Source organism: Mixophyes fleayi, chromosome 7 (genome assembly GCF_038048845.1).
Source record: "Mixophyes fleayi isolate aMixFle1 chromosome 7, aMixFle1.hap1, whole genome shotgun sequence".
In the NCBI taxonomy this organism is placed as follows: domain Eukaryota; kingdom Metazoa; phylum Chordata; class Amphibia; order Anura; family Limnodynastidae; genus Mixophyes; species Mixophyes fleayi.
In genome coordinates this window covers 53810003-53882091 of record NC_134408.1, presented here as the reverse complement: position 1 = coordinate 53882091, position 72089 = coordinate 53810003, and the positions used below count along the sequence as shown (strand labels likewise).

Below are 72089 nucleotides of genomic sequence, written 5' to 3'. Positions count from 1 at the left end.
TCAGACACTTATTAATAGGTGACAAAAAATGAAAATATTGGACTTTAGAAAACTGATGCAAATAAGTGCAGTGGACAAGTCAGGGTACTCACATGTGTCTCTGACCATCGGGGCTAGATGGAAATGTCCCGGTCTTTAGCTTTGACTGACAGGCTCCTTTTCATTTAACTTTATTGTTCCATGTGCAATGAACACACAAAAACGGGCTACAATAAAATGGTGGCTGACAGTGATCCACAGAGGCTGCAGATGCCTGCAGATGAGCGGGGGAGACTGGAGAACGGAGACCAGGTAAGTGGGACTCGAGTATAAGCCGAGGAGGGCTTTTTTCAGCACAAAAAATGTGCTGAAAAACTCGGCTTATACATGAGTATATACGGTAATTACCTTCCAGCTTCAAAATTGGATTTGAATACAGACACAGCCATGTTGGAGTCCTTAAAAATGTTTGTAGGCACACTCCATTCTCATTTTATGGAATTTGAGAACCAAAACAAAGTTATTTCCCTCTATGATGAACACAAACAAATAACAGGAATTAAAAGAAATAAGAAGTGGGACTTTGGTGATGCTGAAGATGCAGCTCTTTGATTTTCACCATCGGATGAATTCAGAGTTAATACTTTTCTACCTATAATTGTCCAATTATTGGCATCTATAAATCACAGGAAAATGGCATACAGAGTGATTCATGTCATTTAGAGAATAAATTATACATTTGAAATACAGTATGTTAGGATCAATATAGATACATACAATAGACAGTGTATTTACACTGTGGTTCAATAAGAAGTAAGTCAAAATGTTTATTCCATATATCTCTAATGCCGGATCATATCATATTAAAACTTTCCCGATAGTTAGAGAATTGAACCAACAATATGATTCCAACATAGCATAAAAATTAATTTAACAAATAAAAAGATATGCGTTTTAAACCTTATCTGCTGAATTTAAATTTTACGGAAGATTTTTTTTTTTAGATTTTGTGATAAAGTACTTTTTACATAGAAATAGTCTTTAATATTTTGTGAAGAAACTCTCAGAAGTATGGTTTGATTATTTCATTAAAGAAGATGTTCAAAATGTCCTCTTTCTGCTTGCATGCAAGCCTGGAGGCATTGGCGCCATTGGGCAACAGCATTGTCGATAATCCTCTGATCCAGACTCATCCACACTTCCAACAAATATTGCTTCAGATCTTTTACATCCTGGATTGCTGTCTAATAGACTTGTATAATGCTCCACACTTTATAATTGACAGGATTCAAATCTGAACTGTTTGGGGGCCATAATGTGGGAGGAAAGAAGTTTGGTGTCTCTCTTGTTAGCATTTCAATGGTTCCCCTGGCTCTGTGTGCTGGCACACTGTCCTGTTGAAAATCAAAATAGCCTTCTGGGTCCAGATTTCTGATTACAGGTAGAAGATGTTGTGACAGCAGAACGTCACGATAATAGGCAACTTTGATTTTTACTCCAGGATCAATAGAGACCAAATAGGAATAAGCTTCGAAGCCACAACAGACACCATGACAGACTTGCTGAAATGGGTATGCAGACACAACAGTCTATTTGCAGCAACCTGCTTTTTCTTAGTGCCATGTGTGACATACAAGTGATCATTCTGTGTGTTACTTGGTCATGCAATGGTGAACAACTTCTCATCAGTAAAGAAGATGAAATTACCATATGATGAGGACATTTTCTCAACAGTTCTCTTGATCTGTTCAAATGTGTCAGTCAATTAGCTTCTGTCAGTTCCTCTACTGGCTTCTTCTTAAGGCATTTGAGTTGAAGATCTTTATAAATTATTCGAACAACACTGGACCAATGTATTCCAGTTTCTCTGGATATTTGACATGCTGTTCTATGAGTATTCGGAGCGTCCCCTTGACTCAAAATAAGATTTCTGACAAGGGTGACATTTTCTTCAGTGCGCAATGACCTTTGTCTGCCACTACCCATGACGCGGTCGACTGTCCCTGTTACCCTAATTTTTCTAAGCAATTTGTCAAATTCACTTGCGGTCCAATATTTTTCTGGAAACTCTCGTAGAAAGTAATGACTGCTATAATTCTTGGATTCCCTCAAACCTTTTATCATGTGTAAATCTTCTTTACTAAAATCATTTTTATGGTTAAATACAACTTTTTTATTTTTGTTTTCTATCACAACATTGTCTGCTTTTTTTAGCGAGAAATAAAACCGGAAGTCATTAAAATAAATAAATAAGTATGTGGATATTTTTATTTTAAAAATATTATTAATAGAATCTAAGTTGTATTAAATGTTTAGAAAATTAAACACCAGTAATTAAAGTTTGGCTTACTTTTTGTTGAACCACAGTGTATATATGTTTATACATAGATTCAAGTTTTATTTATTGATTTACTTAAAGTTTTCGTGTTATACCCTTTGTTCAATGTTAAATTCCTGAAAATGAGCATTTTCAGTTATGTTTCTGTTTAAGTGCTACATAAATTAAAATAATGTTATTATTGCGATCAACCATTGTTTGCATTTTTGTCTTCAATGGTCAATAATATACCATTAACTCTCAGCTGCTCCAATTCCATCATTTAAGTACTAATTTAGGGCACTGTCCTGATCAGTCAGCAGCTTTGCCCTGAATGAGGGACAGCTGGGACATATTTACATCCATGTTGTGTGAGCCAGTTAGTGGTACACTCTTTGTATAAAATAAGATGGAAGGGGGTTGTAGGTGGTTGGAGGGAAGTGCAACATGCCCTCCATGCTGCTGGCTATGCCCACACATAACTGACCACACACCACACGTCAGTTGCCATGCCTCTGGTGGTACGGCACTTTTCACAATAGGCCCTAGATAATTTTCAGCCACAGGCCCATGTGGTCCTTAATCTGGCCCTGCCTCCAGAAGAGGATTATTGGGAAACCATCAGGGTCCAGGTAGCCTCTAGTTTGATTTCTACCTTGATTAAGGAAAATGCTTACAAGGTCTATTTTACAGAGTATTTTACTCCTGACAAGCTTGCTAAAATATACCTTATTACCTCTGCTTTCTGGTGCGGCTGTGGCCACAAAGGAACGTTTATAGATAACTGGTGGTCCTGCCCAAAAAGTATCTTGTTTTTAGGAATAAGATCAAGACCCTCCTCTCCTTGCTTCTCCCATGAACAGCCTGGAAATACCCCTGTTCATTTCAGCTTTGCAAAGTGGACTTCTGATATTTTTGAGTTCCAATGAATACAAAATTATACAGAGGTCTTCTCAATCATAGATCATGGAAAGTATTGATATAATGCAATATATTTCCCTACAAGAATAATACACAGAAATTGTAGTGACTCCAAAGGACTTTCAAGGTTTTAGAATCTGTGGCAATTAACAAATGGTTGACTGTTTGTCTGTGATACTAGGTATCTCAGAATAAATAATAAAAGTCAGGAGACATAAAGCAGGCCCCTGAAAGCAGGCCATTATACATTAACCCCCTGTTTGCTGGCACCAGTGATTTGCTGCAAACCATGTTATCTAAACTTCATTTTTTAGGAAAGATCATGACCATTAATATTATTTTCCTAATTATCCTGCTTAGGCTATAATCAAATCAATTAGATAATAAGAGTCTATATATTAAATAAAAAAATGAGTTGCGTTGTTTAACATAAATCAATGTGGCAGGCAATAAGAAGGATTTGGGTAAATACCATTTTCACGTGGTTTTCCTTAGTCGGGCTGCTATTAGGGATTTTGATTATTCTGTAGACTTTCCAGTTTCATGTGACTTCAATAATGAGTGAGTAGAGAGGCTTTGAAACACTCCACCAGAGGTATTGTGAAAAAGTGATTTTAGGAGGACAGCTTAAACATTCTTATTCAGATGCATTCTTAAAATATATTTAACTTGCTATTTTATTTGCCACATTAACCTGTGTAGAATTGGTGTGACCATCTTTGCTACATTTTAACCTGGAAATCATGAAAATACCTTCATAATGGGGGACTCAGTCTAGTAATCCATCTTGGCCAACATAAGTTAGAGAAACTCCTGCTATTCAAGGGAAATCTTGAATAGTGGGAGATACAGAGATAGGTTTGAATATACGCCCTTAACAGTGGTCTTTCTAATTCACTAGCACATGGATTATGTTTTATGTACTGTTGTACCACTTTCAAACTATGCTTAAGAGCCACCCCAGGGGCCACAATCTGCGTGGTGCACATAGAAAAGCCCAAACCTCCATGTGGGGGTCCCTGGTCAACACTGTTGTTAAATTATACTTCAGGCCCTGGGTGTTAGTAAAAACTTAAGCTTGTTCAGGATTTCTGTGTGTTTCTGATACATAATATTTTTTTTAACTTCTACTATAACTGTTGTTATGTGGAATTTTCATTTTTTTCCCAGAAAAAAATACTTATTAGTCTTGTTCAGTTGGTCCTGGCCATATAGGTTTTTGCAATACTCTCACAATATACTTAGGATTCCTTTTCCATAGTGTATCAGGAGTTTTTTTGCGAGTGCTGCTTTTTTACTAGGGGCTCTCTCTTCTCATAATAGGTACCTGTAATAGATAGATGTCAGGCGCCGTCTCCGCACCTCCTATGGTTGCTGGAGACAGACACCCTCTGCCCGCAGTTCCCGTCCCATTGCTAGGCAATGGAACGCGGTCACATGATCGCGGCGCTCGCGCATGCGCGATGCGCCACTTTGTTGCTAGGCAACATAGACGCTACCCGACAATCAGCTGAGACTGATTGCCGGAAATCCTCCCACCACTGCCTTCCTGTTTGCCACCATATAAACCTCACTCTGGCACCATTAGGGTGCCAGAGTATTGGGTAATTCCCTGCTCCAGTGTTTACCCTGTGTCACGGCGCTTACCTGTTCCAGCGCCGATTCCCCGCTCTGTACCGCCGCACTTCAGAGTCCGGTGGTGTCTCATGAGGAACCAATGCAGTTGGGAAAAGCTCGTCTCTCTCAGGAAGAGAGGGAGAGGCGATTCAAAAACCGTTTATGTCTTTATTGCGGAGAACCTGGTCATTTGTTGAACAATTGTGTTAAACGTCCGGGAAACGATCGAGCCTAACTGACGCTGGAGAGGCCAAGTTAGGTGTACGTATTTCCTCTCCTGTTGATTCTAGCTTTTCTATCCAAGTCCTGTTACAATCATTTGACAAGCAGCTTTCTCTTCCAGCACTCATTGATTCCGGAGCAGCAGGGAACTTCATAAGAGCCGATATAGTGGAGAAGTTGTCCTTACCTACTCTTCCCTTGGATCCCCCGATTGCTATCACAGCCATCAATGGAAATCGCATTACTGGAGGATCACTCAAGAAACGCACCATCAAGCTCTCTCTCCGCATAGGAGCCCTGCATACTGAATCAATTTCCTTGTTAGTTATCCCAGAGGCTATTAATCCTCTGATTATTGGTCTTCCTTGGCTCCAACTTCACTCTCCCACTTTAGACTGGCACAGGCCAGAAGTTCTTGCCTGGGGCCCGGCTTGTCATTCTCACTGCCTTCCCAGGATCAATAGGCTCACCAATAATGAACCTTCAGCACTAGTAACGTCCACTGGTATTCCTCCTCAATACCGTTCGTTTTCAGTTGTGTTCTGCGAAAAGGAGGCCTCCAAGTTACCTCCTCATAGACCTTGGGATTGTTCTATTGAGCTGTTACCAGACAAAATACCACCTAAAGGACGTGTTTTTTCATTGTCACTGCCAGAATCCAACTCCATGTCTCAGTACATAGAAGAAAATCTAAGAAAGGGCTTTATTCGGAAGTCCTCCTCCCCTGCAGGGGCCGGCTTTTTCTTTGTTAAAAAAAAAGACGGGGGTCTACGCCCGTGTATAGATTATCGTGGGCTGAATGCCATTACTGTGAAAAACAAATACCCTTTACCATTGATCTCGGAACTATTTAATAGGATTAAGGGGGCTGCTAGATCTTAAGGGTGCCTACAATTTGATCCGTCTCAAACAAGGGGATGAATGGAAAACTGCGTTCAATACCCATGATGGACACTTTAAATATTTAGTTATGCCCTTTGGGTTATGTAATGCCCCCGCAGTGTTTCAAAACTTCATCAATAAAATTTTTCAAGATTTTCTCTACCACTTCGTGGTGATTTACCTGGATGATATCCTGATATTCTCTCCTGACATCGTTCTGCATCGCCATCATGTTTCCCTGGTGCTTGAACATCTTCGTTTACATCAGCTGTTCTGTAATCTGGATAAATGTATCTTCGAGAAGGACCATCTTCCCTTTCTTGGACACGTGATCTCTGGTTCTGGGCTACGCATGGATCCTGAGAAAGTAAAGGCGGTTTCTGAATGGCCTCAGCCGACAGGTCTGAAAGCGATCCATCGTTTCATAGGCTTCGCCAATTATTATCGGCATTTCATCAAAGGCTTTTCTTCAGTGATCGCACCTATTACTGCACTAACTAAGAAGGCTATCAATACTAAACTCTGGCCTCTTGAGGCAAAAAAGACCTTTTCTTCTCTAAAGAAAGCCTTCACGTCAGCTCCTATTCTTCATCAACCGGATCCTACCTTTTTTCCTTGAGGTCGATGCATCCTCTGTTGGAGTGGGGGCTATTTTGTCACAGAAGAACTCCTCTGGAAGATTGTCTCCTTGTGGTTTCTTTTCCCGTAAACTTTCTGTTGCAGAGAAGAATTATGGCATTGGAGATAGGGAACTCCTGGCCATCAAATTAGCCTTAGAAGCGTGGAGACATCATTTGGAAGGAGCCAGGTTTCCTATAACGATTTTTACAGTTCACAAGCACCTTTTATATTTGCAAACTGCTTCTTGCTTAAACCCTCGACAAGCCAGATGGTCCTTGTTTTTCTCCCGCTTTGATATGATCATTACTTTTAGACCAGGTTCTAAGAATAAGAAAGCGGATGCCCTTTCGCGATCCTTTGATGCCATGGATGCTGTAGAGGATATTCCGAGACCCATCCTGGGTCCGAAATGTATACTGGCTACCACCCCCGCTCATCTGGTGATTCCTCATGGGAAGACCTTTGTTTCTCCTCGTCTTCGGTCCAGACTCCTCAGGTGGGCTCACGCCTCTCGGTTCTCTGGCCATGCCGGGATCAAAAAGACTTTGGATTTCGTCTCCCGTAATTATTGGTGGCCATCTATCCACTCTGATGTTCGGGAGTTTGTTACGGCATGTTCCACCTGTGCCCAGAACAAGGTTCCTTGACAAGCTCCCTATGGGTTGTTACAGTCTTTGCCCATTCCGGATCGTCCATGGAGTCATCTCTCTATGGACTTTATCACTGATTTACCCCCTTCAAGAGGTTTCTCCGTGGTTTGGGTAGTCACAGACCGCTTTTCTCGGGCTGCTCATTTCGTACCTTTAAAAGGCCTACCATCTGCTCCAGTTCTGGCACAACTTTTTATAAAGGAAATATTCCACCTCCATTGGTACCCAGAAGTCATCGTTTCAGACCGTGGAACTCAGTTTGTTGCAAAATTTTGGAGAGCCTTTTCTCGTGTTTGTGGAATCAAGTTGAATTTTTCCTCTGCATACCACCCCCAAAGTAATGGTCTCACGGAGAGGACTAATCAAGAGCTTGAAAAATTCCTCAGATGCTTCATTTCAGCCAAACATGACGACTGGGCCAATTTGTTATCTTGGGCAGAATTTGCTCATAATAATAATTCTCATGACTCGGTACCTCAGTTTCTCCCTTTTTTGCTCTCCAAGGATTTCATCAAAGAGTTCCTCCTTTTAATGATCTGCCTACATCCGGAATTCCTGCTGTAAATTCCCTGTGGTCAGACTTCTCGTCCAGATGGGATATGATCAAACGTAGTCTGCTTCACACCACTGCCATCAGTAAACAATCGTTTGATAAGAGAAGAAGACCTTCCCCATTACTCTCTCCTGGCGATAAGGTATGGTTGCCTACGCGGAACCTTCGGCTGTTGGTTCCTTCTAGGAAGTTCGCTCCCCGTTTCATTGGACCTTTCAAGATCTTGGAAGTTATCAATCCAGTAGCTTTCAGATTAAAATTACCTCCTGCCTTAAGGATTCCCAACGTGCTTCACATTTCCCTCCTCAAGCCACTTGTCATTAATAGATTTTCCTCTTCCAAAAGACCTCCTGCCGCAATCTCTACGCAAGATCATGAATTTGAGGTAGAAGAAATTGTAAACTCTCGCATTTCCAGAGGTTCCCTACAATTTCTGGTTGATTGGAAAGGTTACGGACCAGAGGAGCGTTCATGGATCCCGGCACGTGATCTACATGCTCCAGTATTATTAAAGAGTTTCCACGCCAAATTCCCTCAGAAACCTTACAGGATGTCCGGTGGCCATCCTTAATGGGGGGGGTAGTACTGTCACGGCGCTTACCTGTTCCAGCACTGATTCCCCGCTCTGTACCGCCGCACTTCCGGGTAGGTCCCGGCGGAGGTCAGCTGATCTCTGGGCGGGGAATTCAAATCCTACTTCAGCGCTGCTCTGACACACTGTCAGAGCAACGAGTTACCTGCATCTGGCTGTGTTCTCTGTGCTCCTGTCTCCCGTGTGCTTCCCTTTTGCTACTCCTGACTCCTGTGTACCGAACTGGCTGTTCTCTTGACCATTCTCCTGCTTCATTCCTGGAATTGCATATTGGACAGACTTCTGTGTACCGAACCGGCTATATCCCAGACTACTCTCCTGCCTCACCCTTGGTACTGCATATCGGACTGACTCCTGTGTACCGAACCGGCTATCTCCCAGACTACTCTCCTGCCTCACCCTTGGTACTGCATATCGGACTGACTCCTGTGTACCAAACTGGCTGCGTTCCTGACTACCCTTCAGCCCCTGGGGCTACACCGCGGATTGTTTCCTGCATACCAACCAGCTTCTACTCCAGGCTGCTACCTTTTAGATATACAGTTAGTGAACCTGGTCATCAGCTCCCTGTAGGCCTGTTCGTACCTCTGCTTGTCCATCTCATAGAACTCTCTCCTTACGTCAGTAGGCTAACCCGGGGGCCTCGACCTGCGGTTCTCCGGCAGCAAAACCCACCCTGCTTTGCGGCGGTTCTTGGAGAAGACCGGGAGGGACGTTAGACTCTGCACCCTAGGAAGGCCAGCGTAAATACTGACTAAGGTAACTTTGAAACCTAACACCCTGCTTCTAGATTGTCTTCTGTGTTTTGATTCCTTGGCCTGCCTGACTACTCTTCCAGATCTCCCTTGTACTTCGCTGCCCGAACTGGTATTGACCCTTGAACCGTTCCTGACTAATCTTTGTCTTCTCTCCTTAGTACTGCGCTTCTCTGGTTTTGACTTGACCTGTCTGACTACTCTCCATTCATTGCACTGGTAACTTTCTGGGAGAATCGCGACCTGCGCATCACACGCTGCTAAGCCCATACCTCATTGCGGGGGTCCCTGGTGAACACCGGTGGTGCGTTAGAATCCGCGCCTCCCAGTTTAGTAGCGCCAATACCAGCCAGTGATACTTCTAGTGAAAGACCTGACAATAGGTTTCAGCATCCTCATATTAATCTTAGATAACACTGACTGGCCATAGGTGCAGAGCCTAATGAGCTCCACTGTGTTCACCAAGAACTGCCGAAATGGGAAGGGCTCTGCTGCTGGGAGAACACAGGTTGCTGTCCACTGGTCTGCCTCTAGCTGTAGCACTACATATGGTGATAGATAATGATATGCCAGGATGGCAAATACGAATGAGCGTAGTCAAGCAAACTAATTCCTGGATACAGGGGCTGTAGGCAAGGTACAGAATCAGAAGGCAGAGAAAAATAGATTCCATCTGTCATGACGTCACCACCGTGTGGCTCACCCTTCCCTTACCCCAATCCATTTGAAATTCCTTAAAACGCTGTCCACCTTTCCTCTTGTCACAGGCTCAAAGGTTCTCTCACTCTTCCCCCTCAACCTGTTCTCCTGATCCTGATCCCTCCCCCCTCCTCCACTCTCTTCTCTAACATATGCAGTCACCTAGCTCATCTTTTCAACCTGTCCCTCTCTACCGGCATCTTCCCTTCAGCCTTCAAATGTGCTGATAAATCCCATTGCTAAGAAGCCATCTCTCAACCATGCCTCTCTCTCCAACTACCACCCAAAATCCCTAGTTCTTTTCTGTTTCAAACTGTTCGAATGGCTAGTATACAACCGTTTCACATACTTTTTCAAAATTTACTTTATCCCTTACAATTAGGATTCCATCCTCTCCACCGAGACTGCTCTCAACAATCTGACTAATGATCATATCTTACCTAAGTTGAAGTGACACTTTTCCTTGTTCTTGCTCCTTGACCTTACTGCCACTTTCAACATAATTGACTATCCTCCACTCCTTGACCTACTTCACTCCCTTGGCCTTCATAGCACTGTTATTGCCTTGTTTATCTTTTACCTCTCTGATCAGTTCTTCAACGTCTATTGCACTGGTCTGCTCCATTCCATTCTATCTATCTGTTGGGATTTCCGAATATTCTATTTTCTATGGCCCATTACTTTTCTCTCTTTAAAACTCCTTGATTGGTCAACTCATTCACTTTGTCAGCCTTCAATATCACCTCTATGCCAATTAAACTCTGCCTTTCCTCCCCTGATCGCTCTCCCTCTCTCCTCTCCTGTGTATGCTACTGGCTATCTGTCATCTCCACCAGGATGTCTGGACATTACCTCAAGCTCAACATATGCAAGACTGAGCTTATCATCTTTCCATTGCCTAGTGTGATAAGCTCAGTCTTGCATATGTTGAGCTTGAGGTAATGTCCAGATATCCTGGTGGAGATGACAGATAGGCAGTAGCATCTCACTTATGGTTGATGGTTTTGCCCTCTCTCCTGTTCCCCTGCAGCCTGAAGTTCATCAATGACCATGCCCTCAATTTTACTGCCTACAGTCATGGCCAAAAATTTTGAGAATGACACAAATAGTGTTTTTCACATATTCTGCTGCCTCAGTTTTTATGATGGCAATTTGCGTATTCTCCAGAATGTCATGAAGAGTGATCAGATGAATTGCAATTCATTTCAAAGTTCCTCTTTGCCATGACAATGAACTTTATCCCAAAAACAACATTTCCACTGCATTTCAGCCCTGCCACAAAAGGACCAGCTGACATCAGGTTAGTGATTCTCTCGATAACACAGGTGACAGTGTTGACAAGGACAAGGCTGGCAATCCTTCTGTTGTGCTGATTGAGTTAGAATAACAGACTGGAAGCTTTAAAAGGAGGGTGGTGCTTGAAATCATTGTTATTCCTTTGTTAACCATGGTTATCTGCAAGGAAACATGTGCAGTCATCATTGCTTTGCACAAAAAGGGCTTCACAGGCAAAGATATTGCTGCTAGTAAGATTGCACCTAAATCAACCATTTATTGATAATCAAGAACTTCAAGGAGAGTGGTTCAATAGTTGTGAAGAAGGCTTCAAGGCACCCAAGAACATCCAGCAAGCACCAGGTCCTTCTCTTAAATTTGATTCAGCTTCTGGATTGGGGCACCACCAGTGCAGAGCTTGCTCAGGAATGGCAGCAGACAGACGTGAGTGCATCTGCACGCACAGTGAGGTGAAGTTTTTTGGAGGGTGGGCTGGTGTCAAGAAGGCCAGCAAAGAAGTGATCCAGCCATAGCATTCATATTGGTTTTAAAGCAAAAGCTGTTACTGTCAGAACAATATTTAACAAAATGTGCAAATTATTTCCAGGGACATTTTGGTAGTGGGAAGATTCCTGCACATATGTTACATGTGGTACAGTCTAAGTCAGTGATGGGCAACCAATTACACATCAAGGGCAGCATATGGACCCTCCAACCTTAAATAGGACTGTCCATTACCCTTAAATTAAGTAATAAAAACCAGCTCCAAATCTACCTTGCCACCCCAGGTGCCTCCAGATTGCCACATACCATCAGATTCCATATGTACTCTAAAATTCTTACACAATGTTCCATTCATACCTCCTAACCTGCTTCATTCACTGGGATGAGCAGTGACCACCCAGATCTAATCATCTCCATGTGTTGTGCAGAGTAGGCCTTGTGATGCAGAAGCTGGCTACTCCTGTTCAGTCTTGACATAAAGCAGGAAATAGGTTATAGAGGGGCACAGAACAAGATAAAGACTTATTGGGTTGCTAGCAGCCTGCAGGCCTCCTGTTGCCCATCACTGTCAAGTGGATCTTGGTGCATTACAACCAACACCATTTTTATATTTCAGATGCTTTTAAATTTAATGTTTTAAACAAGATAAAATAGTTTTGTGAACAGTTTGTCAGTTTGGAAAAATGTTTAAAACTGTCCCTACTACTACTGTCCCTAAATACTATGTAAAATTTAGGTGTGCACACATATTCCTGCAATCCATAGAAACTAATCAACTAATGCAAATTATAAAATGCTACAGGTTACTGAACTTTCTATTACTATGACATCATTATTGAATGTACACTCTCTGGGTCCTATGTCCTATGTCCTATGTCTATACAATTATAGACATAGGACATGCTTTAGTTTTCCTGGTGCCAGCAGTACAGTTGGTCACCTCCAGTAGTTTTATGCAAGGAATCACTGTTACATCAGCCACATTCATTAATATGGAGAGAGTATTCTGAGATCCTACAGACATTCCCCTTGTGTAGCTCATCTGGCCCTCAAATAGCCATGGACTTGCCTTATGTGCTGAGCTCTCTTTCTGACCAAATACTGGGAGTACTGTAGCTGTTTGTGGCATCATATTGCAATGTCCCTCTACTTTTTGCATCACGTTTAACACTGTTGGTGTTTGGTGTGGAGCGTGGTTTGAGGCATATATGTAAAATCAGTCACTTTTTTCCCATATCTTGACAATGATTTACAGGTGTGTCTGTTTTCTGTTTTTGCATTGGCTTAATAGTTTGGGTTTTGGGTAGGTCACCAAATCTTCCTTGATGCTAGAGAAACGTTGTCTCTCTGGGCCTGATTCATTAAGGATCTTAACTTAAGAAACTTCTTATTTCAGTCTCCTGGACAAAACCATGTTACAATGCAAAGGGTGCAAACTAGTTTTCTGTTTTGCACATAAGTTAAATACTGACTGTTTTTTCATGTAGCACACAAATACTTGATAGCTTATTTGTACACTGAAATTTAAAGTTGATATTTGTGTGCTACATGAAAGAAGCCAGTATTTAACTTATGTGCAAAACAGAATGCTTATTTGTACCCCTTGCATTGTAACATGGTTTTATCCAGGAGACTGAAATAAGAAGTTTCTCAAGTTAAGATCCTTAATGAATCAGGCCCTCTGTGTCTACAGTATTGCAGGGTATTTCATGCATTTTTATGTCATGTCTGGCAAAATGTGTACCAGGTCTCTTGAGATGACCAGAGCTGGTGTTTAAAGTCATTTGACAGTTTTGTTGCTTTCCATTGGTCCATTGAGAAACAGACGTTTCTTAGAAGAAAGTGCATCTACTTTAGGTTCACTCAAATTCACTGCCTTGGAATTATTACTACTGCATTGGATGTCGCCTCTGCCAGGACTTTGGGGAAGAATATTTTTTTTGATGATAAGAAAGAGTGACCATTCCTTGTTACCTTCACATATGAAGTAACTCCCACTGACAGCTCATTTAGTTCTCTTGAATAGTTCCTCTTTCTTTTTCTTCTCTTTTTTTCAGCCTTCACATTTTTTCTTCTGTTGCTCTTTCCCTTTAGTCCTCTGTCCTTTAGATTGGGGGATAGGGGTACACTCTGTAAGTCCTCGTTATCGTCTTGTAGTTGATTCTTCTGTTGGTGTTTCTCTGCTGACAACACAATTGGTCTATAGGATTCACATTGGTTTTCTCTCATCTCAATGAACAGTAGATATACAAAGAGAAGAAGACCATCATTGATTTTGAATGAAGTTGATAAATCCTGTCTTGGAAATAACTGTTTAAGGTATTAAAAAAATCTGTGGTTATTCAGCTGTTGCAGAATTACATGTGTCAGAACTTATACATCTGCAACAATTAGAGAGCCATGGGTTACCCAAGCTCACTGTAAGGAATAAACTGTTATAAGTTAAAAACATTTAAGTGTCTGTTTCCTCACCTCCATTAATAACATGTTCTTATCTCATTCCAGTTCCTCATTGAGGGTTTGGAAATCTAAATCTGTTGCGCCAAAGATTGACAGTTTGATGATTTCTTCAACCTAAGAACAGATTAATAATTACTGTGTAAATGTCAGGATTTAATTGGTATGAGTAGATATCAATGTAACTTGAACAGTGTCATTAAAGATTATTTCTGAATGTGCAGAGGTGCGGCCCTGCAGATGTAATACTGTTAAGATGTCATGCACCTATGATTGTACCTGTTTATAGAGGTTTGCCTAGGGATTGGTGCTAATAGATGGTGGTGATTTCAGGGGTGCAGCCCTGCAGAGAAAATACCGCTACGATGTCATGCACCTATGATTGCACCTACTTATACAGGTTCACCTAGGGATTGGTGCTACTAGATGGTGGTGACTGCAGGGATGTAACACTGTGCTCCTTCTGATGCGAGGAGCTGGGGGATTGGGGAGTTCCTTTTTCAAATGGACTGTATGAACGACAGCACTTCAATTTGCTCACATGCAAAACCAGATATGTTAACATAGAATAATATATTTAAAAAATGAATAATAAAGAGCCATTGCTCTCTTAATGTTGTCTCATCTTACTAAGATAGAAAGTCTTCAAGGAGAAAAACATTTTAAAAGTTGTTTATAATTATGGGAGTGAACCAGACAGGTATGGTAGGCAGGACTTTCAGAGTGACATTTATGTTTTTTCAGCATCTGAATTCCCATCAATGACTGCAATCCTGCAAACAGCAATGCTTGGAGGACACTTCCCAAAGCAGAAGGTGGGTGTGTTCCTTACATACCCCGCTGCCCAATAACCGTATTTTAACAAACTTAAATACCTGGATAATTTGTAGTTAGCACAACTTAAAGTATGTTTTTAGAAGATTATGTATCTTATTTTGCCAAGAGAAATTAAATACTGATGATCAAGCATATAAAACTATACAATACAGGTCTGGCGCCAGGCCAGCGCTTCCATTAGGCAGTTGCCTATGGACCTACGGACCTGGAGGGTGCCGCAGACAAGTTTTTTTAAATTAAAAAAGTTCCAATAGACTTACTCCAGTAGTTTCAATGTGCCGGCAGTGTCTGACAGACTGTCAGTGCTGTCTCCAGCCACAGTGCACAAAGAAAACGGCACCTAATCACACTGTCTGTCACTAATGTCAGTGACAAACAGTGTGTATAAAGTTATCTGCAGGATGCCCCCCCCCCCCCCCGCTTCTGAGAAGAAGGTGAGGAGTGGCCATTGCTGAGCAGAGTGTGAAGACTTGACAGTTTGATTCCTCCCCTGAATCGACTGCTGATCATTCAGGAGAGAAGAAAAATTAGGAAATAGGGTGCTCCATCCAGGAGCAAAAACTGAGGGAGTGTAGTGGGGAGGTAAAAGCTATGGGGAGGGGAAAGAAAATGTACAATGATTACTATTTGGTATTGTATTTTTTTTCTTTGCAGTTATGTATTCTCCCGTGTCCCTCTTATCTATCCCCTGCGCCATCTTTTCCCCTGTCCCTCTCATCTACCCCCCCTGCAACATCTTCTCCCCTGTCTCTCTCAACTACCCCCCCCTGCATCATCATTTCTCCTGTCCCACTCATCTACCCCCCCTGCACCATCTTCTCCTGTGTCCCTCTCATCTACCCCCTGCACCATCTGCTCCCCTGTCCCTCTTATCTACCCCCCCTGCACCATCTTCTCCCCTGTCCCTCTTACTTGTCATACTGCAGCTTTCTTCCCTATCACTCCTTTATTTTACTTTTTCTGCTTTCCCACTGTTCTCTTTTAGAACATTCCTACTCTTAATTGCTTCTCAGCTGTTCACCTATTTCCTCATTAATCACTTATATTCCTCTCTCACTTGTGCCTGAACCGGATGTATGTATGTAATGAGAATGTGCTGCTGCACTGCTAGAGGGGGATGGAAGTGGAGGGGGTGCGACAACAGCCACATTGCTAGGCTGCATGGCTATGGAGGATGACTGACCAGTTCTTTTAAAAGAAGCGCCTGAGTAGTATACAGTGAAGCGGCTGTATGGTATACTGTTGTATACCGGCCCACTTCCAGCACTGGGTATATATGGGTCTAAATGTCCAAATGTATATAGTATATGTAGTGTAATGTACAGCAAATAGAAAATTTGTCATTTGTATATTCATAAGCTATGATTTATATTTTTCTGTGCATAGCTAGCTTCTATTGCTGTGCAAAAAATACAGGTATAGCCAAAGGCTCTTATATTTCTTCCCTACAGTGAGCGAAATTTGTATAAGCTACACCTGTATTGTATTTTACTGCACAGCAATACAAAAGAATGATTACTAAAATTGTAATCTACTGTATATTATTATATCAGCAATCTATTTTAAATAAATTACTTGGAGCTTGGACAGTGTTGAAAGCATCAGGCATCAGTACATCTGGACTGCAGCCCTGCCAGCCAGGAGAAGGTAAGAGTTGTTATTTTTATTTTACACTCCACCTTAACACAAATGCTGACACATACTTATTTATATATTGCTTGTTTTAGACCACCAGAGTATGGGTTGGGGGGGGGGGATGTCTGAAACTTTGCCTAGGCCGCCTAGAGACCTTGCACCGGCCCTGTTAGGTGCCATTGGTGACCTATATAACAAGTATTTTTCCTGTGACAGAAACTCTGTCTGATTACACAGACTCTCTATGTGATGTATAAGTTCTGTTGCAGGTGAGTCCTCTGATGGGCGTCCTTCTCTTTTTGGAGCTTTACACTACGTGACCAAATTAGTGTCTCCATGTAACCTGGGGAGATCTTCCCATTGTGTCTATAGAGATGTCTCTTCAGTCATTGCTTCTGTCTTTCATAGCACAGATTGCGTCTTTTATTTTTTAATTTCCGGGTATCGGCTGGGAAAAGAAGAGATTTCGGAAACAGATTAGTGAAAGCTTGTCAATCAAATTCTTTACAGTCACAGTGCATAGTGTGTAGAAGAGACACTTATACAGAAACTCATTGTTGGGCAGAGCAAAGACACTTGATAAGGGGAACCTATATTTCCACATATCTGCTCGTACACGTCTTTTAGTGTGCACAGTGGTTTTCTCCTTGATGATTGCTTCTATTGGTCTCTCAAAGTTTGCATTGATGTCTATGTTTATGACTGCTCCTACTTCATTATCAGTCTCTGTAGTTCGCTCGTCATAGATGTCCGGTTGTACAGCAGTTGCAGTCATTGCAGTGATCTCTGCATTTATATCTGTTTATACATCACTTTCAGGTTTTGCAGTGTCCTTTTTGTAGGTGTCCATTTGTACAGCAGCTTCAGACTTGGCAGTGGTCTCTTCATGTATGTCTGCTTCTAATGAACCTTCTGTCTCCATATTGATGTCATAGACTTTGTCTGCTTCTACCATCTGCTGGTTGATCTCTTTTTGTTCTCTGCTTCCTCTTCCTCAAATTCTATGAACCTAATAAACATACAAATAGAAATACAGAAATTGTGTAATAAAGTGGCTAGCATGCTGTTATGCTAGCTTAGAGGGAAAAAAAGGTACTTCTTAGCTATCTGATAGTAGATATTGCTGTCAGCTTCACTGGTCTTTAGCATTTTGTTCAAAGTGTACTGCAAACCCTACTTTACCTTCATATCGGGGAGGAAATGAGAAAGAGAGCGGAGTACTGGTCTGTGGATAATAACATTAGATTATAGATTAATTTAATATTATTTGCATAAACATTGTACTCCTTCCAACCATGTGTTGTTAAAACAGTGTTAAGCACTATGTACATTACAAAAAGCATATCGCCTGCAATATGATTTAGCATAAGATTAACCAATATTTATGCCTCATGTCTCAATGTTATTAGATTCTAGTGTATTGATATGCAACATTCTCACTATTGTTTCAGCCCGGAAAGTTATTTTAGACTCACTGAAGAATGAGACAACCTTGTCCCCCTGTAGAAGATAGTTCTTACATTATTTCGTTTTGATAATGGGACCACCCCCACCCTAGTAGGCCTCATTGTTGGCCTTCGCTGGTGTTTATTTTTTAATATTTTTGCTATAATAGACAAGGGTCTTAGCGACTCCTGTTTATTATGCTGGAACACTGAGAATGCAAAGGTGGCATTTCATGGGTCCTAATCACATTCATTACAGCAGCACCCACAGCTAAGGCTGATCAGAGGGTGCCCCTAGCTTTTCAGCATGGGACTGGTAGCTTCTGGGAAGGGAGGCATGCTATTTTTTTGCCTTTGCCTTCCCCATAGAGGTACAAGCCTTTTGCTGACTAGCCGAAATAAAAGTGCTCAGAGCTGTCCCTGGTACCTATTGAATTGAAATGATCTTCATAGAATTTGTCTCATTCCACATATGTCCATAAAACTTAGCATGTATCGTCTTACCCCAAACACATCAAACAGCTGAAGGAATTAACTTGCTTTGTCATAGTTGTATAACTTAATGCATAATGTTACTTTGCAAATACAACATAAAATAATTTTTCCATGAAAGAAAAGCAGAACTTTATCATTGGTAGTTTGGTCTATTGCAAAAACTCCTGTCGAAACGTGAAATTCAGTTTGAGTAAACTTAAGCTGCATTTTTAGGACAATGGGATAATTAATGTCTATAAGAATGTGAGGACAGTTTTAGGAAACTACTCTCTTTATAATCATCTAGAATCCATTTACAAACAAAAATTGTTCCATAATTTGTATATGCAAAAACAATCCCACAAATACCTCTTTGTGCATAGATGAAGCTAGGAACCAGCTATTTTCCACTCGAGTAAAATTGTTCCACAATAGTGCTGAGCACTGTTGACATCTGTCAGGTAATAGCAGCTTTTAATATAATGTAAAACAATTGAGCTACTTTTTCCTTGTTAATATCAGCGTGACATCATTGCACATATTTGTTGAAATGCAAATATAGAAATTTTATAAAATATTACATACCAAAACAAATAAATTGCTCATTACAGCTCTGCATTAGGAAATATAATGACTGGACAGGCTCCTCAAAATATGAGACCTAAGGAAATTTTGAACGAGCAATAAGTCCCCTTAGTTACTTTTTGAGTAATTAGTTCAACCCACAAACTATACTCCTAATTTTATTCTGCAGCGTATAATGTTTGGCAGTAAATGCTCATGCAGCTAAAGCTCTGAAGCTTTTTGTGTAAATGAACCGGAAGAGGTTGAAAAGACATGAAATCAATAACCATCTCATTTTCAATTGTAAGCTATGTAAGTAGAGGATTTTGAGCAAAAGGAATTAAGGGGTGTATAGGGGGGAGAGGAAAGGGAGAAAAGTAACGGAATAGAGTGCTGAGGTTTGTTTAGGGGATGTGTGGGTGGAGAAGATATGTGCTGTGAATAGGTTGTTACAGTAGGTAATGTGCTGGAGTAGTAGTGTTAAAATAGCAAGATGTGGGGTAGGGAGAATTCCAGTGTGAAGATGGTGGATTTATTAGAAATAGGATGTATTTAGTATAGGATAGGGTGGGAAATAGTTATAAGTAGGTGAGAGTTACAGAGACAGTATTTGGATATGTAGTTATTTGGGTTAAGTGAGGGGTGTTACAGGAATAATAAAGAGTAAATCAATGGAAGAATGTATCAGTTAAACAGTACATATAGCATGCCTCTTGTTTGCTTCAGAGGTATGCTCTTGTATCAGTAGCTGATGGGGAGTGCTGGCACTATACTGCCATTTGGAGGTTCCTGGGGTACCTTTTGGTGTTTGTGAATAAGCATCAGAATGTTCAAATGCAAAAAGATTATTGTGGGGCTTTGAATCCTCGATTGATTATTCACATGTGTATGTGATATATGTGGACCTTTCATTCCTTTTGGACATCCATGTCAAATGAGAGGGCTGTGTTCCAAAGAAAGCCAAGTCTCATTTGGGGAGTAGGACCAATGAAAAGTGTTTATCAAGTCACATGATTCCCCAAGGACGAGGACATGGATCCAAGCTTCGTTTTTCCACAAGAGAGAGAGAGATGGGCGGAAGTTAGGGTTTGAGAGGATTATAAATATCCAGCAGTATCTTTTAAACATCAGCCTTGATAAAGACTTTAAGCTATAAGTCGAAACACGTTGGCTTTTGTACCTTATCCTAGGAGTAAAAGACGATCTATGGGATCATGGGACCTGTTTATTTGTCTCTACATGCTGTTTGCATAGAAATGTCTGGTGCAAGTTCATTTATACAGTTTATGCTATTTGTATTGTTTTATTCGATTTTATTAAAGAGATAATGCACTAGATTTTGTTCATCACTGTCTTTATAGGCCCTGCTGGTTTGGAGACCTACCCATTGAAATGGAAACTTTGAAGTCTTGAAACATTCTGGACTCTTCTAAGCATATACCCTGGTGGGTTCAAGTGCTGAAAGTCACAGGTGAAGTTTTAAATTATCATTATTCTTTAAGGTGCAAAGGACCAGATTCACATAGATTTGAACCTTTCATCCCTGATTGATATCTATCTACTACACTATCGATATGTGTATTGTTAGTCTGTTTTCTAGATGAGGTAATATGAACCACTCCCCAGAATAGACGAATTTTCCTTGTTGCCAACATCTTGCAATAGAGAATTACATTCATTTCTCTGTGTCATTAAGTGATGTATGTATTACTGGGAACCTACCTCAAACCTATAAACCCTGTAACAGTCTGTTCCTTTAAATTCCAACCATTATAGTCATATAGCATTGCAATCTGAGGAGTCTTTGTTCACATCCATGGTATAGTTGTGGATTGCTATATGCCAGTCTTTTAGAAATGGGGGCAGAGGTTTTTCAGCAATCCTAGATCACAGCATTTGTGGATTTGCTAAAAAATGTCTCAAAAGGGACTTCTAGTATTTAGTGATGGGTATTTTGTACAAATTTATAAGCCAAAAACCCTGTTCAGCTGGAACCTCGCAATTCAAATAATGTTTGTAATTCTGGACAACTCCTTCCAGAAGAACTTTTTTTTTTTGGGCACTCCCACTTAATATGTATATAATTCCCTAATGCACAACCAACATTCACCAGAGGTCACAGAGTACATTTTATTTAGTAAGCTTGGGTGTCTGTACCAGCCTGCTGTATACATGTATTGGATCTCTACCACTGGAGCACTTATTGAACATTTGTGTGTAGTTTAAAAGTCTTTCGTCCATTTCCCTTTGCTAATTTCTCTACTCAAGCCCCATGGCATTTTAAAGAGAGGTAATGTGCGACATAAGTTTTCTACAATTAGTTTAAAAGTGAGGAGATTGTGCAGGTAAGAGCATACAGTTAATTTTGCATGTCTTGTGTGTTAAGCAAGAGAAAGCTTATAAACCATATACACAGCGCTGGAGAGTTAATCAGAGTGGTAAACGTTAGTTTGACACAATTGCCAAATGACCAGATTGATAGCCATATGGCATATTCCAGTGACATGATCTATGCCAGCTCATCATCTAATTGCATGACATGATATTTTATCATTCTAATTATTGGTGTCTATTTTACTCTTTCTGCATTTCCTTTGAATTTTCTAGAACTGAACATGCCCACTTCAGCGGAGAAAAGTAATTTTTCCCTCTACAACTTTGTCAAACAGATCCACTCATTAATTTTAGTAGAAAAAAACATTGTCTGTACTCGGCGTACGATAATGACTATTCATATTACCAAATATCTTACACTCTGTTATTATAGGGGAGAATTATATACTTATTTGTGATTGTTACTGGGCCATATGTTTATGTAAGCTTGTGTAACAAAAGGAGGCATTTAGCTGGCAATATGCAGAGAAAGCAGGGAAGTAGAGTAAAACTTTTGTGCAGTAATGCACCTAGATTGAATGTAAAGACCTATGTATGAAAAGCAATAGTTAAAATTTGGTTTAACTTACATGACTTGAAATCCTTCCTCTCAGCAAACAGACAGGGTGTGTCTGTTTGAATTACAGAGCCAGTGATGGGCGTTTCCTTTTAAAGAGAAGGTAGGTGTGTCACCTGTCCATCAAGCTAAGGCTGGGGGAGGAGTATCAGGTATAAAAGCTTGTTTATATCATTTGTGCACGGAGATCAATGCTGGGTAAGCTGGCTGGTCTTGAGAGAGCTGAGCTATGTCTAGCTAGCGTTTAGGGTCTCCAAGTATTGCTGTGAAATCTGTACGGTGTCAAAACATTTACCATCCTGACAATAAAACTACATAAAAAGGAAGAAGTTGTTCGCGTGTGCTTCAGCAGTAGCGGGCTCTTGCCACACTTGATTATCCGATACTAGCAATGATAACTAGTTTATGCATTATATATAGTCAAGTCTAAGTAAAAATTAGCAATACAGTGACTAATATGTGATAAAGTGCAAAAACACTGAAAACCTGAGAAACACATTTTATTCATTAAATGTCATATTTTTAACATGATCATTTTAGATCATTTATGTTATTCCATATTTTCTTGCTCCATTTCTGGCCCCTTAGTGGGTGTGGTTGATGAAGAGGGTGCTGATGCTGCGTTCTCAAAGCACTTGCAGCTTGGGCAGTCATGGTAGAAAGGACTACGCTGATGTAAAGATTGAGCCATAGAAATGACAGATGCAGCAGCCATCATATTCATTGAAAACCAGGGGTTACAAGCAGACAGCAAGCTAGCCAAATTGGCCTGCACGTTACTAAAATCTGGATTCATATTAGGAAATGCTGGCATGGGTGGTATCATATGAGACGGAGAAGCAGAAGAAGTGGTCGTGGTAAAGTCTAATCCGTGACTGGCATTCTGGCCCATTGCAAAGTATTCTGATGGCGTTGTTGTTGTTGATGATGAAGCAGTGCAGCTACCACTGATGCGTGGTGTTGGCTTAAATGGTCGACGTCTTTTTCGCTTTTCAGGAACAGACTTTGGTGCATTGCCTCTTGAGGTCATAATCTCTCCTCTGTTCTCAAAAGGACATTTCTGTTGATTTGTATCCTCTCCTTTCAAGTCAAGTTCTGATGAAGATATAGCTGAACGAGCTATCCTTATACCCACTCTTCTTTTCATTTGTCTTAATAAGTCAGGATAACCTCTCCGAAAATTTGGGTTTTGGTACAGCTGTATCTGGAACACAAGGACACAATTTTAAGATAGATTTTTCAAATATATTTCAATCTCATAATAAATGTGAAATCAGAATATAATGAACAATGCCGGTTACTATAATCACTATATATGTTCTATATTTGCTCTTGGTTATACGATGGTCGCAGCATGAATGTACTTGAAGATTAACAATTTGCAGAAATGGGAGTGACCTTACAGTAACCTGCAGAGATCTTCCTACAATATATCTTTTGATATACATGATGTTTTGCTTGTGAGTATGGTAACTAACCCATGATCAGAACATGTTGGTAAAATCCACATATAGATAGAATAGGGGGTATATTTATTAAGTGGCGGTTCCGAAAAACCACTGATTCTTGGCAGTTTGACGTTATATTTTAAAACAGCAATTTTATTAAAGACAAAGCCCATTGGGTTTTGTCTTTACAAAAATTGCCATTTTAAAAAGATATGGTTTTTCAGAACTGCCGCTTGATAAATATACCCCTAGGTATGTTTATAAATAAAGGGGAATTACTCTGTGACATTTTTTCTCTAGCTGTTACAATATTTCAATTGGAATCTAACTCTACCCTGTGCTGACTTGTCAAGAGTGCCTCAGTGACTACCAGAGACATCTCTTTTCTGATGAGGCATCTATTTGGGGCTACATTGTCAGCCATTACCCTCCACTAGATACTGTAATGTGGGGATCAATTCACACTTAGGCAGATATGTACTTTTTTAATAATGGGACTATATTACCTCCCATGTTAGAAGAGTGCCTCAGTGCTACCCTGATGATGCCATATCACTCTTTCTGTACTGTTGACTTAAGAGCTGTTACGTCATGGTCTCATCCACTTTTCTAGAGAAATACTGGTGCAAAAAAACTACAGCCTGGGACTGAAAGTGCTAGTCGCTTCCTGATTGATTGAGCTGTCTTTCTCCATGATGCTAACCCAATGGAAACTTACCCCCTTACTCTGTTTACTACAGATATATCAGATATTGAATATTTTTAATAAATAAAATGATTGCAGTAAATTAAGTAAATAAGCATAATAAAATAACTTACCTTATTAAATTCTACAGCAGTTTCCTCTTCAGCTAGGAATTCAGCGAGTGAGGCGGATCTTTGAAATTCACGTCGAACTTTGATGAATCCATAAATATTCAGTTGCCGTATAAAACTTTTCATACAATCAGTTTCGAAAATTCTGAAAGGACCTCTTCTCTCTAGAACTTCAGTTTTAAACAGTTCCTTATGAACCATAACACAGATACCATCGTCTTCCCACCGAATAGAATTAAAATGATCACTTTCTACAATCTTCCACAGTTTACTTGGAAAATTAAGGGATAAAATATCTCCCAGGACTGAGTCCTCATTTAAAAGAAACCGTGGCTTTTTCACAAATGGCTCATCAGCCAGAACTTGTGGTGTCTTTTCTTCCATTTCAGACTCGATATTTGGGATTTCATCAACTGCCTGATCATCTACTTGAGATACTGAAGGCATTATGGATTGCTGAGAAACCTCTTTTGAGTTTGTCATCATTTTTTGATCTCCAATACATGCTGATTCTTCTGCAGAAGGATCCATCTCTAATCTTGAATACGGAGAACCCTGATCATGTGCAGTCATCAGACATAACTCTCATACATCTATAGCATTAAGATGCTGGGAGATCAATGAGGAATTCTAGAACACCTCAGTTAGTATCATACAAACATATTACATCACAAAGGACCTCAGTTGCCAGGAGGTTACTGGCCTTTCAGTTATGTTTCCTTAAAGGCAAAGACTACTATTATTGTACCTCTCTGTATGCAATAATACACATGCAACATCTATTTCCATGTCATCAATAAAACTTAAAATATATAGTTATTCACCATCTATTTAACTTAAACCAATCTGCCATTAATGTAAAATAATAAACATAAGTTCTCAAGGCTTCATCTAACCTGAAATTCTACTGTTTTTAAATTGTATTTGATCAAAGAGGAATCATTTTTTAAACCAGAGTTTTAACCTTCTTGGGCTGTGACCCAGGGTCAGTGACAGTCAAATTCCTCTGGGTCCCCAGTGTAAAAAATGTTGGTGGAAAATCACTATATATATATATATATATATATATATATATATATATATATATATATATATATATATATGTATATATACATACATATATACATCCTGTGGTCAGCATTATCATGGAGTGAGATTGCTGTCACTCATTCACAGATTTGTGTGTTTACTGGCATACACAGATGATAGCCCCCACAGCCATCCCTCTTAGTCCTGATTTATGGATGGTAATTTATATAAGTGTGTATGTAAGTTAGGAGCTACATACTAGAGCCTGATTTGTGGATGTACTGAGATTTGGCTGAACAGAACCTCATATTGAGGATTTAGTATTTACTAGTGCATAACTGAAGTTTGAGCATCAGTACTCTCCCTTATTAACTGAGGATTTGTAAAACCAGCTGGTTACTTCTGCAATAAGACCTTATCTAATTGAAGACCTTTCATTTTTACCCCAGCTGGACTAATTTTGGTTCCTTAATTTTCTCTGAGCAATTATAACATCTGTGTCTATCTGTATATGCTGATTTGAGCACTGGCTGCACGTTTAAAATACTATGTATTGTTGGCAATCCATTTGCATGAAGTTTTTACGTTATTAATAAATACATTCGATATGCTTTATTATTATATTAAAGTAAACTAGTTTTTATTTTTATTTTGCTATGGGAACATATTCTAATTTTATGTATATACCCCATGCAGCTTTGTTCTGGCACTCTCTGTGCATTCAGTTTACACTACTGAGCAGTTTACCGGAAAATATTTTATTAGTTAAGTCTTGTTGCCTTTATGTATCCTTGAATTGTTGTTAAAAGTCAGCTTAGACCTTGTAAGGGAATGTAATGGCAAACTTTGCTCACTGATAACCAAATTAAGCAGAGGCTTCTCTACCATTTAAATGTATTTCAAATATATTATTTTGTAGTTTTTTATGAAGTTATTCTACTGTCCCTTTCTAAGACACAGAGACCCTAAACTACGATAAAGGTAAACTAAGAAAATGTACTACTACTGTATGTGTGTATTCCAGTGAACACACAAATCCGTGAATTAGCAGCTCCACCATTTTGAGAGTGACAGCAATCTCACTCCATGATAGTGCTGAATCTGCAGCTAACCACAGAATGTGATGGCACACCATGTCTGTATTGCACAAGGCACACGTCCATTAAGGTTTCTGCCTTAATCGTCATGAATTCATCTTTTTGCAGTTTGAGTTGAAAAGTTTCAAGCACTTTCTTACATTGTAGACTGTGTATAAGGAAACTTAATATAATGACTAGACAGGCTGCTCAAAATATGAGACCTAAGGAAATTTCGACTAAGCAATAAGTCCCCTTAGTTACTTTTTGAGTAATTAGTTCAACCGACAAACTATACTCCTAATTTTATTCTGCAGCGTATAATGTTTGGCAGTAAATTCTCATGTAGCTAAAGCTCTGAAGCTGTTTGTGTGACAGGGAAATAGCATTTCCACTTGAATGTATTTTGTCATTGTTAGAAATACAGATAACTATGAGCACAGTGATTTGGCAAAGTTCATGTTTCGGCCAATATCAGTGTTTTATATCCAGTAAAACAGTTTGTGAATTGGGTCTTGGGATAAACGTTGTAAATGAACCGGAAGAGGTTGAAAAGGCATGAACTCAATAACCATCTCATTTTCAATTGTAAGTTATGTAAGTAGAAGATTTTGAGCAAAAGGTATTAAGGGATGTATAGGGGGGAGAGGAAAGGGGGAACCGTTACGGAATAGAGTGCTGAGGTTTGTTTGGGGGATATGTGGGTGGAGAAGATATGTGCTGTGAATAGGTTGTTACAGTAGGTAATGTGCTGTAGTAGTGTTAAAATAGCAAGATATGGGGTAGGGAGAATTCCAGTGTGAAGATGGTGGATTTATTAGAAATAGGATGTATTTAGTATAGGATAGGGTGGGAAATAGTTATAAGTAGGTGAGAGTTACAGAGACAGTATTTGGATATGTAGTTATTTGGGTTAAGTGAGGGGTGTTACAGGAATAATAAAGAGTAAATCAATGGAAGAATGTATCAGTGAAACAGTACATATAGCATGCCTGTCACTCACCAGACTGTGAGTGCTTCTTCCCGTGTGTTTAGGAACTGTGGCCGTCCACCATCCTGAGGGTCTGCGCATGCGCAGCCCTTTCAAACCTCTAGTACCTGTTCCTTTTAGTTAATTGGCTGATCAGGCAACAGTCCCTATTTAAAGCACCTGAGTTCCATACCTCGTGGCCTGATCTTGGAGTCTCATTCCCCATGAGCCTCTGAAGGTGTTCCTGTGTTTCCTCGTGTATTCAGCGCTGCTGATTCCTGTGGTTTCCAGACCACTTCAACTCTCCTGTGGTTTCCAGATCACTTCAACCCTCATGTGTTTCATCGTGACTGTTTAGCTGATTCCTATCCGCTGCCTCCGTGCACTACAGTCTTCAGCTCACTTCAACCCACCTGTTTCATCGTGACTGTTTAGCTGATTCCTATCCGCTGTCTCCGTGCACTACAGTCTTCAGCTCACTTCAACCCACCTGTGTTTCATCGTGACTGTTTAGCTGATTCCTATCCACGGCCTCCGTGCACTACAGTCTTCAGCTCACTTCAACCCTCCTGTGTTTCATCGTGACGGTTTAGCTGATTCCTATCCGCTGCCTCCGTGCACTACAGTCTTCAGCTCACTTCAACCCACCTGTGTTTCATCGTGACTGTTTAGCTGATTCCTATCCGCTGCCTCCGTGCACTACAGTCTTCAGCTCACTTCAACCCTCCTGTGTTTCATCGTGACTGTTTAGCTGATTCCTATCCACTGCCTCCGTGCACTACAGTCTTCAGCTCACTTCAACCCTCCTGTGTTTCATCGTGACTGTTTAGCTGATTCCTATCCGCTGCCTCCGTGCAATACAGTCTTCAGCTCACTTCAACCCTCCTGTGTTTCATCGTGACTGTTTAGCTGATTCTTATCCGCTGCCTCCGTGCACTACAGTCTTCAGCTCACCTCAACTCTCCCGTGTTTCCTCGAGACTGCAACAGCTGATTCCTATCCGCTGCTCTCCGTGCTCAACTGTTCCATCTCAGCTCTACTCTCCCGTGTTTCATCGTGACTGCACCTGCTGATTTCTACCCGCTACCTCCGTGTACCTGCAGAGTCCTGCTGGCTGCTATTCCTCAGTTCTACTTGTCTGCAGCAGCTGATCCGCTCTCCGTGCTTCTCAGTGTTCCTGCCGGTGTCTACTCGCCAGTCTGCATCGGATCTACGCCTCGCTGCTTTCATCTCGGCTAGACCATCGCTACTCTTCAGGGTCCTCCAGGAGTCCAGTTCTACATACTACTGCTTCCTGAGTATTTGTTGCTTTCCCTGCTGGTCTACCTACCTGTGCGCTGCACCTACTTGATTACCGCTTCACCCTCCAGGGACTTCGCATCTTGCCGGCCTCCAACCGTTCAGGTATCTCTGCACTCCTGTCTGACAGCCTGCTCCTGAACCACGGTATGCATACTTCTCATTGACTGTGCTGGTGTATTGCATATCTTGCTGGACTGAGTTGTTCTCCTCTAGAGTTTACTATCCGCTGAGACTATTGCCATCATTGACTGTGTTATCTTTTGCCCGGATAGTTTCTGTGACTTTGTATTATTGCAGTGCTGTTCAGTCATTACTATATTGTGCATGTCATTGTGGATCAAGTTCAAGGTGCCCGTGTATCCTCTGTATTGCAGCCTCTCCCCGTGCTCCTCCTCACATATATATTCAGTGGTACAACTTGCTAGAGGCAGACCACTGATCCCTGTTTCCTGTGTCACCTGTTCCAGTATCCTCTCACATAGCAGTGGTACAACTTGCTAACGCAGACCACTGACTCCCTGGATACCTCCACTTGGATTCCATTCCTTCACCCAGACAGCGGTACAACTTGCTAAACGCAGACCGCTGACTCTCATCACCTCCTCGTTGCTGTTGGACATTCCTCCTCACCATAGCAGTGGTACAACTTGCTACCGCAGACCACTGACTACCCTCACGTTCCTTTGTCCATTCAGTTCCTCGTGTACTTCTACATATATATTACCAGTGCTGCTAGTCATAGACTTTCACGAGCATCTCTATCATCTGCTGTCTCCTGTTCCGTGATCACCCCGCTACCAGAGTGCCATATTACCATCTAGACTGCTCTGGTAAGCTCATCATCTGGTGATCCCTGGGTAAAGACTCCTAGTGCCCGTGACAGTAAGATCAGGCCATGACAGACCCAGATTCGGAACCTACAGCTAAAGAGATGCTGCGGCATCTGGTTACCCGTATTGAGCAACAGGAAGTTCGCCAACGGCATTTACTGCGGTGTTACCAGGCGTTAGCCTCCCAAAGAACGTCTGTGCAAGATGCCACAACTACTGTTGATGCTCCTGTGCCTTCCTCCGTTTCCCCAGTGCCATCCCCGGTGTTTACGGCTTCCACGCTTCACCTGCCTGCTCCATCAAAGTATGATGGAGACCCCAAAACATGTAGGGGTTTTCTTACTCAATGCTCAGTTCATTTTGAGCTCCAACCTCAAAATTTTTCTACCCATCGTTCCAGAGTGGCCTATCTTATTTCATTGTTTTCGGGACAAGCTCTCGCATGGGCTTCCCCTCTGTGGGAAAGAAACGATCCATTGTTACAGGATAGTGCCAAATTTATTTCCACGTTCCGAAGTGTATTCGATGAACCAGGTCGTGTAATTTCCGCTGCATCCAGCATTCTCCGTCTTCGCCAAGGATCTCGCACTGTGGCTCAGTACGTCATTCGATTTCGGATACTAGCCTCTGAACTTCAGTGGAACGCTGAGGCACTGATCGCCGCCTTCTGGCAGGGGCTTTCCGATAAAATTAAAAACGCACTGACCTCACAAGAAGTACCCTCCTCTTTGGATGATTTGATTTTCCTTTGCCTTCGTGTAGATATGAGGTTTCGTGAGAATGATTCCGAAAAAGTAACTTCGGTTAAAACACCTCTTCTCTCAAATCCTCAATTTCACCCAGCTTCATCTCCGGTGATACCCATGGAGATAGGTCGCTCCAAATTAACTTTAGAGGAGAGGGACCGAAGAATAAAGAATAGACTTTGTATCTATTGTGCTGATTCCACGCATATGCTCAATTCTTGTCCCAGGAAATGCCGGGCTCTAACTAATACTGGGGAGATAAGGTTAGGGTTCCTGGAGTCCTCTCCATCTTCTACGAAATTAAAAGTCTGCGCTTTTGATGTTACGATTTCCTTTGCTACCAAATCCTTTGAGTCTCAAGCACTGATTGATTCTGGAGCAGCAGGAAATTTCATTTCTAAATCCCTAGTGAATCAATGGTCCCTACCAGTGATTACTTTGAAAACACCGATTACTGTGACTGCTATAGATGGATCACGTCTCATCAATGGTCTCATCACCCAGAGTACGTCTCCAGTAACGCTTCAGATTGGTGTGCTACACCATGAAGAGATTTCGTTTTTAATTCTTCCTGTTACGACAAGTCCGATTGTCTTAGGCCTTCCATGGCTTCAATGTCATTCTCCCCAGATTGACTGGCGCACTTCTCAAGTTACGTCTTGGGCAGCTGAATGTCATCATCGTTGTCTCTCTCAAGTGGTTTCATTCAAAAGACAGCATTCGTCGATTCCACCAGGTCCTCCTCCACAGGATCCTTCATCTACGGATCTGTGCGATAAGGTTCAGTCTGAACGCCTTCCTCCTCATCGGGCGTTCGTGACGTCCTTGGACGTTGAAGATTGATCTCAGGAGTCATCTTTAAAAAGTCAAGTGCTGGTGGTTTACGGCCACCATCCGTCTTTTCCGGAATTTCCTGCCCTCCCTCCCACCCAAGTTCCTGCTGTAGAGACTGTTTGTCAGACCTTCAAAAATATTTGGTCTCAGGTCAAAACCTGTTTAAAGAAGACATCTGCCAAATATAAGTCTTTCGCAGATAAGAAGAGGCGGGCTATTCCACCACTGAAAATTGGAGATCGTGTCTGGTTATCTACCAAAAATATTCGTTTGAAGGTCCCATCTATGAAATTCGCTCCCCGTTTTATTGGTCCATATAGGATCATTCAAGTGATAAATCCAGTTTGTTTCAAACTTCTACTTCCTAAGAACCTTCGTATTTCCAACGCCTTCCATGTGTCCTTGCTCAAACCTCTCATCATCAAACGTTTCTCGGCTCCTCCTTCAGCACCTCAGCCAGTTCAAGTTCATCAGGAGGAAGATTTCGAGATTACTCATATATTGGACGCAAAAATTTCACGAGGAGTTCTTCATTTCCTCGTTCATTGGAATGGCTTTGGTCCTGAGGAGCGTTCATGGATCAAAGCTGAAGATCTCAACGCTCCAGCTCTTCTTAAGAAGTTTTATTCCAAAAATCCGGACAAGCCCGGTTCCAGGTGTTCTGTGCCCACCTTTAAAAGGGGGGGTACTGTCACTCACCAGACTGTGAGTGCTTCTTCCCGTGTGTTTAGGAACCGTGGCCGTCCACCATCCTGAGGGTCTGCGCATGCGCAGCCCTTTCAAACCTTCAGTACCTGTTCCTTTTAGTTAATTGGCTGATCAGGCAACAGTCCCTATTTAAAGCACCTGAGTTCCATACCTCGTGGCCTGATCTTGGAGTCTCATTCCCCATGAGCCTCTGAAGGTGTTCCTGTGTTTCCTCGTGTATTCAGCGCTGCTGATTCCTGTGGTTTCCAGACCACTTCAACTCTCCTGTGGTTTCCAGATCACTTCAACCCTCCTGTGTTTCATCGTGACTGTTTAGCTGATTCCTATCCGCTGCCTCCGTGCACTACAGTCTTCAGCTCACTTCAACCCACCTGTGTTTCATCGTGACTGTTTAGCTGATTCCTATCCGCGGCCTCCGTGCACTACAGTCTTCAGCTCACTTCAACCCTCCTGTGTTTCATCGTGACGGTTTAGCTGATTCCTATCCGCTGCCTCCGTGCACTACAGTCTTCAGCTCACTTCAACCCACCTGTGTTTCATCGTGACTGTTTAGCTGATTCCTATCCGCTGCCTCCGTGCACTACAGTCTTCAGCTCACTTCAACCCTCCTGTGTTTCATCGTGACTGTTTAGCTGATTCCTATCCACTGCCTCCGTGCACTACAGTCTTCAGCTCACTTCAACCCTCCTGTGTTTCATCGTGACTGTTTAGCTGATTCCTATCCGCTGCCTCCGTGCACTACAGTCTTCAGCTCACTTCAACCCTCCTGTGTTTCATCGTGACTGTTTAGCTGATTCTTATCCGCTGCCTCCGTGCACTACAGTCTTCAGCTCACCTCAACTCTCCCGTGTTTCCTCGAGACTGCACCTGCTGATTTCTACCCGCTACCTCCGTGTACCTGCAGAGTCCTGCTGGCTGCTATTCCTCAGTTCTACTTGTCTGCAGCAGCTGATCCGCTCTCCGTGCTTCTCAGTGTTCCTGCCGGTGTCTACTCGCCAGTCTGCATCGGATCTACGCCTCGCTGCTTTCATCTCGGCTAGACCATCGCTACTCTTCAGGGTCCTCCAGGAGTCCAGTTCTACATACTACTGCTTCCTGAGTATTTGTTGCTTTCCCTGCTGGTCTACCTACCTGTGCGCTGCACCTACTTGATTACCGCTTCACCCTCCAGGGACTTCGCATCCTGCCGGCCTCCAACCGTTCAGGTATCTCTGCACTCCTGTCTGACAGCCTGCTCCTGAACCACGGTATGCATACTTCTCATTGACTGTGCTGGTGTATTGCATATCTTGCTGGACTGAGTTGTTCTCCTCTGGAGTTTACTATCCGCTGAGACTATTGCCATCATTGACTGTGTTATCTTTTGCCCGGATAGTTTCTGTGACTTTGTATTATTGCAGTGCTGTTCAGTCATTACTATATTGTGCATGTCATTGTGGATCAAGTTCAAGGTGCCCGTGTATCCTCTGTATTGCAGCCTCTCCCCGTGCTCCTCCTCACATATATATTCAGTAGTACAACTTGCTAGAGGCAGACCACTGATCCCTGTTTCCTGTGTCACCTGTTCCAGTATCCTCTCACATAGCAGTGGTACAACTTGCTAACGCAGACCACTGACTCCCCGGATACCTCCACTTGGATTCCATTCCTTCACCCAGACAGCGGTACAACTTGCTAAACGCAGACCGTTGACTCTCATCACCTCCTCGTTGCTGTTGGACATTCCTCCTCACCATAGCAGTGGTACAACTTGCTACCGCAGACCACTGACTACCCTCACGTTCCTTTGTCCATTCAGTTCCTTGTGTACTTCTACATATATATTACCAGTGCTGCTAGTCATAGACTTTCAAGAGCATCTCTATCATCTGCTGTCTCCTGTTCCGTGATCACCCCGCTACCAGAGTGCCATATTACCATCTAGACTGCTCTGGTAAGCTCATCATCTGGTGATCCCTGGGTAAAGGCTCCTAGTGCCCGTGACAATGCCTCTTGTTTGCTTCAGAGGTATGCTCTTGTATCAGTAGCTGATGGGGAGTGCTGGCACTATACTGCCATTTGGAAGTTCCTGGGGTACCTTTTGGTGTTTGTGAATAAGCATCAGAATGTTCAAATGCAAAAAGATTATTGAGGGGGTTTTGATTCCTCGATTGATTATTCACATATGTATGTGATATATGTGGACCTTTCATTCCTTTTGGACATCCATGTCAAATGAGAGGGCTGTGTTCCAAAGGAAGCCAAGTCTCATTTGGGGAGTAGGACCAATGAAAAGTGTTTATCAAGTCACATGATTCCCCAAGGACGAGAACATGGATCCAATCTTAGTTTTTGCACGAGAGAGAGAGAGATGGGCGGAAGTTAGGGTTTGAGAGGATTATAAATATCCGGCATTATCTTTTAAACATCAGCCTTGATAAAGACTTTAAGCTATAAATCGAAACATGTTGGCTTTTGTACCTTATCCTAGCATCGCAGAGTTGGAGTAATAGACGATCTATGGGATCATGAGACCTGTTTATTTGTCTCTACATGCTGTTTACATAGAAATGTCTGGTACAAGTCCATTTATACAGTTTATGCTATTTGTATTGTTTTATTTGATTTTATTAAAGAGATAATGCACTAGATTTTGTCCATCACTGTCTTTATATGTCCTGCTGGTTTGGAGATGTTGCCATTACATGAAAACCTACCCATTGAAATGAAAACTTTGAAGTCTTGAAACATTCTGGACTCTTGTAAGCATATACACTGGTGGGCTGAAGTGTTGAAAGTCACAGGTGACGTTTTAAATTATCATTATTCTTTAAGGTGCAAAGGACCAGATTCACATAGATTTGAACCTTTCATCCCTGATTGATATCTATCTACTACACTATCGATATGTGTATTGTGAGTCTGTTTTTTAGATGAATTAATGTGAACCACTCCTCAGAATAGACAAATTTTCATTCGTGCCAACATCTTGCAATAGAGAAGGCCATTCATTTCTCTGTGTCATTAAGTGATGTATGTATTACTGGGAACCTACCTCAAACCTATAAACCCTGTAACAGTCTGTTACTTTAAATTCCAACCATTATAGCCATGTGGCATTGGAATCTGAGGAGTCTTTGTTCACAAAAGTAGTTATATCATCCATGGTATAGTTGTGGAATCGTATATACCAGTCTTTTAGAAATGGGGGCAGAGGTTTTACAGCAATCCTAGATCACAGCATTTGTGGCTTTGCTAAAATGTCTCAAAAGGGACTTCTAGTATTTAGTGATGGGTATTTTGTACAAATTTATAAGCCAAAATCCCTGTTCAGCTGGAACCTTGTGTCACGGGCACTAGGAGTCTTTACCCAGGGATCACCAGGTGATGGGCTTACCAGAGCAGTATAGATGGTAATATGGTACTCTGGTAGCGGGGTGATCACGGAACAGGAGACAGCAGATGATAGAGATGCTCGTGAAAGTCTATGACTAGCAGCACTGGTAATATATATGTAGAAGTACACGAGAAACTGAATGGACAAAGGAACGTGAGGGTAGTCAGTGGTCTGCGGTAGCAAGTTGTACCACTGCTATAGTGAGGAGGAATGTCCAACAGCAACGAGGAGGTGATGAGAGTCAGTGGTCTGCGTTTAGCAAGTTGTACCGCTGTCTGGGTGAAGGAATGGAATCCAAGTGGAGGTATCCGGGGAGTCAGTGGTCTGCGTTAGCAAGTTGTACCACTGCTATGTGAGAGGATACTGGAACAGGTGACACAGGAAACAGGGATCAGTGGTCTGCCTCTAGCAAGTTGTACCACTGAATATATATGTGAGGAGGAGCACGGGGAGAGACTGCAATACAGAGGATACACGGGCACCTTGAACTTGATCCACAATGACATGCACAATATAGTAATGACTGAACAACACTGCAATAATACAAAGTCACAGAAACTATCCGGGCAAAAGATAACACAGTCAATGATGGCAATAGTCTCAGCGGATAGTAAACTTCAGAGGAAAACAACTCAGTCCAGCAAGATATGCAATACACCAGCACAGTCAATGAGAAGTATGCATACCGTGGTTCAGGAGCAGGCTGTCAGACAGGAGTGCAGAGATACCTGAACGGTTGGAGGCCGGCAAGATGCGAAGTCCCTGGAGGGTGAAGCGGTAATCAAGTAGGTGCAGCGCACAGGTAGGTAGACCAGCAGGGAAAGCAACAAATACTCAGGAAGCAGTAGTATGTAGAACTGGACTCCTGGAGGACCCTGAAGAGTAGCGATGGTCTAGCCGAGATGAAAGCAGCGAGGCGTAGATCCGATGCAGACTGGCGAGTAGACACCAGCAGGAACACTGAGAAGCACGGAGAGCGGATCGGCTGCTGCAGACACAAGTAGAACTGAGGAGTAGCAGCCAGCAGGACTCTGCAGGTACACGGAGGTAGCGGGTAGAAATCAGCAGGTGCAGTCACGATGAAACACGGGAGCGTAGAGCTGAGCTGGAACAGTTGAGCACGGAGAGCAGCGGATAGGAATCAGCTGTTGCAGTCTCGAGGAAACACAGGAGAGTTGAGGTGAGCTGAAGACTGTAGTGCACGGAGGCAGCGGATAGGAATCAGCTAAACAGTCCCGATGAAACACAGGAGAGTTGAGGTGAGCTGAAGACTGTAGTGCACGGAGGCAGCAGATAGGTATCAGCTAAACAGTCATGATGAAACACAGGAGGGTTGAAGTGAGCTGAAGACTGTAGTGCACGGAGGCAGCGGATAGGAATCAGCTAAACAGTCACGATGAAACACAGGAGGGTTGAAGTGAACTGAAGACTGTAGTGCACGGAGGCAGCGGATAGGAATCAGCTAAACAGTCACGATGAAACACAGGAGGGTTGAAGTGAGCTGAAGACTGTAGTGCACGGAGGCAGCGGATAGGAATCAGCTAAGCAGTCACGATGAAACACAGGAAGGTTGAAGTGATCTGGAAACCACAGGAGAGTTGAAGTGGTCTGGAAACCACAGGAATCAGCAGCGCTGAATACACGAGGAAACACAGGAACACCTTCAGAGGCTCATGGGGAATGAGACTCCAAGATCAGGCAACGAGGTATGAAACTCAGGTGCTTTAAATAGGGAGTGTTGCCTGATCAGCCAATTAACTAAAAGGAACAGGTACTGAAGGTTTGAAAGGGCTGCGCATGCGCAGACCCTCAGGATGGTGGACGGCCACGGTTCCTAAACACACGGGAAGAAGCACTCACAGTCTGGTGAGTGACACCTTGCAATTCAAATAATGTTTGTAATTCTGGACAACACCTTCCAGAAGAACTTTTTTTTTTGGGCACTCCCACTTAATATGTATATAACTCCCTAATGCACAACCAACATTCACCAGAGGTCACGGAGTACATTTTATTTAGTTTAGTTTAGCTTGGGTGTCTGTACCAGCGTGCTGTATACATATATTGGATCTCTACCACTGAAGCACTTATTGAACATTTGTGTGTAGTTGAAAAGTCTTTCGTCCATTTCCCTTTGCTAATTTCTCTACTCAAGCCCCATGTCATTATAAAGAGAGGTAATGTGCGACATAAGTTTTCTACAGTAATTTTAAAAGTGTGCAGGTAAGAGCATACAGTTAATTTTGCATGTCTTGTGGCTTAGGCAAGAGGAAGCTTAAAAACCATATACACAGCGCTGGAGAGTTAATCAGAGTAGTAGACGTTAGTTTGACACAATTGCCAAATGACCAGATCGATAGCCATATGGCATATTCCAGTGACATGATCTATGCCAGCTCATCATCTAATTACATGACATGATATTTTATCATTTTAATTATTGGTATCTATTTTACTCTTTCTACATTCCCTTTGAATTTTCTAGAACTGAACATGCCCAGTTCAGCGAAGAAAAGTAATTTTTCCCTCTACAACTTTGTCAAACAGATCCATTCATTAATTTTAGTATAAAAAAAACATTGTCTGTATTCGGCGTACGATAATGACTATTCATATTACCAAATATCTTACACTCTGTTATTATAGGGGATAATTATATACTTATTTGTGATTGTTACTGGGCCATATGTTAATGTAAGCTTGATGATCCTATACTAGCAATGATAACTAGTTAATGCATTATATATAGTCAAGTCTAAGTAAAAATTAGCAATACAGTGACTAATATGTGATAAAGAGCAAAAACACTGAAAACCTGAGAAACACATTTTATTCATTAAATGTCATATTTTTAACATGATCATTTTAGACCATTTATATTATTCCATATTTTCTTGCTCCATTTCTGGCCCCTTAGTGGGTGTGGTTGATGAAGAGGATGCTGATGCTGCGTTCTCAAAGCACTTGCAGCTTGGGCAGTCATGGTAGAAAGGACTACGCTGATGTAAAGATTGAGCCATAGAAATGACAGAGGCAGCAGCCATCATATTCATTGAAAACCAGGGGTTACAAGCAGACAGCAAGCTAGCCAAATTGGCCTGCACGTTGCTAAAATCTGGATTCATATTAGGAAATGCTGGCATGGGTGGTATCATATGAGACGGAGAAGCAAAAGAAGTGGTCGTAGTAAAGTCTAATCCGTGACTGGCATTCTGGCCCATTGCAAAGTATTCTGATGGCGTTGTTGTTGTTGATGATGAAGCAGTGCAGCTACCACTGATGCGTGGTGTTGGCTTAAATGGTCGACGTCTTTTTCGCTTTTCAGGAACAGACTTTGGTGCGTTGCCTCTTGAGGTCACAATCTCTCCTCTGTTCTCAACAGGACATTTCTGTAGACTTGAATCCTCTCCTTTCAAGTCAAGTTCTGATGAAGATATAGCTGAACGAGCTTTCCTTATACCCACTCTTCTCTTCATTTGTCTTAATAAGTCAGGATAACCTCTCCGAAAATTTGGGTTTTGGTACAGCTGTATCTGTAACACAAGGACACAATTTTAAGATAGTTTTTTCAAATATTCTTCAATCTCATAATAAATGTGAAATCAGAATATAATCAACAATGCCGGTTACTATAATCACTATATATGTTCTATATTTGCTCTTGGTTATACGATGGTCGCAGCATGAATGTACTTGAAGATTAACAATTTGCAGAAATGGGAGTGACCTTACAGTAACCTGCAGAGATCTTCCTACAATATATCTTTTGATATACATGATGTTTTGCTTGTGAGTATGGTAACTAACCCATGATCAGAACATGTTGGTAAAAACCACATATAGATAGAATAGGGGGTATATTTATTAAGTGGCGGTTCCGAAAAACCACTGATTCTTGGCAGTTTGACGTTATATTTTAAAACAGAAATTTTATTATAGACAAAGCCCTTAGTGTTACCCTGAATCTGCCCTATCACTTTTTCTGTACTGTTGACTTAATTGCTGTTACGTCATGGTCTCATCCACTTTTCTAGAGAAATACTGATGCAAAAAACTACAGGCTGATTGATTGAGCTGTCTTTCTCCATGATGCTAGCCCAATGGAAACTTACCCCCTTACTCTGTTTACTACAGATATATCAGATATTGAATATTTTTAATAAATAAAATGATTGCAGTAAATTAAGTAAATAAGCATAATAAAATGACTTACCTTATTAAATTCTGCAGCAGTTTCCTCTTCAGCTAGGAATTCAGCGAGTGAGGCGGATCTTTGAAATTCACGTCGAACTTTGGTGAATCCATAAATATTCAGTTGCCGTATAAAACTTTTCATACAATCAGTTTCGAAAATTCTGAAAGGACCTCTTCTCTCTAGAACTTCAGTTTTAAACAATTCCTTATGAACCATAACACAGATACCATCGTCTTCCCACCGAATAGAATTAAAATGATCACTTTCTACAATCTTCCACAGTTTACTTGGAAAATTAAGGGATAAAATATCTCCCAGGACTGAGTCCTCATTTAAAAGAAACCGTGGCTTTTTCACAAATGGCTCATCAGCCAGAACTTGTGATTCTTTTTCTTCCATTTCAGACTCGATATTTGGGATTTCATCAACTGCCTGATCATCTACTTGAGATACTGAAGGCATTATGGATTGCTGAGAAACCTCTTTTGAGTTTGTCATCATTTTTTGATCTCCAATACATGCTGATTCTTCTGCAGAAGGATCCATCTCTAGTCTTGAATACGGAAAACCCTGATCATGTGCAGTCATCAGACATAGCTCTCATACATCTATAGCATTAAGATGCTGGGAGATCAATGAGGAATTCTAGAACACCCCAGTAAGTATCATTTAAACATATTACATCACAAAGGACCTCAGTTGCTAGGAGGTTACTGGCCTTTCAGTTATGTTTCCTTAAAGGCAAAGACTACTATTATTGTACCTCTCTGTATGCAATAATACACATGCAACATCTATTTCCATGTTATCAATAAAGCTTAAAATATGTAGTTATTCACCATCTATCTTAACTTAAACCAATCTGCCATTAATGTAAAATGATAAACATAAGTTCTCAAGGCTTCATCTAACCTGAAATTCTACTGTTTTTAAATTGTATTTGATCAAAGAGGAATCATTTTTTAAACCAGAGTTTTAACCTTCTTGGGCTGTGACCCAGACTCAGTGACAGCCAAATTCCTCTGGGTCCCCTGTGTAAAATAAGAGCAGCTTTATGTATGTTTAAGTATGTGTACATTTGTAGGTACTATTGTTTTGTTGAAACATTTAGATATGTACTATTGTGCACTGTTTTGTGTTGAGTAAGTGTGTGAGGTCACCAGTGTGAGGTTCGACTGGGAGCCTAACCCCCCTAAAACCTGGCCAGGATCCTACTGGGCCACCCGCGTTGGTTTCATCCCATTCGGTATAGGGGTGTCCGAATGCATAACCGGCAGACAAACAAACAGACCAATGATTTTTATATATAAGACGTTGCATTTTTCTGATACAATTTTACATTATTTGTCCTTACCAAATTAGCAGCTCTTATAAGATATTGCATTGGTTGCATGTGTGCTAACTACTACTATATCACTACTAAAAATATTTTTTTAAGGTCTATTCACCATTTATCTTAACTTAAAACAATCTACTATTAATGAAAAGTGATAAACATAAGTTCTCATGGCTTCGTCTAACCTGAAATTCTACTATTTTTAAATTGTATTTAATCAAAAAGGAATTAAGCTTTAAGCTTCTTTGACTGTGGCCCAGGCTCAATGACATAGCCAAATGCCTCTTGGTCCCCAGTGTAAAAACTTTTAGTGGAAAATCACTATATATATATATATATATATATATATATATATATATTCTTTAGACAAAAAACCTTACGGTTTAACATGTCCAATTAAGGTTCCTTATACACAATTTACATTGTAAGAAAATGATTGAAACTCTTCAACTCAAACTGCAAAAAGCAATGAAATTACGACGATTAAGGCAGAATCCTTACTGGACGTGTTCCTTGCACAATACAGACATGGTTTGCCATCACATCCTGTGGTTTGCTGCAGATTCAGCACTATCATGGAGCGAGATTGCAGTCACTCACAAAATGGTGGAGCTGCTAATTCACAGATTTGTGTGTTCACTGGCATACACAGATGATAGCCCCCACAGCCATCCCTCTTAGTCCTGATTTATGGATGGTAATTTATATAAGTGTGTACTCAAGTTAGGAGCTACATACTAGAGCCTGATTTGTGAATGTACCGAGATTTGGCTGAACAGAAGCTCATATTAAGGATTTAGTATTTACTAGTGCATAACTGAAGTTTGAGCATCAGTACTCTCCCTTATTAACTGAGGATTTGGTAAACCAGCTGGTTACTTCTGTAATAAGACCTTATCCAATTGAGGACCTTTCATTTTTACCACAGCTGATATAATTTTGGTCCCTTAATTTTCTCTGAGCAATTATAACTTCTGTGTCTATCTGTATATGCTGATTTGAGCAGTGGCTGCACGTTTAAAATACTTTGTATTGTTGGCAATCCATTTGCATGAAGTTTTTACGTTATTAATAAATACATTCGATATGCTTTATTATTATATTAAAGTAAACTTGTTTTTATTTTTATTTTGCTATGGGAACATATTCTTATTTTATGTATATGTTACGGTGAAACACCGAAATTGGAGAATGTCGACTTTCACCAGTGAATGTCAACATTCACATAGTCGCTTGGTGTATGTCCGAAATATTTGTTAAATATCCTTATTTCTGACTTACGCCGGTGAATGTCGACATTCACCAACACTGGGAAGGAGCAGTGTGTGTGAAAACCCTACATGCTGCTGACGAACCAATGAGTAAATCACAGCCCACAGCAAGCAATGAGAAGTGGGTGTGTATAGATTATCTGCAGCTTCTCTCCAGTACATGTCACTTGTAAAGAGGGACATGTCAGATGCTAATGTCCAGATACCTCACATCACAATTGAGTGCAGGGCCGGTGCTAGGGTCCGTGGCGCCCTAGGCACATTTTCAAAATCGGCGCCCCCTCACCCCCCCCCCCCCCGGCACATTTTCAAAATCGGCGCCCCCACCCTGCACACTTACAAAATAGTGTGTAACTGTGCAGGGTGGGGGCGCCGATTTTGAAAATGTGCGTCTTTTCTTACCTTAACTTGCCTCCTCTCTGCTCAGTCTGCTCCCCTCCACTCACTGACACTGTCGGGCCGCGATGATGATGTCACGCCCGACAGTCAGTCAGTGAGTGGAGGGGAGCAGACGGAGCAGAGAGGCGGCGGTGGTGAGCAATAGTCCCTCCCCCCCTCCCTGTGGATGTATTTGAAGCTGTGCGGCGGCCATGAAAGGTTTGGTCAGCGGTCTCCGCACAGTTTTAAAGGAATTTTTAATCTGTGGCGCCCTCCAGAGCCCGGCGCCCTAGGCAAGTGCCTAACCTTGCCTAATGGGAGCGCCGGGCCTGATTGAGTGTAATAGTACAAGTACCACAAAACTCTTTTGAAAAAATTAACTGATGTCACTGAGGGGCAGGAGGTTTACAATGGATTCACTAACAGCCATCTCTGGCACCTCAGGGAGAGATTAAACTATCAACTGAGAGCAGAGCCTGGGCTAATAGTACTACATGGAGCCCCTCCCATATCCCAAAAACACTCAGAGATGAAAATCCCTTAGCCAGAGACTCAGCCATGTTTGTGCTCTCAAGTGAAGCCAGTCTGAGTACACCCAGCACAAACCTCTAACTGACATGTGCAACATTATGAAATCCCCTATCTTTAAAATGGGACATATTTTACCAAATTGTATAAAAACTATAACTTTCTCAAAATTGTAAACCCTCAAAGGCACTCCTCAGCCCTAATAGCTTTCTTATAAAACAAACCCTAAGTCTTTAGACCTCCTGTACACTGAGTTACGCTCTCCCAAAAAAAAAAAAAAAGAAAAACGGTCACTTTTGCAATACAGGAAGTGGGAAAAAACTTTAGATTATTTCTCATTTGTCATTTTTTATTCAATTTTTCTGAAATTTGGCATGCGGCACCTTTGGACGGTCCTTCATTCGCATGCCAAATTTCAGTTTAATAGCTTTAATACTTTTTAAAATGTAGCCCCTCAAACACCATGCCCCCCTCTCACAGATTTCTAATAGCAGAATGTTGTTTATTAGATACAACCTTAATATAAGGGCATGACTGTGCCCTTATAATACACACACAGGGCAAGAAAGCAAAATAGAATATATATATATATATATATATATATATATATATATATATACCATGCACACTGTAACATGGCAATATACAATGTACTTCTGAAAACAGCTTACAAGAATACAATAAATTAACGATCTATAACAATAGCAATTTGAGACATAGTCTGAGAATAATGCGTAATATAGATTAAAATAAAGCTACAAAGGGAAAAATCAAATATTTACAATTGTCAATCAGGATTTAATACTTCACAGCCTCAAAACTCAATAAACTGTACTTGGAAATTCTGTTTAAAAACCTTTAAAATACTGCATATTATAATTTATTACAACAGATTAACACAGTTTGAATTAATGGAGCAAGTTAAGAGTCAGCTTCTTCTGTTTATGAAAGGATACATTAAAGGAAATTAGCAGAACAAATTTTTCTCAGCACAAAGTAAATTATCCTTAAAAATTAATATAATTATAGTTAACAAAAACCCCCGCACAAATATCTTATTAATTAGATGTAAGAATTATTATTACTTCCAATATGAATGTTATTATTATTTTTCCTGGTATTCCTGGTACTAAATAACTAAATAATTAAATACATTTTGATAATATAGAAAAATAGAATAATTGTAAATCTTAGAAAAATAGTAGGTTATTTATTAAGCTATGACCATTGTTATGGTGTGACCGGCATTGCTGCTTTTTAACCCTGGAGATCATAAAAAATAACTTTACATTGGGGATCAACCATGCAATCCATCTTGGCGGATGCACATTAGACAAGCTCACGCTATTCAAGGTCTCCAAATGTCTTTTAAAATGATTAAAGTAGCACCAGGAATAGACACAGCGAATTTCTTTCACAAGAATAACCCAATGTCAAAGAACAAGATGGTGGTGCCGAATATACTGCAGAATGGGATGATGGCAAGCAGAGTGCCAAGTCAATTACCACACATATGCAATGTCATTTATACAGCAGTGTTGAACTTTTGGTTTAAGTTGAACATGACCACACTAAGTAAGAACTTGCAACCTAGATTACAGCCCTTGAAAAATAGGTGGCTGAGGCCAAACCCAAAGTTGGAGAACCTCTAGATTGAAAATGTATTCCTCGTTTATTTGACATTTGGCTTATTTATAGCCAAGATTAAACATAGGGCCTTGTAGTTACCTACTAGTTATTATGTTTGATTACACTGCCCATACAGCAGCTCCTGGCCCATCACTCAGCTTAAGGTTACTCTGTGCTGCTGGAATTAGGTTTATGGTTTGCCTATTTCAGGTTGACATTACAAGTTATCAGTCCATGTTGAAGTTTTGAGACTCATATGACTCTTTTACAGCCCTGATAGGGTTATATAGTTTGTTTTTCCAAACTGATGTGCTATATTGTTATATGTACCTGCATATTCCCTTTTTTAATCAACTTTTCTCTGACTACTCCATACGTATTTGCCCAACAATGAACTTCCTTCTGGTTCCGGAGAATGCAAAATACTATCTGATTTAGCTTCCTTTCAACATGGTATGCTTCATGCTACAGTTCTGGTTATATCCAAACCAGACAAATATCTGAGATCTTACACAAACTATGGGGCCTATTTACCATGATTTGCACTTTTGCTGCATGAAGTATCATCTGTCATCGCAATCCCAATTGAGTATTATGGAGATCTCAGTATTGTGCGAAACTTTGCTTAATGCATGAGATGTCTCTGATAACTTCTGCATTAGACTTTTGTTAAGTTGTGACTATACTTAAAAATGCCTAAACCATGTAGAATAAACCATTTCCACATGGTTTTAGGCCCCTATATATCAATGTCCTTAAATAATACTAATATTTTACTATGTACAAACATTCACAATAATTGACCTAGCCAATTTTTCCTTTACTTGATATACTCTAACCAGACAGATTTAATGTCTAACTGGAATGTATTTATCATGTTAGGCATAATCTACATCTCATCAATCGTGTTTCTTCTACTAACACCCCTGCCTTGTTATTAGCCTTAGATGCTGAAATGGTATTTAATAGGGTTGAGATCTGCATGATGCTATTTAGTCTTTTTATTTGTCAAAATCTTTTATCAATGCTATTTTAGTATTGCCCCACTGCCCATTTTCAATTTGTAAGTTATTTTACCAATTTTGTCGTGTTTGCAGTGGCGCAAACTTGGGTTTCTGTAGTGGAGAGAAGAAAGGGGGGGGCGGCTAGGAGAGGGGAAATAGGTGGAGGGGGTAGAGATTGCAATATAAGCGGTACAGACAATATACTTGGATGCTGGAGGTGCAGCGGCTGTTTATAGCTTATTTTGCAGCTTTGAATGCTATAGCTCTTTTGCTTTTTGTCTATACCTCTGATGCGGTGTATATTGTGTTGTGTTGTTCTCCGCTAATTACTCGTTATTTATAGCTTCTGTTTATAGCTCTGGGGGTATACGGGTATATGAGGCAATGTTGACAGCTCTATGTTTATAGCTCTTGGGATATGTGGGTGTGTGTGGCAATGTTTATAGCTTAATGTTTATAGCCCTCAATACTCAGGGTTTAGGGATTTATATGGGCTATTATGAATGTGAGGTATGGGGGTTTGGTGTGTGTATGTAGCCTGAATAAGGAGAGTGGAGATGGGCTTTCTCCTGGTTATGGATGGTATTGAAATATATATGTGTACGGTGCTCTTGTGGTGGTAGCGGGTGTAGATGTGGCGGTAGAGTTAAGTAATGCAGGTGCTTTGAAGGGGTGGAAGTGAGGGTGAGAGGTGCTCTAGTGCGTACACAAAAAAAAGAAGTAAAACCAGAAGGAATTTTCAAACTCAGCAACATCACCCTAACCCACCATATGACCACACTACTCAACAAAGGCTTAAAATTCGCTCCTAATAACCAAGCACAAAAATTTGATACCTACATTGACCTCCACAAGTTCACAAGGAAACTATGCCTGAAGAAATTCTTCAAAAAATCCTGCGAGGGAAGAATAGAGGAAACAAACAGCACCACCAAGGAAGACACCCCTTATGTCCACACAAGCCTCAACACCAAGTCCAAATTCTTCCCGCAACACATGAAGGGAGCATATATAAAGACCTTTGAATTGCTAGTGGAAAAAGACCTAGAACAACTGAAAGTCAAAAAGGTAAGACCTCATAATCTCTTTCCACAGGAAAGACAAGCCCTCAAAGAACTCAAGAGGAACAAAGACATCGTCCTGAAACCAGCAAACAAAGGAGGAGGGATAGTCATCCTTAACAAAACAGATTATCTAGATGAAGCTAAAAGGCTGCTGAGTGACGAAACTACATACAACCTACTGAACTGCGACCCCACAAGCAAATATCAGAGAGAGCTCCAGAAACTACTAAACAAGGGCCTAAAGGATGGGATACTAAACAAGATGGAGCATGCATACATCTCAAAACCACATCCCAGGATCCCAGTGTTTCACCATCTACCAAAAAGCCACAAAAGCATTGAGAAACCACCCGGAAGACCAATAGTATCTGGGATCAAATCCCTAACCAGTAACTTCTCGGAATACATCAACAAATTCCTACAACCCCTAGTGAGCACACAGAAAAGCCACCTCAAAGACACGACTCAGATCCTGAAAATCCTGAACGAGTTTGAATGGAAAGAAAACTTCACCCTAGCAACCTGCGATGTGACCTCCCTCTACACCATCATCGACCACAAGAAAGGATGTGAACACTGTAGGCACTATCTGAGAGAAAACCCAAACCTACCCATCAAACAAGCAGAATTCATTATAGAAGCCATCTCTTTCATCCTTGACCACAACTACTTAAGGTTCGAAGGCGAACATTACAGACAACAGGAACTGCAATGGGGACAAAATTCGCACCCAGCTATGTGAACCTCTACATGGCAAAATGGGAAGACGACAACATCTGGAACAACAATCCCTACCACACCAACCTAGTGACATGGACGAGATACATAGACGACGTCTTCTTCATATGAAAAGGAAATGACGAACACCTCTCCTCTTTCCTGCACTACATCAACACCAACAACCTGAACCTGAAATTCACCTCCAACACAAGCAAGCAACAAGTAGAATTCCTGGACCTCACCATCTACGTGGAAAACAACAGGCTCCACACCAAAACTACACAAAACCAGTAAACTGCAACAGTTACATCCCAGCAAGCAGCAATCACCACAAAAAATGGCTTAAGAACATCCCGGGAGGACAATTTAGAAGAATTAGAAGAAACTGCTCCTCCAACAACACCTTCAAAGAGCAGGTGGAAACCTTGAAAAGAAATTTGAAAAAAGAAACTATGACCCGGAGCACCTCAACAAGGAACTGGAAAAAGCAGCCAACTTGAAAAGAGAAGACCTCCTCTGCTACAGATCCAAAGAAACGAAAAAAGAAAAAGACACACCCCTCTTCGTCACAAACTACCACAGCCATCACAGGAAACTGGAAAACATCCTAAAAAAACTTTGGCACATCCTACTCCAGGACGAACAAATTAAGGAATACATACCACCCAAACCAGAATAGTATACAGAAAAGCGAGGAAACTCAAAAGCATGATAACAGCCAGCTTCATCCCTAAAAACTAAAAGAAGAACAAGGAGACCTGGATGAAAGAAGGAAGAAAGGGATTCTACCACTGCAACAGGTGCATAGCATGGAGAACAACCAAACACAGCACAACCAAACCCACCACCAACTTCAGCTCCAACTCAAACGGAAGCAAACACGAAATAGAAGAGAAAATGACGTGTGATTCCACAGGAATCATCTACTTACTTGAGTGTCTCTGCGGACTACAGTACATAGGAAGAGCCATCAGGGATCTCAAGACAAGAATTCCAGAACAGATAAGAAACATAAGAAAAGGTGTACAGAACCACAGCGTCTCTGAACATTTCAGGACACATCACAACCAAGACCCCACAGGACTGAAATTCACAGGCATCAAACAAGTCCCGAAACCTTGGAGAGGAGGTGACTACATCAGACTCATCTCAAGGGAAGAGGCAAAATGGATCTACAAGATGGGATCCCTAACACCTAAAGGACTCAACATAGATTTCGAACTAGGAATCTTCATGTAAGTATATATCATCATACCATACCCCCCCTTTATTCCTACTCCCATCCCCTCCCCCTCCCCTTCTTCCCTCCACCCCCCCTCCACACCCATTAGCAGCCCCTATTCGCACCCACAATCCCCCATCCCAATAAGGCCCTATCCCCGCAGCCCTTAACCCATACTCCAATAACAGCCCCTCCTTCGTCTAATCTGAATGTCCCAGCACACTTTCATTCATAATACCATCCTACCAAACCGCACCACTTTGTATTTGGTTTGCTTATAATTTCCCAAACACCCCCCCTCCACATCTTCCAAACTCTTAACACTCAGCCTCCCAAACCCTAAGCCAGCACACCCTAGACCAGACCCACCCTTACCTAACATACATTTCTCATGTCACCACGAGCCCAAAACATTTTCTCACCCCAGTCTGTCTGCACATTTAATTAAATTTTTTCCATCACATGCTAAAACTTCACCTCCTGGTCCATATCAGCTACTCCCATTATCACGCATCATTAACCCTCTCCATTTCAATTCCATTAATCATCAATTAACTGTCCCCGCTAAGTTTTTGCCTATTAATCAATAAAATATCCCCATTCAGCCAACAAATAAATCCGGACAAACGATTCTGCCCTAAACACGCCCACCGGCACCTCACTCGTCCAATCCATATCTCTCCTCCCTCCATTAACACACCACATCCTATCCATAACTACTCCAACAGTGTCAGCATCTTGCCCCCATACACCCAGCTTTACATAGTCCAACCCGCAATTTGCACAATCATCTATCACTCCCACCTCTTCCGCCCCTTCCCACCCTCCCACCCCTCCTCAAATCCAATTGGACAAAAGACCAGAACCCAGGAATAAAAGGACAGCTATACTCACACAACCGCCATATCCCTGATGAAATCCACGGACGAAGCGCGTTGGATACAAGGAAACAAACACCGGAAAAGATCCCCAAAAGACCCTCCACACCTCCACTCAACTACTTAACCAAGATCTACCTCCTCTCTGAGAAAAGCACCTAGGAACAGAACGAAACCCAAGCAACAGCACCATCCTGTAGTGGAACGCACTGGCCCCTGTGCGGTCCACCCGCTAACCGGAAGTTCGGCATTTGGAACGCACAGTGCGTTCCAACTGCTGATTAAGGAAGCCGCCCGGCCACGCTACTGTCTCCCTCTCTCCTCTGAACCACCACCGCTATACGCAGGCTAATAAACTGCTCTTATAAGAGCACAGCACTAGAGCACGTCTCACCCTCACTTCCACCCAGGCACGGGCTGGGAGAGGGAAGCCGGGGGGCAGACAGGCGGCCGCATCCCCTGTCATGTGATGCGGCCACCTGTGCGCTGACGCGGTCGCATCTGATATCATCAGATGAGGCCGCAAGGGGAAATTATGTATTTTGCATCGGGGGGGCGCCCGGCCAGCCTACCCCCTGGCCCTAATAGCCATCTGACCCAGCAGTTGCCCTCCTGCCCCCCGGGCCAGCCCGCCCCTGCTTCCACCCCTTCAAAGTACCTGCATTACTTAACTCTACCGCCACATCTGCACCCGCTAACACCACAAGAGCACAGTACACATATATATTTCAATACCATCCATAACCAGGAGAAAACCCATCTCCACTCTCCTTATCCAGGCTACATACACACACCAAACCCCCATACCTCACATTCATAATAGCCCATATAAATTCCTACACCCTGAGTACTGAGGGCTATAAAGATTAAGCTATAAACATTGCCACACACACCCGCATATCCCAAGAGCTATAAACATAGAGCTGTCAACACTGCCACATATATTCGTATAGCCCCAGAGCTATAAACAGAAGTTATAAACAACGAGCAATTAGCAGAGAACAACACAACACAATACACACAGCATCAGAGCTATATATACAAAAAGCAAAAGAGCTATAGCATTCAAAACGGCAAAATAAGCTATAAACAGCCGCTGCACCTCCAGCATCGAAGTATATTGTCTGTACCGCTTATATTTCAATCTCTACCCCCTCCACCTATTTCCCCTCTCCTAGCCCCCCCTTTTCTTTTCTCCACTACAGACACCCAAGGTTGCGCCACGGCAAACACGACGAAATCGAGAACCACATCCCTGAAATCAGAACGCCCGGAGAACCCGTAACGGCAGCAACAATCAACAAAGTACACAAACCAAGCGCAGACGTCCAAGGTATACCCCCTAAAATGGGTACCCGCCACCCAAGTTAATTTACCAAGCCTTGAATGAAATCCACCAGGCCTGTCCATGGTTCCCTTTACTGTTTGCCCTGTATATAATCTTTAGCCTAACATAGTAGGTTTACTAAGGACATAGAGGATTTACTGTAGGACAAAGAGCATAAGATCTCTCTTTTTGCAAATGAAATAATTTTCTTAGTATATAAACCTATGATCTTCACCAATCTGTATTCCAAATTGTCAAAATTTTGTCAGTTCCCAGGTTTTAAAATCATTCAAAATCTTTGGCGTTGAATATTTATCTAAAGACATCACTCCAGTATTCCCTCTTACATAAGGGGTGAAACTCACCATTAGACTTGATCAGATTGTATTGCACAAACTTCCCAACCCTTCTACTGCAGCTCAAAAACGACCTCAAAATTGACATCATGAAATTTTTATTTATATATTGTTATATATCTATTTATATATTCAACTCTGATGTTATGGATTTTCAACTGAATATTATGGAATTTGCCTAATATAGTCATCCACAATGGGTTAGCAGTGAGATCATTATTGTATTATATTGTACTATAGAGGTAAATGCCTGATTGCATAGAATCAAGAGGGAGTGAGTGTAGAGAATGGGGTTCAAGCCACTCAAATAGCAAAGGAGAGGAGAGAAAAGAGTTGGTAGCTGCAGAGAGAGGTAGAGTCAAGAGATGATTTCTTGAGGATAGAAGAAATGAGCTCATATTTAAAGATGGAAGGAACATGCCAGGGGAGAATGACAGAATGGAGGGAGTGGAGAAATTGGGAGGGAACTGGATGGAGGAGGCAGGTTGAGGTGCTAACAAGAGAGAAAGAACTGGGGCTGAGTAGGTTAGTGGATGAGAGGATGGGTGTGAGTTGATGGATCTGTCAAGAAGAATACGCACATATCTGACACAAGACACCGCAAAAACATAAATTCATGCACTCATCATCTCTCGCCTCGACTACTGCAATTCCCTCCTTACTGGTCTTCCCAAAGTCAGACTTGAATGCCTACAATCTATTTTGTATGCAGCGGCTAGATTGATTTTCCTTACTAACCGTTATTCCTCTGCTGAGCCACTCTGTCAATCTCTACATTGGCTACCGGTATTTCAACGAATCCAATATAAAATTCTTTTACTAACATACAAGGCCATCAACAAAATTGCACCGACATACATTTCCTCACTTGTCTCAAAATATCTCCCAACTCGACACCTCCGTTCTGCACAAGATCTGCGTCTCTCTTCCACTCTCATCACGTCCTCCCACTCTCGGTTACAGGACTTTTTTCGGGCTGCACCCACTTTGTGGAATTCCCTCCGTCGCACAGTAAGACTTTCCTCTAGTCTTCAAACCTTCAAGCTTTCACTGAAAACCCACCTCTTCAGACAAGGTTATGATATTCCTCAACCACCATCTTAATTTCCCTAGATTGCCCTATCTAGGTAATCAATCCTCTACACTGCTAATGCAAGACAACAACCCTCTAACCAACATTGCAACACACACAGCCCACTCAATACTTTTACCTTTGCATTCTAGCTGGTCCATTGTGCAATATGATGTAGCACATGTCCTTGTGTTTCTAACTCCCGTTGTCCTATAGATTGTAAGCTTGAGAGCAGGGTTCTCTTACCTCTCTGTCTGTATGTATTACCCAGTATAGTCTTATCAATGTTTGTTTCCAATTGTAAAGCGCTACGGAATTTGCTGGCGCTATATAAATAAATGATGATGATGATGATGAAGTGATTTTGTTATGTTTGGTGTTATTTTTTCCATTGAAGTAGTTTGGCCGACTGGGTGGATATTAAGAATTTAAATATAAATTAGCTTTGCTTTGCTAGAGAGATTGTGGTATAATAAGAAAACAGGATACATTTATAAGTGAGGGGAGAGGAAGTAAAATTATCTCCATTGGAACTCGGTATTATGAGAGCACTTTTGCAGACTATTTGTAAGGTCAAGTTTGTGGTTTAAATCACCCTAAATAAGTGGGGTGGCTGTTGAGGCCTCATCTAGGGCTGTAGTAAGATTTTTAGAAAGAGATTTTCAAGTGATGCAGAGGAGAGAATTTGACAAGACCATTTATGTGCTCCTGCACATGCATTTGGGTGCAGTTGGCGTGGTGAAGTAGAAAGAAAACTGGAGATGGTGCAGACAATGGAGAAGAAGAGGCTCAAGGAGTGTCCACAGTAAATGGTGGAAGAAAATGGCTGGTCAATATGGTGACACATTGGCAAGCATTTGTGCCCAGAGCGCTGGGGTGAATTCCATTCTGATCAGAACCCTATCTGGGTTGAGTTTGTATGGCTTCCCCATGTTTGTCTGGATTTCCTCTGGATGCTCTGTTTTTTTCTCAAAGTCCAAAAACATACCGGCAGAGGAATTAATTTGCTTCTGATAAAATGGACCAGAGTGTGTGTGTGTGTGTGTGTGTGTGTGTGGTGTGTGGTAGGAAACTGAGATTGTAAGCTCCAGTGGGGCAGGAACTGATGTGAATGACTAAACATGCTCTGTATATTCATGTGTAACATTATTGGCACCATATAAGCAACAATAAATAATGATGTATACTGGGAGAAACCACAGAAGGGAAGTAAAAGTGAGGAGTTCAGAAGCTGCATTGCCATAAGGGTTTTCACTGTACATGTTAAAATTCCCTGGAATAAGAGTGGGTAGGTCAATGTAAAGGAAGAGATAAAGCCAGGCCAGAAGTAGTAATACAGAGCATGCACGAGAGAGGGAATGGTTATACCATGGTGAATAACAGAAAATGAGCAGGTCACAATCCTGACAGAATTCTTTTGCGGCACTTCATATTCACCAGAGGTGCTGTTTCTGTGGCATTAACAGTTCAGGATTGGAGGAGACTACATCCTGTAATGAATGTATCCTCACTACATCCTGTAATGAAGAGCAACTGTCTATGCATTTTAAATATCTGGTCCTGGCTGCAATCTGGCTCAGACCATTTTAGTCTATAATGGAAACAAGTTGTTGCAAGCCGCAGCTCGCGACAGACAGCTTTCTCCTGAGTCCCAGCTGTCATAGCAACAGCCAGGACATCACTGCCGGTAGCTCTGTCCCAGCCATCATCTAAGTAATGGCTGGGACTCCTTTAGAATCGACGCTGCATCCTGGCATCTTCGGCAGCAAACAGGTTTAATTAATTAGTGACCTCTGGGTGGGAGCAATTAGTACCCATTAAGGTCTTAACTCCTGATTGGCCATTTCTTGTATTTAAGGCAGAGAGGTCTTGGCTCCCTGCCGGTTATAGCGGTCGTGTGCTGCACATTTGCTGACCAGCTCCGTCCTGTGGACACCATGCATTTGACCTGGACATTACTTATGGATTGAAGGAGTCGTCAAAAACAACTATCCTACATTATGTTTGCTGCATAAATGGACTGAATTGGTTACTGGAATCAACCCCCCTTAACCTCACATCACAAAAGACCAGCAATAAAAGCCTACACCAAACAAACAGTGTGTGAGAATCAGAAAACATTGATTTAATATAGCACTTCTGATAGCAGTAGCTGGTGCAGAGTTGGTTTAAGATAAGTACCAGAGTTAATAAAAATAGCACATCTAATAACAGTTGAAGTAATTGATGCAGAATTGATATACAGGCTCAGGTCTTTGGGTTCTTCTTCCACATAGGCTCAAATGTATTCTGATTGACCACACACTTTCTTATTTGCTCAAAACATGGTCAACTTTCCACAATATACTGCAAATTCTTGAGGAGACTTCCAGTTTGAACTTCAAGAGCAATTTGTGGTTCCTACCCAGAAGCACTTCCGATATAGGTAATTGGCTCACTGAGTTCTTGAAATCTGGAATCTTTTGAATCTTTCTGTAAAAGTCACTGCTTGAAAGCTGTAATTATTGCCTTGTATTTCTGATTTGGGTTTCATTCAAAACCTGGAAGTAAATGTTGGATTCAATAGCCAAATCCTCTGTCAATATGGTCTTTAAAGAAAAATGTTATAAATTATTTATAGACTGGCATCTCACTCCTACAAAACTAAGTAAACATATAGTTTTTATTTCCATAGTTTTTATTTCTATAGTTTCTTTTATTGCATTAAATTAATTCATAATTGTGGAGATTGGTCAGATTGATACCTCAGTGGGGCAATGATGGTAAACTGATGCAGCTTACCTGTACATTGTCACATTTCAATGCAAAATCACAGTTAAGGAGCCCAGAATATGGTGAAATACACAATATTTATTGCAGATACATTTACAGAAAATGCAGTAAATTACAAACCAGATGGTGTAGATATAGCACATGGATTGCAAGAAAATGCTGAAGGCAGGTAACATCAACATGGCTGATGCAGGTGAACAGATAGATAGTAGAAATCCCTGAGAACAGGTGCACCAGGAGCACTACAAGGAACATGTAGCAACAACAATGACCAGCATGGTACATGGAAAGGAACAGACATAAATACTGACAGACAGACACCAGTGTACCGCTGGGGTCTCGGAACAGGAGGCAGAGGCTGGGACCTCGAAACAGGAGGCAGAGCCTGGGGTCTCAGAACAGGAGGCAGAGGCTGGTGCCTCAGGACAGGTAGTTGGAACTGGCACCTCAGGACAGGCATCTGGAGCTGACACCTCAGGACAAATGACTGGAACTGGTGCCTCGGTACTGACAGCAGAAACTGGCACCTCAGGACTGGTGGCAGAAGCTGACACCTCAAGACTGGCAGCAGAAACTGGCACCTCAGGACAGATAACTGGGGTTGCGGATTGGGCCTCATCCCACAGAGAAAAACAGGAGGTAATGTGGCAATGGGAAGTGAAGCATAAACAAATCCAGAATGCAGAGGGGAAACAGAAGATGGTTCAGTAGGCTGTTGTGGTCTGTGGAGAGGGCAGTCTTGTAAGAAATAAGCATTACTGGTACAGTAGAGACACAATGTCACGTTACCAGTGGCGGTTTAACTGGATCCTGGTAGTTCAGTCGAGATTGGCGTGACTTAAGCTAGGGGCGCGGAGTCTAACAAGCGAAAGGTGTTCACCAGTGATTCCCGCAAGGGAATATGGGCTTCGCGGCTTCCACTTGCAGGTCACGGTGCCCTAGGGAAGTTCCCAGCGAACCACAACAGAAGGAGCATAGAATCAGGTAGAAGGTAGTCTTGCCACTCGATAGTGGCGATTAGCAGGGATGTTCTGCAGCGTTGCCACTTGGGAGGCGGTTTGCAGAAATACAATAGTGTCGCCACTTGGAAGTGCTTTTACCGGTAACTTCAGCAGCGTAGCCACTTAGAGAAGGTTTTCCCGGAGAGATCGCTGCATGGAAGCTTGGAGAAGCCGGTATACAAAACTCAGGGTAAGAACTTCCCAGGAGAATAGCAGAAATCACAGGCTGTTTCCAGTACTAAGGTCAGGGACTGACTGAAAGAACCAGCCCTGAGACTAGGGTAGAAGGACAAGATATAGGGCTGTACTAACCAGGACAGCCAATAGAGGGCAGCAGAAGGCATGAAAAGGACTTGGAGCCTCTGCGCATGCACAGATCAGCCGACCACTGGAAGACAGAGGAAGACAGCGCTGGAGGAGACAGGACTGCCGCCGCTGATCAGGTAAGAAAATTTGTCGGGGAAAGGGGCAGGAGAACACTGGAAGCGCACGACGGGTCCCGGGGACACACAGCGGGAACCCGGCGTGTGACAGTACCTCCCCCTTTAGAGGTGGACACCGAACACCTAGGACCTGGCTTCTTCGGAAATCTGGAGTGGAATCTTTTCAGCAGGAGTGGAGCACTAATGTCAGCAGCCCGCACCCAGGAGCGCTCTTTGGGACCGTGCCCCTTCCAGTCCACTAGGTATTTGATTGTTCCTCTAGAAATCTTGGAATCCAGAATATGGCTGATCTCGAATTCATCACTTTGTTGGAGGGAAGGAGGAGAAGTAGTTGTGGCAGGAACAGTGAACCGATTGATAATGAGTGGTCTTAATAGGGAAATATGATAGGCATTGGCAATTCGCAGAGTGGGTGGTAGCCGTAACCTAAAGCAAACGGGACTGATTACTTGAACGATCCTATAAGGACCAATGTAGCGAGGGGCAAGCTTCATATAGGGCACTTTAAAATGAATATTCTTCGTAGATAACCACACCTTGTCGCCAACTTTCAAAAGAGGAACAGCTCTGCGTTTTTTATCTGCCGCTAACTTGTAGCGAGTAGAGGATTTCTTAAGAGCCTTCCGAACTCGAGACCAGATGGATAGAAAGTTTTGTCGAAGGGTATTAACTGCTGGAACTTGGGTGGGAGGGAGGGCTGAAAACTCTGGGATACGAGGACGGCTCCCAAATACAATGGAAAAAGGAGTGGTTGACGTGGATTCGTGAAAGGAATTGTTGGGAACAAATTCTGCCCAGGGTAACAGATCCACCCAATTGTTCTGGTTGGCTGAGGAAAATATTCTGAGAAACGTTTCAAGATCTTGATTCACCCTTTCCGTCTGGCCGTTGGTCTGGGGATGATATGCGGAAGAGAATTTCAGACGGATACCTAGAAGATGACAAAGGGATCTCCAGAATTTCGAGACAAATTATACACCGCGATCCAAGACAATTTCAGCGGGACAGCCATGTAGTCTGAATATTTCCTTTACAAAATGTTGAGCTAGACACACTGAGGACGGAAGTCCGATGAGTGGAACGAAGTGTGCCATTTTAGAGAAACGGTCCACTATCACCCAGATGGTATTAAATTTATTAGCTGGGGGTAAGTCAGTGATGAAGTCCATGCTAATATGGGTCCACGGTTTGGTAGGTAGTGGAAGAGGGTGAAGCAGTCCCGGCGGGACTTGGCGGAGGGTTTTGTTTTGAGCACAGGTAGGACAGGCAGCCACGAAATCTTTAACTTTGGAGTGGAACTTCGGCCACCAGTACTGTCGAGAGACTAATTCAGAAGTTTTATGGGAGCCAAGATGACCTGCAAATCGTGAAGCATGGATCCAGCGTAGGAGACTTTTCCGTAGATGAGAAGGAATGAATGTTTTTCCCTGGGGGGGAATAGGATTCGGGGATGTTGAGAACAAATTTAGGCATTTAGAATCCAAGATAGGACGTTCCAGAAAGGTGTCTGATCCCAAACTTTCGGGGAAAGCCCAAGATAATGCATACGCCTTTTTGTTTTTGAGACCGGGCTTGAAGGTGACCCGAAGATCAAAGCAGGTAAAGAAAAGCGACCAGCGGGCTTGACGCAGATTCAGGCATTGGGCTGTCTGAAGATAGAGTAGGTTTTTATGATCCGTGAAGATCGTAACTGGATGACGAGCTCCCTCCTGAAGGTAACACCACTCACTTAGGGCCAACTTCATGGCCAGGAGTTCCTTGTCCCCTATTGCGTAATTACTCTCTGCTGGCAGGAACTTGCTGGAGAAGAACGCACAAGGATGGAACTTGCCTTGAATGTTTTTTTGAGAAAGAACTGCCCCCACACCGGTGGAGGATGCATCCACCTCTAGGAAAAAAGGAAGAGAAACATTGGGTTGCTGAAGGATAGGGGCCGAGGAAAAGGTTCTTTTGAGGAATTGGAAAGCTTCTAATACTTCTGAGGACCAAATTTGCGGGGTCGCCCCTTTTCGGATGAGAGCTACCAGAGGTGCCACAATAGAGGAGTAACCAGCAATAAACCGTCTATTAGAATAGGCGAAACCCAGGAAACGTTGAATGGATTTGAGGTTAGTTGGTTGGGGCTAGTTGATTATAAAACGAACTTTCCCAGCATCCATTTATAGGCCAGATCCAGAAACTAAGTAACCAAGGAAAGGCAACTTAGAGGCCTCGAAAATACATTTTTCCAACTTGCAGAGTAAATGGTTGGTGTGTAATCTGGAGAGAACCTCAGCCACATCTAGGCGATGAGAGAGAAGGTCTATGGAGAAAATTAGAATGTCATCCAGGTATACCACTACATAGGAATACAACAGATCATGGAAGATTTCATTAACAAAGCTTGGAAAAACGGCAGGAGCGTTACATAAGCCAAACGGCATCACTAGATATTCGTAATGGCCGTCCCGTGTATTAAAAGCCGTTTTCCACTCATCCCCAGAGCGAATCCTAATAAGGTTGTATGCTCCACGTAGGTCTAGTTTAATGAAGATCTTTGCACCCTTAATGCGATTGAAGAGCTCGGTGATCAATGGAATAGGGAAGCGGTTATTGATAGTGATGGCTATCAACCCTCTGTAGTCGATACAAGGACGGAGGGCTCCATCTTTTTTTTTCACAAAGAAAAACCCAGACCCGGCGGGTGAGGATGAAGGTCTAATGAAGCCGCATTGCAGGTTTTCTTTGATATAAAGCATAGTAGCCTCTGTTTCGGGTAGTGAGAGCGGATAGACCCGGCCTCGAGGAGGAGTTTTCCCGGGAAGGAGATCCATGGCGCAGTCCCAGGGTCGGTGGGGTGGTAGACGCTCGGAGGAGGCTTTAGAGAAGACATACGAAAATGAAGAATACTGGGAAGGTAAGATGACTGTAGTAGGTTTCAAGGGAATTTGAGTAGAGCAGAGAGGCTTGACCGACATCAAGCATTGGCGGGAGCATGCAGGGCCCCACGCGGTGATTTGCGACGAAGGCCAATCCAGATTAGGTGAATGTAGGTGAAACCATGGTAACCCAAGGATGATGGGGCTGATGGTCAGCGGGAGGATGAGAAAGGAAATTTTTTCCCAGTGGAGAGCCCCAACTTGCATGGAGATAAGTCTAGTTCATCTAAGAATACTGCCATTAGGGAGACGGGAACCATCAATGCCAGTAGTGGCCACGGGATTCCTCAGCGGGACAGTGGGCAGGGCAAGTTGTGTTACTAGGGATTGTGAAATAAAGTTCCCAGCTACTCCTGAGTCCAACAATGCCACGGACGACCTGGGCCCTGAAGGTAAATGTAAGGTGACAGGAAAATAACATGTTGGGTCTGGAAAAGAAGTTGCAGAGGAAGTAAAAGTCCCTTGTCTGACCTCTCCAGTGCAGGCTAAGGTCTGTCGTTTCCCGAGCGCCGGGTACAAGAAGCCAGGAGGTGACCAGAATCTCCACAATATAGGCATAATTTATTTTTCATCCTTCTCTCCCTTTCTTCAGGAGTTAAACGGGAGCGTCCCAGTTGCATTGGCTCATCCGTAGATGTAGGCGGTTGGAAGCGAGGAGCTAGACGGAAGGTAGCACGTCTAGGAAGGTCTTTCTCGGATGATCTTTCCCAAAGCCGAAGATCAACCCGGTTGCAGAGGGAAACTAGGGCATCTAAGGTGGGTGGCAATTCTTGAGAAGAAAGGGCATCCTTGATCTTATCTGATAGCTCTTGCCAAAAGGCAGCAACAAGAGCCTCATCATTCCACTGGAGCTCGAAGGACAGAGTCCGAAACTAAATAACGTATTGAGCCACAGAGTGAGAATTTTGACGTAGTCTTAGGATGCTTGTAGCCGCGGAGGTCACTCGTCCCGATTCATCGAAAATCCTCCGGAATGCTGAGGTGAAGGCTGAGACATCATTAAGGAGGTCGTCATTACGCTCCCAAAGAGAAGAGGCCCATGCTAGGACTTGTCCAGTTAGGAGGGAGACCATGTAGGCCACTTTTGACCTGGGAGTGGGGAAATTCTGAGGTAATAGCTCAAATTGGATGGAGCACTGATTCAAAAATCCACGGCAAGACTTTGGGTTACCATCAAATTTGGAGAGAGTAGGCAAATGCAGAGAGGAAGCAGCTGCAGGAGGAACCTCGGCTGCTTGTGGTTGTTGTTGGGCAGCCGGCGGAGGCGGGTCTACCTGTTGTCTAAGCGGGTGGCCAGAGTTTGCAGACATTGTAAAAGTTGCATCTGAACGGCATCTTGATGCTCCACTCTTCCGATCAAGTGTTGAAGCATATCCTTGGCGGAAGGTTCTCTGTCAGGATCTGACATGGCTGGTTCTTAGTGTCACATTACCAGAGAAGGTTTAACTGGATCCTGGTAGTTCAGCCGATATTGGCGTAACTTCATCTAGGGGCGTGGAGTCTAACAAGCGAAAGGTGTTCACCAGAGATTCCCGCAAGGGAATATGGGCTTTGCGGCTTCCACTTGCAGGTCGTGGTCCCCTAGGGAAGTTCCCAGCGAACCACAACAGAAGGAGCGTAGAATCAGGTAGAAGGTACTCTTGCCACTCGATAGTGGCGATTAGCAGGGATGTTCTGCAGCGTTGCCACTTGGGAGTGGTAATTAGCAGGGGTGTTCTGCAACGTTGCCACTTGGGAGGCGGTTTGCAGAAATACAATAGTGTCGCCATTTGGAAGTGCTTTTACCGGTAACTTCAGCAGCGTAGCCACTTAGAGAAGGTTTTCCCTGAGAGATCGCTGCATGGAAGCTTGGAGAAGCCGCTATACAAAACTCAGGGTAAGAACTTCCCAGGAGAATAGCAGAAATCACAGGAGCTGTTTCCAGTACTAAGGTCAGGGACTGACTGAAAGACCCAGCCCTGAGACTAGGGTAGAAGGACAAGATATAGGGCTGTACTAACCAGGACAGCCAATAGAGGGCAGCAGAAGGCATGAAAAGGACTTGAAGCCTCTGCGCATGCGCAGATCTGCCGACCGCCGGAAGACAGAGGAAGACACTGCTGGAGGAGACAGGACTGCTGCCGCTAATCAGGTAAGAAAGTTTGTCAGGGAACGGGGCAGGAGAACACTGGAAGCGCACACCGGGTCCCGGGGGGACACAGCGGGAACCCGGCGTGTAACACACAATTTGTTCGTTTTTGAGTCCCGTCACTCCTCTTCAGTCAGGTGGGGCATGGACCATCTGTGAACCTGGTGTTTGTTGCTCCGTAGTTCTGGGTAAACTGCAAATTAGTAATAGCACTATTAAGAGGTGTGGTTTGCACAGACTCAGCTGCAGATAAAGCTGTTTGAGGCAAATCAGCAGTATTTGAATTGTGTGAAACAAAATCTGACAGTCTTTTTAGTGGGTCCATAAGTATGGCAAAGAACTGAGCCAGCTGAGAACGAAGTAAAATTATGTCTACTTGTAGAGTCTGTAGCAATGGTAATTCAGTAATTTGTGGGGCAGACATTTGCAGGAAAAAGTGAATAAACTCAGTTGCAGAAAAAGTCCCAGGAAAAAATCTGAGGCAGTATCTTTTCACACAGCTCCAAAGCTGTTTTTTGGGCTGGTCATACTGTCACATTTCAATGCAAAATCACAGCTAAGGAGCCCAGAATATGATGAAATACAAAAAAATTATTGCAAATACGCTTCTAGAGAATGCAGTAAGATACAAACTGGATGGTGTAGATATAGCATATGGATTGCAAGGAAATGCTGAAGGCAGGTAACAGGAACATGGCTGATGCAGGTGAACAGGTAGTTAGTAGAAATCCCTGAGAACAGGTGCACCAGGAGCACTACAAGGAACATGTAGCAACAACAATGACCAGCATGGTACATGGGAAGAAACAGACATAAATACTGACAGTCACAGATGTACCATTAACGAGGAGCAGAGATTAACTCCTACTAGTGAGTAAAAATGTCCATAGTGAAAGAGAAGCACCTCTGGTGGCATGGAGGTATTGCATCTAGGAACACAAACACAGCAAGACTAACACAGTTCAAAACAACCAGGGGCTGCAGAACACAAGCAGCATTCTAAAGGGAGATGTTGCAAAGCAGACAGAGGCAGATTGTGACATACATAATCTACTATATAAATGCCTAGTGGCGTGTGTGGAAAAAAACAAAAACAAGCTGCAGCGCCACCTGCTGGGCAGAGTTATACACTGACCTATATATTTCTTGAAGGAGAAGTGATAGTTGGGAGTGGTTGGTGGTTGCCGGGGGTGACAGTGGGGAGTTTTTAACACCTTAAGTAGCTTGATGAAGGAAGTGGCGATGAAGATGAAGGATGAGGTGATGGAGAAAAATGATAAGGTGGTGACATGTGGACAAAACCACGTTAAAAAAGGGCGCTTGCATCGGGAAGTAACACTCTTCCCCTGAGGAGGCCTGGGCTAGGCCCAAATGCATGACAAGAATCTTTTTAACACCTTAAGTAGCTTGATTTGACTAGAATGCATGAGTATCATGCACGGGTTAACTTGTGTGTCATATAAAGTTTGTGGTATATTATCTCCTGTTATCTTCTAATGCATTTCATCATTCTATGATGAGGAAAGATTACAGTGCTTATGCTTTATAATCTTTCTTCTGATGAAGTCATCATAGAACAATGAAAGCGTTAGGTGATAACAGGTAATTGTGACTGGATCCTTATTAAATAACTTTGGGTATAAATTTATTTAAAACAAATAGCGCAGGCCACTTATTTATATAATTGCCAATGCACTTACTTTTGATATTGTGTATATCGTGAGATAGACAATCGTTATCTCTGAGACCAGGGTAGAAATTTTTTTTTTTCTGTCTACCCTTGCTAAAGGAAATACCTTATTTCTGATGTATATAGCTGATACAATGAGCCTTTGTTTAGAAAGTCTGCTGTGTATTGTGATGTGGGTAAATGACTTGTTAGAAGTTTAAACCTGTTTTTGGGAATGTATATTCTGCTGGAACAAAAAGGTCTAATGCTAATCAGGCCTTTTGATGTGTGAGGTTTCACTTGGAGACAAGAAGGTTTAATATAAAACATGCTGCTACATTTCCTGTGTCTAAAACAAAGATGCCGGACATCACAGCATTTCTAGAATTTCACAGATAAATGTAAATATTAGTGGTTTTGCAATGCATGTAAATCCATGTTTGTGTAAATAGATTACATCCTGAGATCTGAGGGAATATTCTAGAAGGGATGGAGCCAGCTAGGTCCAAGGGGCTGGCTTACTTCTGCTAGGAGTTATGTCAGGACTCTATAAAAGATGAGCTGTGTGAGCATGTTGTCTTGCCTCAACTTTCAAGATGTGGAAAAGTACCACTACATACAGCGCTCACTATTACACTGAATAGGCACTCATTAAAGAGTCAAGACATGAATTAACTTGAATAGTATCTTTTTATTAAGTTAATTAAACAATATAAAGGTTATAACAGCGTTCTTAAACACAGTTTCAATATAAGCATCAAGTTAAAAGCATCAATACATCACCGGATATCACCCGAAGCCTATCTTCGATTGGGGAATTCCAGCAATCAGCACGGGGAAATACCGGGACTCACGTAGCACGTCTGCTGCGTCCAAAGTGAACTCCGGTTTCTCCGTGGAAATCCCCTTTGTTAAATAGTATGGGGTTGTTTCTTATTTGCTAAAGTCTCCTCGTGCACACCTTATGTACACTGTATGCCGAGGACCCAATCAAAATCATCACTCCTACTTTCTCAAGCATGTTCACATCTTGTGACTATGACTCATCCTTCTGGTATTTTCTCGTTTTAATCAACCATCGTCCTTGTTATTGTAAACTGTAATAACCCTTCAGCAAAGAGTTGTTCATAACTGTCTTTTATGCAAAATGGAAGTCAATTACCTTCACACATACATTCTCGTCACAGGCGTATCACCACACATGTAATGTATCATTCTGATGTTCCATCTGATCTGACCACTGATACCTTTAATCAGTGGAACTGTCCTTGTCAGGACACTTGAGCAATAAACATCACTCTGCTTCAAGACCCTGCTTGACACTTGGTTCAATATTGCTGTAATCCTGTGACCTGCAGATTAGACCCTAAAATCTAATCCGTTCTCCGGCTGTCTGAGGTTTGGACCCAAGCTTTTCCAGTACCACCGCTCTGCTTGCTACCCATGCAGCTCTGGTCAGTGTGATAGGCCAGGGAGGATCCATCCACAGCAACCCGGATCCATAGTAAGAGGTCCGGAGTTACCAGCCCAAGTGTTCCAGCACAGGAGTACACTAGCAGTGATAGTTAACCAGAAGGAATGTGGATCTGAGCGCCATAAAGGAGTTCAGTGGTGGCAGCATTATAAGCCCCTGCCACTGCGGCAAGAGGACGCATTTATGATAACGAAAGGGAACGGTGGCAAAGTAAGCCCAGCCGGTTCCCAGCAACAACAGACAGGGTGGCATAGGCTATTCATCCTGTCACAGTGATAATATATTTATACGAAGAGCTCTAATCACTTAAATTTAATGGTATACCATAAGCCAAACATTGCCATCTAGGCGGATATAATGAATGAAGCCTGATATCTGCAGTTGATGAAATATTCCCAGCAACACAACACTACTGAGAGACGATTATGAGAATTTGAAAGGACACAACAGATAAGTGCAGTTTCCTTTTTACCTTGCTAGCAGCGTGTTTTAAACCATTATAAATGCTATGAAGTTAAAATACGACCTAAAAGCACTTTAGTCTCTATTTTCAATGACTGTGATGCTGTTGGAATTAAAGTGACTGCTGATCCATGTAAGATCACATACAAATAACATTGTTGATTATTGCATGTGGATTTAATTAGACAGAGTCGAGTATACTTTGAAACTTTACTTTGCTTTATGAGACTATATGATCAATTGATTTGCATTGTACCTACATTAACAAATCTATGTAAAAACGAAGTTCATAGATTCAGATGCATCTTACACTCAATCCGCTTAGAGAGGTAGGATGGGGGAAGGAAGAGGGGGGCAAGAATAGGCTGAGTACACTAAAGACATGTTCATGTAATTGTAAAATAATAAGAGGTGGATACAGTCCCAGATATACATGCTAGGAGCTAAATATGTTACTGGTGTGCAATCCCTGATCTGCTGCCCCTCCCTAAAGTAACCTAAGCACCAGTGCTTTAATGGTCCATTAATGGGGGACAACCAATGTGAGTACCCCTGCAAAAGCTGCAGTCAACACCAGGCTATCACAGTTTTGTAATATTTTCCATAACATTCTTCATCACATTCTTTATTCAAATTCTAACGTATGCAAACAAAGCATCTGATCATAACATTTGTTAACAAATTATATTTTTTTAATAGTATAAAAGTATTCTGTATTATGTACACATTTATTAAAGTAGGAGGTCACACTATAATAGGGAAACCAACAATTATTACATTATTTTTTTCATGGCTTTATTGTTTTTCTTGCTGTATCCCGATGAAAGGGTATATTGCATTGCTTTTGTACTCCATTAAAATCATTATTTAAAAACAATAAAAAAATACATTTAATTCTAAGGATCTGACCTTTAGGTATCTCCTTACAACAAGTATTTAATGTCCCACGCAAAACATGCACAACCAATAATCACATGGGAAAATGGGAGATATTTTAATATATTTCTGTTTTTGTTCATTCAGCACTAAATAGTGCTAATGTCACGCACCAGACCCAGAGACTTCCCAGTCAGGGCCTGGCATGCAACTGTGTGTCCTCCTCTTCGGCACTGAGTGCTGCAGCTTACTTATGTTGGCCGCCATCTTGGGTTTAGGTCTGCACATGAGCAGAACTGTCTTTTATTAACTCCTTCCCTCACTCATTGGTTAAAGAGTTTTGGTACTCAGACTATTTAGGGCACCTGAACCTATGCTATGGTGTCAGATCTTTGAGTCAGTTAGTCCAGATGTGACTCCCAGTGATTCCTTCCAATACACGCCACTCCAACCTATATCCAACAGCTTCTCAGCTCACCTGGTTCTCAGATTGCTTTTGTGCTGCAGACTATTCCTCCAATATGTGTCCAGCAACTTCTCAGCTCACCAGGTCCTCATTGAACGTATGTGCCGCAGACTATTGCTCCAACCTTTATCCAGCAGCTTCACAGCTCATCTGGTCCTCAGCATGATTACGTGCCACAGACTATTGCTTCAACCTGTGTCCAACAGCTTCTCAGCTCACCTTGTCCACAGTGTGGTTTCCATGCTGCAGACTATTGCTCCAACCTGCATCCAGCAGCTACCTAGCATACCTGATCCTCAGCATGGTTCTGTGCCACAGACTATTGCTCCACCTGAAACCAGCAGCTTCCCATCTCACCTGGTCCTCAGTGTGGTCCTGTGCTGCTGATTACTGCTCCACCTGCATCCAGCAGCTTCCCAGCCCACCTGACTCTCAGTGTGGTTCCGTGACTGCAGACTATTATTTTGCTTGATTGCCAGCTCACAAGCTTCGTAGCTTTATCTGGACATCTGGTCATCTCCTGCCTGTAGACCATCTCCACCTCTAGCATTCCTGCTCCATCTAAACCGTCTATCCTTTAGTGTTCCTCTACTGGTCTCACCTGGACCCCACTCAGAGAATCACCACCTGCAAGGCAGAAGCCACAAAGCCCATTCCTCCTTGCAGGAGGAATGGCGAACATCTTCTGCCTCATTATATTCCCCGTCTCCTAGTAGGGTAATGCTAAGCCAAGCAGGCCACAAGAATCCAACAAATCAATTGACTTTGTGACAGCTAATTAATAATGGTTAGCATGTGTTTTCACTTTATTTTAATTTTAGTTTTCTAAAATTGAACAATCAGATCAACTGAATCAGAGAATAGAAAGCTTCAAGGTTTGGAGTGGATGAGATGCAACACAGCTCTGGGAACACATTGGATGAAGACTGAGGGCATCACTTTATTTGACTTTTTGTAATAAATGTACTTATTGAATGAAACTTTTGAATAAAACAGGTATATCTAAGACCGCATACCAGTTATTCAGGGACCTTGGGATGTCATTACTTATCAGTTCTTGGCTCCTTGCTACAATTCTTATTGAAATAATTCAACTTCCCAATGTAAAATGTAGCTTTTTTAGAAATATGTTCTTCTGAAACCAAAAGTCACATTAATTTAAAATACTGGTGGCCAGCATAAAATGTAAATCAAATTTACTGGTATGTAGTCCGTATACATTACAGATCAAATTAACAGGTATGTTGCATAAAATACAAATCCCATTTCCTTGTTGCTGCTGCACAATACAAATCCCATTCTCTGCAGATTAATGGAAATGATAAAGTCCATTCTTCAGTGTTTATTGTATCCCATTCTCTGGTCCCTAGTTTTCAATGCAGAACACATTCTAATTAAGTAAACATGGGGAAGAACAACCATAAAAGCCTGTTCTATTTTTTGTTTATAGCATATCCATTTCCAATCTCCATTGAAATTCAGTGCTAATAGGAGTTCAGTGTAGGAAAGGAAATTGAACACTATCACCCAACAATAGAAGGCGCTTTCAGTTTTCTGTATTGCTATGGACTCCAATTGGCTGCCAGAGTTCCACAAAAGACAAAAAGCTGAGCAGAGGCTGATATGACGTCCAAGAACTGATCTGAACATTCACTCCATCTGGGAGAGGGAGACAGATATATGTTCCCTAGAAAACTTGCATCTCTACCTCTGACATGGTCCAATGTAAACATTCTGCATGAACATTTAAGAAGGTATGGGCCAAGATGGGAAGGTGCACCACTTTAAATACTCCGACTGTCTCCTGTGCTATCTCAACACAGTGAAACCAGTTAATAATGACAGAATTTCCATGGAGCAATATCCGTCAGTGATATTCATCCATGGCTGTACATTTGATTAGCAGTTAGCAATCTGTAATGTGTAGCCTGGGAGGGGAGTGGACAAAAGATTAGTAATAAACAGTCACAGAGGAGGTCATAGAGTACATTTGTAACAAGCTATTTGATTTAGTTCTGTAATAGACAACAGAGAGAAGATAAATTAAAATATGTGTCATTGAAAGAACAAGTAAAATTGAGAATAACAGAGAAAAATTGGTGTAATAGTTGAAGAGGTCAAAAGAGAACGGAGGGGATAAGCAACTGATAATTGGAGCAAGATATATTTAGAATAATTAGTAAGGGGCATAGAGCATAGAAATAGAGAGACAAATAAAGTGTGACAGTTTCAAAACAGAAACTGTTTAGTGAGATTAAAAGAGCCGGAGCAATGAAGTAACATATCAAAAGAGACTCATACAGGAATTAAATGTTGAATTGATTATAAAATGATTAATTAATTAATTAATTACTAAGTTTGAAAGGGAATGATTATTTATTCATAGTTAATTTATTAACAGTTAGTGTTAGTTATACTGCAGCTGAGACAGAATGTCAGCACATCTAAAGGAGTTCCACTCCAAGAAATTGGCAGATCCTCCCAAGTGTCTCTCAAGAATCCTTCAAGAATTAAATCAGCCGTGATCTTCAAACCAGTTGCAGACTTTCCTGATGCACTCATAGACTGTCTTCAGATTTAGATAAATACTAAATGTAACTGAGTAAATTACACATAAAATGATTCAAATAAAAGTCCTAGACAGGCGTATAGTTATTATTAACATCCTTTCTTCAGAATAAATTAAAACTAGCTGGACATAATTTAAATTATATTGCCTAACAGTTGTAAAAACATGATCAAAATAACTAAAAGAAGACTCCTAACCAGGGATACGTATTTTATAGCTGCACAACAGGCTTTGAGCTATTTCAGTATAATTTAGAAAGCTATTGTAAGTACACTTAACAAGCAGAAGATCACATCTAAAATGGAAATCTAATTCAGTAACTGCTTTATTGATGTATAAATAGGTATTGATGACAATAGACACAAGTTGGAAAATAATTTCTCACTAGCATAAAGCTAAATACAGTAAATAACTAAGATAGAAAATTAATGATATTGAGGTCCACAAATCCCCTATGTAAGTTTAACTTACTTGTTTTATTTTATAAAAATATAATCAAGCACTAATGGGTTTTGACCAAATATCTCTTTCTCATGATTTAATGTTGGATGAGAAGAGGTAAGACATATCTGAATCAAGTGTCCAATTTTATTATCAGAATGGTAAGGACAGCAATTTCTTCAGCATATAATGATATCTATATCCATTTAAAATTCCTGTGACCCTGTCTCTGTCTAGACATAGACAGAGACAGGTGAAAAACAACGCGCATTTCGCTTACTCGCTTTGTCCAGAACAAGTAAGTGAAACGCTCGTCAGTGTTCGCCTCGTTGTGTAAAACTCAATACAGTAACCATCTTCTAAATTATCATACAGGGGCATTGGAAACTTGAAAGAATTAATAGGTGTTTAGACCTTACATCTATAGCTAATACCGGCTAGATCAAGAGCCATATCACTAACAAAATAGGAACTTATTAGGCAGACCATTGTTACTAAAACATGGGGCTCCTTTGTATAGTGGACAGATGTAGCTGAACCAGAATCGATCAATTGCAATCAAACTCTATATGATTAGCCTGCCATAGCGTTTCTGGGCATTAGGTTATAGAATACCAAATATGGATTAATCTAACTAATCTATAGTCAAATGAGACCAGCAATATATATATAGGTAAATTATAGAGACACAGTTAATAGGTCCCTACAACGCAAATTGTTATACAATAAGAAGCATGACTCAATAGATAGGTCACTATTCCCTTCAAGTTATTACTCTCCTGTAGCGATAATGAAATCTACCAACTTTATTCACATGTGGTGATTCAATATAACCAATATATGAAATAAAGGCTAACTACAATTTAGACAGGACACAGGTGGTTGCAATAGTTTTATTAAGAAGTGGTAGATGACAATCTATAGGATCTAAACAGTTATTACCAATGAAATTATGACAACATAATACTTTGCTATTTATATAAGTTGCTATAATACAAGCGAGTTTATACAACGAGGTTTGCTGGCAGAGCTACCATTTTATTCACCCACTTTTTTTCTTTTTCACTACATATCACAATCAAAAGTTTGGTTTTTAATATTTCGCTACAAGTAAGGCTCAGGAGAATAATGGGAACCCATTTCCTCTCTTCTTTTACAATATAATAATGGAGAGTACTGTTTTAATTTGATAATAAATATAGATCTTAGAGTGCCCCAGTGTGCCATTGTCACTCACCGGACTGTCAGTGCTACTTCTCGTGTGTTTAGGAACCGTGGCCGTCCACCATCCTGAGGGTCTGCGCATGTGCAGCCCTTTCAAACCTTCAGTACATGTTCCTTTTAGTTAATTGGCTGATCAGGCAACACTCCCTATTTAAAGCACCTGTGGTCAATACCTCGTTGCCTGATCTTGGAGTCTCATTCCCCATGAGCCTCTGAAGGTGTTCCTGTGTTTCCTCGTGTATTCAGCTCCTGCTGATTCCTGTTGTTCGTTTGTGGTTTCCAGACCACTTCAACTCTCCTGTGTTTCATCGTGACTGCACCAGCTGATTCCTATCCGCTGCCTCCGTGCTTCTACAGTTTCCAAACCACTTCAACTCTCCTGTGTTTCATTGTGACTGCACCAGCTGATTCCTATCCGCTGCCTCCTTGCTTCTATAGTATCCTGCTCACTTCAACTCTCCCGTGTTTCATCGTGACTGCACCAGCTGATTCCTATCTGCTGCCTCCGTGTATCTGCAGTGTCCTGCTCATCGCAACCATCCAGTACTCATCGTGTCTGCAGCCAGCCGATCCGCTGTCTCCGTGCTTCTACAGTGTTCCTGCTTGTGTCAACTCGCCTGTCTGCATCGGATCAACGCTCCGCTGCTTTCATCTCAGCTAGACCGCCTCAACTCTCCCGTGTTCTCCAGGTGTCCAGTTCTATATACTACTGCTTCCTGAGTATTGTTTACATCCTTGCTGGTCTACCTCCCGTGCGCTGCACCTACTTGGTTACAGCTTCCACCCTCCTGGGACTTCGCATCCTGCCGGCCTCCAGCCGTTCAGGTATCCCTGCACCTCTCTCTGACAGCCTGCTCTCCTGAACCACGGTATGCATACTTCTCATTGACTGTGCTGGTGTATTGCATATCTAGCTGGACTGAGTTGTTCTCCTCCGGAGTTTCCTATCCACTGAGACTATTGCTATCATTTGACTGTGTTACCTTTTAGCCTGGATAGTTCTTGTGACTTTGTATATTTGTGCAGTGCTGCTCAGTTATTATTATTTTGTGCATATCATCGTGGGATCAAGTTCAATGTGCCCGTGTATATTCTGCATTGCATTTATCTCCCCGTGCTCCTCCTCACTTATATATTTCAGTGGTACAACTTGCTAGAGGCAGACCACTGTTCCCTGTTTCCTGAGTCACCAGTTTCCAGTATCCTTTCACATAGCAGTGGTACAACTTGCTAACGCAGACCACTGACTCCCCGGATACCTTCACCTGGATTCCATTCCTTCACCCAGACAGCGGTACAACTTGCTATACGCAGACCGCTGACTCTTATCACCTCTTCGTTACTCCTGGACATTTCTCCTCACTATAGCAGTGGTACAACTTGCTATACGCAGACCACTGACTACCCTCACGTTTCCTTGTCCATCCAGTTCCTCGTGTACAGTTATCTACCTATTACCAGTGTTGCTAGTCATAGACTTTCCTCGAGCATTCTCTTACCATCTGCTGTCTCCTGTTCCGTGATCACCCCGCTACCAGAGTACCATATTACCAACTATACTGCTCTGGTAAGTCTATCATTT

The 72089-nt window shown here is 41.9% G+C and overlaps 2 protein-coding genes across 2 annotated transcripts; both read right to left on the bottom strand.

Moving 5' to 3' along the window:
- Positions 1-22499: 22499 nt before the first annotated feature.
- LOC142098498 (heat shock transcription factor, Y-linked-like) lies at positions 22500-24744 on the bottom strand. Its single transcript, XM_075181340.1, has 2 exons — positions 24217-24744; positions 22500-23153 (listed from the first exon to the last, which is right to left on the bottom strand). Exons 1-2 carry the CDS (start codon positions 24742-24744, stop codon positions 22500-22502), a joined length of 1182 nt encoding a protein of 393 aa, XP_075037441.1.
- A 13219-nt stretch (positions 24745-37963) lies between these two features.
- Positions 37964-39825, bottom strand: LOC142098497 (heat shock transcription factor, Y-linked-like). Its single transcript, XM_075181339.1, has 2 exons — positions 39298-39825; positions 37964-38617 (listed from the first exon to the last, which is right to left on the bottom strand). Exons 1-2 carry the CDS (start codon positions 39823-39825, stop codon positions 37964-37966), a joined length of 1182 nt encoding a protein of 393 aa, XP_075037440.1.
- Between the last annotated feature and the right edge of the window lie 32264 nt (positions 39826-72089).

Bases quoted from the DNA above. Each gene is read 5' to 3' on its own strand.
- LOC142098497 (XM_075181339.1), bottom strand. From the start codon at position 39,825: ATGGATCCTTCTGCAGAAGAATCAGCATGTATTGGAGATCAAAAAATG. The intron at 38,618-39,297 runs GTAAGTCATTTT...CTTGTGTTACAG, and splicing joins CTGCTGCAGAATTTAATAAG to ATACAGCTGTACCAAAACCC.
- LOC142098498 (XM_075181340.1), bottom strand. From the start codon at position 24,744: ATGGATCCTTCTGCAGAAGAATCAGCATGTATTGGAGATCAAAAAATG. The intron at 23,154-24,216 runs GTAAGTTATTTT...CTTGTGTTCCAG, and splicing joins CTGCTGTAGAATTTAATAAG to ATACAGCTGTACCAAAACCC.